Source organism: Palaemon carinicauda, chromosome 17, assembly GCF_036898095.1.
Source record: "Palaemon carinicauda isolate YSFRI2023 chromosome 17, ASM3689809v2, whole genome shotgun sequence".
In the NCBI taxonomy this organism is placed as follows: Eukaryota; Metazoa; Arthropoda; class Malacostraca; order Decapoda; family Palaemonidae; genus Palaemon; species Palaemon carinicauda.
In genome coordinates, this window is record NC_090741.1 from 44,742,392 (window position 1) to 44,814,480 (window position 72,089).

Consider the following 72,089-nt stretch of genomic DNA (forward strand, 5'->3'; position numbering starts at 1 on the left):
TCGGGTAGTTGAATCAGTAGAACTTCAAAAGTTCAAAGTTGCAGCAAATGTTTTTATGTTGACCAGGCTGACATGAGTCTTTTTATAGTTTATATATGACATATCTGTTTTAGACGTTGTTAATAGTTTATATAGGACATAACTGTTTTGACGTTGTCACTGTTTTAGAATGATTTATTGTTAATTTATTCTCATCATTTATTTATTTCCTTATTTCTTTTCCTCACTGGGCTATTTTTCCCTATTGGATCCCTTAGGCTTATAGCATCTTGCTTTTCCAACTAGGGTTGTAGCTTGGCTAATAATAATAATAATAATAATAATAATAATAATACACACGGAAAAAAACAGAAATAGGTGTACATATATTAAAATAGTTTTTCTTTTTTCTTGCTTAAGACCTACTCATGCCAGTAGAGCAGAGGGCTAAAAAGTGGATGGGTCTAAGGGCTGAAAAGAAAGCGCAAAGACCCTTTAGTAATGCTAATGCCTACAGTGCATTGCGTGAGGTGTACTGGTGACGGATTTGCCATCTGATTTCCAAGAAGTGTGTTATTCAGTTTTAGCTACGTTGCAACAGTTCAACAACATGAGGTTACCTGCTTATGTATTCTAAGCTGTTCAACTTTTTCTTGTTTCCTTTCCTCACTGGGCTATTTTCCCCTTTGGAGCCCCCTGGGCTTACAGCATCCTGCTTTTCCAAATAGGGTTGTAGCTTACCAACTAATGATAATAATAATAATAATAATAATATGAACCTTTTAGAGTATATTTTCTATATAGCCTACGACTCGTTTACATTCTGTATTAGTAACAGGAGAGGAGAGAGAGAGAGAGAGAGAGAGAGAGAGAGAGAGAGAGAGAGAGAGAGAGAGAGAGAGAGAGAGAGAGAATATCAGAATGCTCCCTAAAGATTGCAAACGAGCCAGGGGAAGGAAGGGAAGACGTTAGATTGACGAGCTAAGAAAATTTGCAGGTATAGACTGGCATAGAAAGACCATAAACAGACGGGAGTGGAATACATGTATGAGGCCTTTGTCCTGCAGTGGACTAGGAACGGCATATATATATATATATATATATATATATATATATATATATATATATATATATATATATATATATATATATATATATATATATACATATATATACATATATATATATATATATATATATATATATATATGTATATATTGTATGTGTGTCATTATTATAACATAAAAATCAAGAGCTAAAATAAATTTATCTCGGTAGTATGAATTTCATTCTATTTCTTAAGGCCAAAGAACTCACCTGCATTCTTGACCCACAGTGAAGAAAAAAAAATGAAGTAAAACATGACCAAGCACCGTTGAAAATACTGGTTTTTGTCAGTTTTTATACTTCACGTTCCTTTGGGGGCGTCTCTCTCTCTCTCTCTCTCTCTCTCTCTCTCTCTCTCTCTCTCTCTCTCTCTCTCTCTCTCTCTCTCTCTCTCTTTGACGCACAGCTGATTTATAAGCAAGAAGTTCGACTAAGCTGGAATTGATGATATGCTACGTGATAGAAAACGGCGCTATTTTTAATTAATGGGAAACTATTGAAGACTATATATTCCACCTTTTAGTCTTACTGTAATTCTGTTTCTGCTCATTTTTTTACCATTTTGATTTCCAACTTCTTTTAACCTTTACCTGACAGCAAAACTGCAGGCGTTTCCCTGAGCTGCACAAGGGTGCTGATTGGCCTCCCAGGCCCAAGGTCCGGTTCATATGGTCCAAATTTGATTAATGCAATTCAAGTAATTTCATGAAAAATTATCTAATAACGGAATTTTTATTTATTCTAGACATTGTTTAGGTTTTACTTTTTGGAATGTTGTTTCAGAGTTCATTCAATATTTCTTTTTCTATTTTCCACATTTTTTTTTCTACATTTCTATATTTATACAGGTTTTCCTCATCTTCTATTTCAAATAGAAGCAGGCTTTTAAGATTTTCTTTCTTTTCTGGGTGTGGTTTCAATAGTAAAACACTCATTTTCTAATGGTATTTTTTTTTGCAGTCAATTAATTTGTTTTATATTAATCTTCCTTTTTAAAATTTTTGATTTTGTATGCACTTGATTTATTGTCTTTTGTCCGTTTTCACCTTTATTTTTACATTTGTCTCTCCTGCCTCCCGCCTGCATCTTCGTTCATCTCTTAAAGATTTAAAGGCCTCTCATGAGTGGCAGAGCCAAGGGACAGTGACATTGCCCTATCGAGCTGGACAATGCCAGAGAGACTGACCATATATACACGATCAGCGCCCAAGCCCCCCTCTCCACCCAAGCTAGGACAAAGGAGGGCCAAGCAATGGCTTCTGATGACTCAGCAGATAGACCTATAGGCTCCCCAAACACGCCCCCCCCATCCTTATCTCACAAGGATGGTAAGGTTGCAGCGACCAAAGGAACTAACGAGTTTGCGCGGGACTCGAACCCCAGTCTGGCGTTCACCAGTAAGGGCACTGTTCATAAACTTTAGCTTCCCATCTATTACTTTTTGCGTCCATATAAAATTCCCGGTATCTTACCCCTCATCTCATTGATAACTGACATCTTAGTGACTACCATTATTACTATTATTACTAAGCTACAACCCTATTTGGAAAAGCAGGATGCTACAAGCCCAGGGGCTCCAACAAGGTTAAATAGCCCAGTGAGGAAAGGAAACAAGAAAAAATTTAATATTTTAAGAACAGTAAGGTACACTCGGCCGCACTATTCTATCTTATTTTTCTCCCTCTTGTTTAGTTAAAGTTTTTATAGTTTATATAGGAAATATTTATTTTAATGTTGTTACTGTTCTCAAGATATTTTATTTTTCCTTGTTTACCTTCCTCATTGGGATATTTTCCCTGTTGGAGCCCCTTGGGCTTATGGCATCCTGCTTTTCCAACTAGGGTTGTAGCTTCGCAAATAATAATTATAATCTTCTTTCCCATTGTTATCCTTAAATTAAGGGGTCGGTTGCCTGATGCGTCCTCTCCAATGCCTTCTATCAAAGGCATCCTCTTCTACTAAACCTCTTTTCTTCTATTTGGTTTATGCTGATGTTTAAATGCATTCTTCCGGGTGTTCGTAGGATTTTGATGTCTTTTACCATCATTATAGCTGCCGAAGGTTTAAAGGTTTAAGGGCCGCTCATGAATGACAGAGGCAAGGGGCAGTGACATTGCCCTATCGAGCTGGACAATGCCCTAGGACCTGACCATATATCATATGATCAGCGCCCAAGCCTCCTCTCCACCCAAGCTAGGACCAGGGAGGACCAAGCAATGGCTGCTGATGACTCAGCAGATATACCTTATAGGCTCCCCCAAACTCTCCATCCTTAGCTCACAAGGATGGTAAGGTTGCAGGCACTAAAGGAACTAACGAGCCTGAGTGGGACTCGAATCCCCGTCCAGCGATCATAAGCAAAGGCGTTACCAATCTTCATGCAAACATATGTCCACCTTATTTCAACAATAGAAATAAGCTATATCGTTGAGTGCTTCTCGAATATTATATATCTGTTCAGATGTCTCACTTATATCAATATATATATATATATATATATATATATATATATATATATATATATATATATATATATATATATATATATATATATGAGACACTGAAATCTTCACATTCCACAAACTACAAATAAACTGAAGCCCAGATGAAAATCAAATTTGTACAAACTCCCTGATGTAAATATAGATGTTTTTGTTGTTGTTCTTAAAGTTTTTTTTAGAAAGTTAACGTAGGCAACCACCACAGAAAATTAAGGACATCTAGTCAAGCCATCTTTAGCTCCTAGAGCAGTGGTTCCCAACCTGGGGGAAATTTCCCCCTGGGGGAAAATTTGAAGCTTCCAGGGGGGAAATAATTACACTACCTACTAACTAAAAAAAAGTATCAGGTGATAAAGCTAGCCCTGATATTGATACACTGGTGCACAAGAAGCAGCCTCAATCTTCTCACTAATTCAATTTTGAAGTAGAAGAATAAACAAAAGTCCTTTTATTTTTCTACTAGCCACTCTCCATATACTGATAAATAAATAGTTACAGAGTAAAATGGATAGTGAGCGGTTAGTAACAACTAACCTCATAGCTCTATGGTTATGCGGTTAGTTGTTACTAACCGCTCTCTATCCATTTTACTCTGTAACTATTTGTTTATCAGTATATTTGTATAATGGAAAAATAAATGAGTAAGTCGTCACAGTGTGTTTCAACTACTCTTTCCCTCATACACATGAAGGGGGAAATCTGGAGGGTTGCACTGGGTGCAGGGGGGAAATGACAGGGAAAAAGGTTGGGAACCACTGTTCTAGTACAGTTACTAGGCACTTTGCTGTATAACTTCCGTGTGAAATCCATATTCAGTTGCTTATGAAAATGTGCTATTTGGAGAATCCTGTTATTGTCTATGTTAACAAGAGTGCTAATATAAAAAGTTGTTGTAGGGTTATTGGGCTGAATAGAGAGAGAGAGAGAGAGAGAGAGAGAGAGAGAGAGAGAGAGAGAGAGAGAGAGAGAGAGAGAGAGAGAGAGAGAGAGAGCTATCTTTTAGTTAAAAAGCAGTTGGAGTGAAAATAACAGTTGGATAGTTTTCAACCTTTTTTTTTATTAAAACATTGCTTTTCTAACTAGGGTTGTAGCTTAGCAATTATTATTAATAATAATAATAATAATAATAATAATAATAATTATTATTATTATTATTATTATTATAAGTGCTAGTGTTGAAGTGCCATCTATGGACAAGAAGTTCGACTAATTCGTCCCTTGAATTTATGACATATTAGTGTTGTTCATGACATTTTAGTGTTGTTCATAAATAAATAAATATACCAAAACACCTCATTTCTAAAGAAGAGAAGTCCCTAACATTATCAGTGAACAAGAATGGGATCCAACACATCCCAAAGTTAAAAAAAAGGGGGCGTTATTAAAGCCGTGTCATTTTAGTGGCCGTAGTGGCTCTTCTCTGCCCTGCGGGACCTTGTCCATAGTGGCGAATAAACACTGCAGCAGTGGTGCCATGCGTACGATAATTATCTTACATGTACGATTATTTTAGGTCCAGTACTATGTACGATACATATCTTGGATATATACATATGTGTGTGTTTAATTAAACAGTTATACTAAAATATTTTGAAATAAGTCAATCATGTAACTCCTTAATAATTATGTTGAAAGTGTGTACGATAATTTGGGTTGAAAAACAGCAATTTAAGGCTCATGTACGATAATCCAGTGGAAATAATCTGGCAAATAAACACTGCAGTGAAGTGAAGTCTCATGACACCTGCCACTCCGAGTACAGTGCTGATGTACGTCCTGCTCGGTACTCTAATCCGGATTTCGCGTGGATTATTATATGGATTACTTGTGTTTTGTGTGAACAGTGTAAGTTTGTGTCGTGGATTTTCCGTAGAGATGATTTGACGTGTTTAATTCATGCTTTTTGTACTAGTAATTGCCAAAGAATTTCGTATAGGGGCAACGGATTTTTGCTGATGTGATTATTCGCAAAATATTTAAGCCTTTTGTGGGCTTTTATTTATTTTAAGCTTAGCCTTCTAAATATTTTATATCTAATGTTTAGTTATATAACATCATGAAAATGTAACCAGGGATTGTGTTATAGGAAATGTGTTCGATTGATTATTTGAAAAAAGAACTCCCTAGGCTAATTAGAATAACAATATTTAATCTCATTTTTTCCCTAAGCTACAGTAATTTAGCTTATTATTATAGAAATTGATTTTGTATATGCTTTAGATATCTAGTTATTTAAAGTGGTGTTTTACACCATGTCCCAACATACCTGGTTATTCGGAAACTTCGACTTGTGTGCTATCAGTGTTATATATCAAAACCTCGCTTTTCAGCCTAACCTCATTTGGGACACTATCCTTAAATATGGGGTTGAGATAGGAGGGGGGGGGGCCCCCTCCTATCTCATTTGAATTATGTATTCTTTTACATCGAATATCCTGGTAGTATTGAACGGTGCACGGGTAAAATTATCAGTAAATATTTACTAATTCTCGGAATAACGTAATTTCTTGTATTTTTCTATTTGCACAATTGTTATCTGCAGTCTACTTTATTCCTTAAAACTTTTAACAAAAATGCTCTATTGGTGTGTGAAAAATCAAGAGCTTTTGCATAACGACAGATAGGACATACCACGTGCATAGAACACGGCATAACTTAAACTTCCCCACCTAACCTAACGTACAAACCGTGTCCTTACTTACCTAATGGGAGACATTAACCCTCTAGATTGCCTTATTCTTAGCGATAGGGTTGAAAATAAGGGATTTATGGGGCATGGCCGTCATCATACATACACCCGAAAAATTATTTACTTCATTATACCTCCTTGATAATGGGGTTTTATTATATACTGTAAAAGCTCCCCACTATCAGTAATCCTGTTTTCTATGACGGGTTATGTTGATGATATTTAATTATAGAGAAACTAAAGGAATATGTACTAACCTAAGGTATAACCACTTAACCTGACATAAGTTATGTCCATGCTTACGTCTCCCACTCTCCTTACCTTTGCGCACTGATGTCGAGTTCCATCATTAAATGAAGCTCAAGTATATAATTTAACCCGTTTACCCCCAAAGGACGTACTGGTACGTTTCACAAAACTCATCCCTTTACCCCCATGGACGTACCAGTACGTCCTAGCAAAAAACTGCTATTTAAATTTTTTTTGCATGTTTTTAATAATTTTTTTTGAGAAACTTCAGGCATTTTTCAAGAGAATGAGACCAACCTGACCTCTCAATAACAAAAATTAAGGCTGTTAGAGCAATCAAAAAAATAATATACTGCAAAATGTGCTTGAAAAAAATTAACCCCTGGGGATTAAGGTTTGGAAATTTCCAAATAGCCTGTGGGTAAAAGGGTTAAAACACTGCGACTGAGTGTTTCCATAAAACGTTGCATGGAAGGAAGTCGATCAGAGAACAAGAAGGCCCAAACAAAAATACCAAGAGTCATATTAACGAGAAGTGGAATTGTAAATGTATTTCATATAACTAGCTATTGTAGAAAGAGCCTGATTTGTAAAATTAGAAACAAAAGAAACAAAAATGGTTTTAAAGAAATTTGTTTACTTGTATAGTACAGTATTTCAATATTTGAAAGAAATGTAATCAAGTATTCTTACCCGTAATGTAACATGAATGGAAATTTTTAACTAAAATATATTTCATAGAAAAAATGTGATTTGGAGTCTTGGTGATGTAACAATTCTTACTTTAAAAGGAACTTTGAGATTAAATCCAAAGGCCTTAATTAGGAATTGTCAACACATTTGAGTGATTTTCTTGCTAATCATATTACGGAGACTTTGTTTGAATTATGACAACTTGCCATTGGGGGACAAAAAGTATGTGATTGTATCAACATGAATGGTAAAATATCCAGAAAAAATTGCATACTTCATATTTTAAAGATAAGGTATAGAATAAAATAAAACCGCAAGCTTCTCCATTTGGAACTTGTAGTCGTTTAGTGTTTGTGAGCCTGGCAGTGTTCTTCGTGCCTAGTAGTGCTCAGGTGGATATAGATTGTTAGGTAGGAGTTGTGAAGATTCATTCACCGTGTTAGTTATGAAGGGATGGGAGTTCTGCTCTTCCTAGTATGATGTTACAAAGACTCAGTTCCTGCTTAAGCCTATCCCTTCTACAGACATATCACTTAAGAGATGCCTGAGGGTCTGGAGGGCCCCAGTTGTGCTACGGTGTAGAATTCAATATCCTTCGTACGAGTGTTACAACCTTCAGGACATGAAGGAAGCGTCCAGTTAGTGGTCCATCTAGTTCTGTGAGTCTGCTGATGATGGATGCACAGGAGGTCATTGCTGGCCTATGCCATTTTTAGGAAGAACTCTTGCATCTAGCTGTCAGAATCTGCCCGGATAACCTGTAACAGTAGTGTTCTTGGAACCAAAGATACTGTTTGAGATTTTCAGACCATCTTTACCTTAGTAATATTAGGATGTATTTCTTTCCTTGCGTCCCATGATGGCTGCGCTGTAGTTGCGGAACTCTCTCAGCTCAAGCATGGGACAAGTATGCATCTCATCTAAGGTAACACGTTTGCCATAAGTGAGTGTAAGGACAAGTGGAATGACTGGCCCTGCTACCATTTCTTGTTAAAAGGTACGATGCTGCCGTAAACATTACGTGTTGGTAGGACGAATGATACTGGTCAGTTATGCAATGGAGTGCCTTTCTAGCTGGCTATACTCTGCATAGAAGTAGTTTCTCTGTCCTTCATACAAGGGAGAGGATGGGTTGGTACTTTCCATTCACCCATTCACATTAGTCTTGATGTATGGTCCAACACTCGATGTTATCACCTTATTTCTATAACTTATGTTTTCTGCCCTGAAACTTGACAAGGAGTTTAAAGTTTTAATGTTTTGGTTTAATATATACACTAACAGCTAATAGAGGTGGCAATAGTCATAGCAGTTGGAATTAAAGCTGCAGTATTGGAATCTTAAAAATCTGATGAAGAAAACTGTTTGCTTGTGTAAGAGACTTGAGTGGCATAGATGGCTCTTTGAAATTTCATCCCTCAGTAACAGTTATATTGTTTAGAAAATTTTGTAGTCTCCTGAGTGTTCTTAAATCAAATACAGAAGAAGAATAAATGTAATTAAGGAGCATTAGGATTGCATAACTCAAAATGAGGGTTGTTATATAAACTAAAATTATTGTAAAGTCCCTGACTGCTGTCATTTAAGGGACCTAAATCCTGGACTATGGATAGTTTGAGAACACTGGTTCTAATAAATAACAGCTAAGAGGACCTCAGCAGCCCTTTCAAAATACAGTACTGTGTTCACCCAAACGGGAGGAGTCTAGGACATCAAACTTTGTTTTCGCTTTGCAATTCAACAAGGGAATTACAATATTTCATTACATAGGTATCTCAAGTGCTTAGTCTCGGCTTTTGAAATTTCCATACAAATAGAGCTACAGAAAGGCCAGTAAATAAAGCAGTTGTTTGCCAGTTTTTTATTTATTTATTTTTTTTTTATCTGTGATTTATGATGTTTATATGGTGTTTTGAATTGTTTAGGAAGAAGCTAACAGTTATGCTTGTTCAATAAACTAGGAGAGGGGTAAAATTGAATTATTCTAACTGCACAGGAAGAAATGTTACCTAGCAAGTGCTCCTGCACTTTTTATTCTCTTTATATGGTAAGGTATTCGATCGGGTCAGAAGTGCAAGTCACTGTTCCTGATATAAGCATCTTATTGACTGTGTAAAACGATTGAAAGAAAAGGATGATATTAGTCAAGAGCTGGGAGAAAGAGGGAGAGGCTACAAACCTGCTTCTTAAAGAGAAATAGTTTGTTGCAGGGTATTAACATATATTGTTAAAATTTTTCACGTTCTTTAGATGAAACTTAATGATTTTTGTTTTGTTTTAATTTTTGAGAGTTGACACTCAGAAAAGCCTAAATTTATTGGCTGTATCAGGAAAATGACATTAGCATATATTAACATTTTCACATTCTTTAGATGAAACTTAATGATTTTTGTTTTGTTTTAATTTTTGAGAGGTGACACTTAGAAAAGCCTAAATCTGTTGTTTGTATCAGGAAAATGACATTACTCTATTTAATGCATTGAGTAATAATAGATTTGCATTAAGAGTTTAGGGGAAACTAATATTAAATTTCCTTATATGTAGTGTCCAATTTGCTTTGAATTATGCCTCGTGCAATTTTTCAAGTGATTAAAGAGAAAAATCTCACTTTACTATAAATGAAAGGATAGATTAGGTATAACAGATTAGTCCCATATAACTACAGTTTACAGTACAGTACGATACTTAATTCCTATATACAGAACTGGTTTTTTGTATTGTATAAAGTGAATATTAATTGTTGTTTGTATACTTCATCCACTCTCGTAGTTCTGTTTGAAACAGCCGTATGTTGGGTCAACTAATATGTTAAGTCATTGTATAATTCTTGCAAAATGGCAAGTTTTATCTTTAATATTTTTTATCAACCATTAATTGACAGTCTTATCAGACTGATTTTTTATATAAACAACAAGTGAGAAATTTTTTAGGAAGAAAAACTAGATCCATGTTTTTATGGTCTTACTAATCATGTTTTTGTGAACCTGATCTCCATGAGGTGGGTGTACCACCTACAGTACACCTTGAGGATCTTGACAGCATTCCTTTGGCCTTGAATTTTTTTTTCCCCTTTAGTTTGATCCATTTCCCTTTAATCTATTCCAATCATAACTCTGACCATCCTTTACATTCAGATCTCCCTGGACAATTCTATCCTGTTCGTAATATTAGGCAGGCAGTTAATTCTAATAGCCAGGCCTTCTCCATCATGAGGCTCAATACTACGCAGTACTCTAGAAATTTTATTCCAGCTGTTACCAAGTTGTGGAATGATCTTCCTAATTGGGTAGTTGAATCAGTAGAACTTCAAAAGTTCAAAGTTGGAGCAAATGATTTTATGTTGTACAGGCTGACATGAGTCTTTTTATAGTTTATATATGACATATCTGTTTTTGAGGTTGTTAACAGTTTATATAGGACATATCTGTTTTGATGCTGTTACTGTTTTTAGAATGATTTATTGTTAATTTGTTCTCTTCATTTGTTTATTTCCTTATTTCCTTTCCTCACTGGGCTATTTTTCCCTGTTGGAGCCCCTGGGCTTATAGCATCTTGCTTTTCCAATTAGGGTTGTAGCTTGGATAGTAATAATAATAATAATAATAATTAATAATATTCAACCTCCTTAACCTTTTAAATTTTCACATTTGAAAAAGAAATCCTGAGGGCGTAGAAATGGGACTCGTCTCTAGAAATTCTGCCATCAATTGCCTTCACTGAGGTACTATATAGTCTATCTACCTATCTATTCAGGTGCCATGTCTTCGATGTGGGCTCTTGATTGCCTCCACCCAGTCCTGTCTAGCTCTGTATAAATTGTCCAGCTGTTACATTCTCATTTGCATTTTCTAGTATGCTTTCCAAAAACATTTTCCTTTGCCGGCCTCATGTTCTTCTCCTCTCTACCTTTCCCGTAAGGCACAGAAGTTTGATCTTTTCTCTTATTATATTCCCCAGAAATTCTATCTCCTTCCTCCTTAAAACTTTTAGAAGTGATATCTCCTGATTCACTCTTCTCTATACCTCCTCATTTGTTACTCTCTCAGTCCATGGGATCTTCAACATTCTTCTGTAAAACCATAATGCTTATATTATGCTGTACAATAATTAGAAAGGCAGCTTGAAAGTACATAATTGAATTGTACTTTTTGTGCAAAAACGTTGAAATTGCTGTGTTGATACTGGAGACATTATCTTACTACTGCTTCTGTAATTTTTTTGTCTGAGTTACCTTGGATTTTTCTTTCCTTTATTTAGCTTTAAAGTGTATTTGTTCTTTATTCTTTAGTAGTGTAGTGTTTTTAGATTTCTATGAAATCTAGATGAATTAATTTTATAGCTATGTTCCCATAAAACCAAACTCTACAGTACTGTAATGTTAAGTAAAAGAAAATATTGCAACCTTCGTATCTTCTAGATCTCATCCTGAAGTCTATGATCTCATTATGGATGAACAGTGCCTTTTAAAACTTAAGCAAACTGATCTGGCAACAGCTGGTTATCAGAATTAAATCTTGACATGTTATGAATTTAATCAGAAGTCTCTCTGAATATCATGTCATTGAATGTGGCTTGTGTGGGTTATGTTTATTCTCTGCAAATAATTTTCCTTGTGCAACACTTTGACAACTTCACATTTTAATGAATTAGGCGTACAGTCAGTCTAGAGCTATGGCAAGAGTTATAGCTGGGTTCCTTTATGGAAAGTTTTACTGTATATTAACCCTTTTACCCCCGGGGTATTTGGAAATTTCCAACCCTTAACCCCCAGGGGGTTATTTTTTTCCCAGCACATTTTGCAGTATATTTTTTTTAAATTGCTCTAACAGCCTTATTTTCAATATTAAACTTACCCGATAATCATGTAGCTGTCAACTCCGTTGCCCGACAGAATTCTACGGAAGGGATACGCCAGCGATCGCTATACAAGAGGGGGGTGTACTCACAAGCGCCACCTGTGACCAGGTACTGCAGTACTTCTTGTTGACACCACTTCAATTTTTCCTCTGTCGTGCTTCCGGCAAGACGTTCATGGATACGCTTATAATTTTGGAGTCTTGTTCACGGTTTTTGGTGAAGTATTGCTCTAAGATTTCAGCTTTCGCTATTCAGGAAGTTTTATTATTAGCTTAGCTAGCTTTTGGAATTAATTTGATTAATTATGGTGACGAAGAGAGTATGAACTCTCTTTCACCTTTAAATGGCCGACACTTCCCTTAGACGGAAGTGTTGGTGTCTAAGAGAGTATAGACTCTCTTTCTTAATTTTGCTTAACAAAAGTTATAGATTTATTTTATATCTCTCCGCCTTTTATAGGCCTCTTCGATTAACTTCCTTTTTTTATAAACTTATTAAAATTAATTTTTATATTAGTTTATATTCGACCTTTCCTAATAGTAGGCGGTCTTTTCTTGTACCGAAGTTAATTAACATTGAGCCCGTCATTTCGGTTTTACCTGTTAACATATTATGCTATTTTAATGTTTTTGAAAGAATTTCTTTGATAGTCTCGTACTGTTTTCAAAGTTGAACTAACGTTTTGTTTTGTCTCTGCAGTTGTTGACGTTCAGAACGTTCAACTTGCGCTCTATCGTTACGATAGAGAGAGAATTTTCACGGTGTCACGTTGCAGTAAGAGTAACCGTTTCTAACGTTTTGTTCATTCTTTCTTAGCTTAATGGTTTTTATTCTAATAAAGGAACTTTTTATTTGGGAAATATTTCAGTTTTTTTCCTTTAACAATAATATGTTTTAATGATATATATGATTGGGCTCTTCTCACAGGTTCTAAGTCAAGAGAGAGAGAGAGAGAGAGAGAGATAGAGACGGAGGGAGAGAGAGCTGGATAAACGTTTCGTTCAAGCGAGTAACGTTGTTATCGTTTTTGCTCTTCTCCCTAGTCTCTTTAGGGGAAGAAGGTAAACGTTTCTTGAGTTTATTCTTGTTCTCAGGCTTTATGCGGTGAGAGATTTTAAACGTAGTTTATTTGATCTAGTGTTTAGTCTCTTTCCAGCCACTGTATTATTTATCTTTCATTAGATTTTTCTGTTACATTGTAATTCTGTTTTCGCAATTACTAACTTTTAAGGAAGGATAGAATTGCGTGTTTCAGGTACAAACCACTTAAAGTTTCGAGTTCAGTGAAATAAGTGCAAACAGAAATTCAAAAGTGATAAGTGATTAGCGTAAAGTGTGTCAGTGTTGTGCGTGAGGGTACTTCTGTGCGTGCCAGTCGTCCTCCCAGTCCGGGACCTCTTGCAAGCTCCCAAGCCCAGGGGAGAAGCAATGTCGAAAGGCAAAAGGGTTCGGCAGGCCTTGATCGGCGCACAGAAGTATCCTCGGTGGTTGCGGGCGTGTCTTACAGAGACCGTCACTCCCACCCGCAGACGATTGAGCCCTTTTTTTTGCTCGTCTGCAGAAGAAATTTCGGGGAGAAAACGCTGGACTCAGGTCTCAAGACCTCTTAAACGTAAAGTCCAGACCTCTAGAGTTCAACAACCCGGATGCAGTCATTGAGTTAGCTCTGACTCTCCGCAGTCATCAGGTGACTGCACACCTCCTAAGAGAGGTAAGGCGATGCCTCAACAGACCTCATCTTCTATTAAGGCTTTGCCTCAACAGACCTTATCGTCTGTTGATCCCAAGACGACTTTGCTGCAGTCCATGCAGTCGCAGCTTGCGGTCTTAATGCGTGAGTTTCAGGCTGAGAAGGTTACACCTCCTCCTGCGATCGCTCCGCCTCACCGCAGTCCAGTCTGCCAGGCGTACGATGTTGAGGTTCCTCAGGATACCTTACCGCGTACTGAGTTGCCAGTTACCAGCGGTGTGCAGCAACCTCCGCCTTCCTTAAGGCAACCTCAGCAATGGGAGCAGGAATCTTATACCTTACTTCCTCCGCTTTCGCTTGCGGTTCCACCAGCGAGGCAACAATCTCTTGAGGTACGACAACCTCTTCCATCCATGAGGCAGCCACCTCAGCACTCGCTGCAGCAGCCTCAACCCTCCTCAAGGCGAGAGCCTCAACTCCTTAGGCTAGCACCTCAGGAACCTCAACTCGCGAGACAAGATCTGCGTTCTGCGCAGCCGCTACCTCAACTCTCGCAGCTCACACCTCAGGAACCTCAACTCGTTCCTCAGGAACCTGCTACTGCGCATCCGCAACCCTTACAGCAAGCGCAACTCTTGAGGCAGCAACCTCATGCTATGAGTCAGCCACCTCAACGCATGCATCTGCCACTTTCTCCTCAACTTGAGCCTCTTCCCATTCAACTTGGAAATAACAAATGACAATAATAACACCTCATTACTTTCATAACTTGCATTTGTAATCATATAAATGTATGCCTACACAATCATTATGATAATGGAGGTTATTTGTATTACTTAATATAAAAATATATATGTATTCCTTGCAATATATTTTTAACAAAATCACAAAATATGGCAAAAATATCTTCAAAACAAAAATGAATCATGAGTTATGAATGTAAGGTAAATATTATGTTGATATTAAAACCCCATGCAAGCATGCATGAAGTAGTGCAGTGTTGCCAACAGGGCGAGTTTCCCTTTCCTGAGGTGAAGTAGATTAGTACATTTAGTGCAGCTTAATTCTACGATTATCATGCCGGCTATCAAATTCATCAACAAAACAGTCTAAATCAATTCCCTCGGCACGTGCACTTTCAATGGACAGTAATGCGATATTACTCACTCTAGCACTGGTCATGGAATTTCTGAGAAATGTTACACGCCATGCAACACGCTCTGCTTACCTTACAGCATGCTCTACATACAGCATGCTCTGCATACAGCATGCTCTGCATACAGCATGCTCTGCATACAACATGCTCTGCATACCTTACCGCATGCTTCTCAGTCACACATCTTTGGTTGTTGCCAACTCACTAGACTGTCAAGCAGTTTCATAACGTTGCCTTCTAGTCTGCTGCTTTTGCACCAGTGAAACCCTCACTGAGAGAACTTAGCTTTTCTCGGATATGGTCCCTGTAGATGAGAAAGTGCTTTTCTCCCTCCTTCTGATATTCCCTTGAGGACTCTGTCATTTGGAGAGGAGCCTTTAGCTGCGTAGCCTCCTATGGACTTTTATTTAAGCATAACATGCTTCCAGGGAAGGTAATGGTTCCACTTCAGTTGCTAATACCGTCTGTTACCACACCTGCTCCCATAGACCTTGAGCTGTGTTGCAAGACATGCAGTCCAAGCTTAGTCCTTGTTAGAGGATTTTTTGTTTACGGAGTCAGTGTGTCACTGGGAAGACGTTCAACAACCAGCAGAAGTGACTTGTTGTGACGCAGTGCGGCAACCTCAGCAACCCGATAAGGAGTTGTCTGTACGACCCAGACAGTCTAGACAGCTTCGGGTTGTCACTGTACTTCCTTGCTTCCCCATGGTTGACAGTTCACAGACTGTGCAGCAGTACCATGATCTTGTGTCCGGCTCCGTCAGACAACTGGCTTTTAAGAGCTCCCACAAGTCGTCGCTGTCTGGAGATTCTCAGATGGACTATGGATCTGACCAAGGAACTGGGCCTCCTGGTCAATTTTGAGGAGTCTCAGCTCGTCCCATCCCAGACCATTGTCTCCCTGGGTATGGATCTTCAGAGTCGAGCTTTTCGGGCTTTTCCGTCGGCCCCAAGGATCTTCCAAGCCCTAGAATGCATCCAGAGCATGCTGAGAAGGAACCGATGCTCAGTCAGGTAGTGGATGAGTCTAACAGGGACACTTTCATCGCTGGCCCTGTTCATCGTGTTAGGGAGACTCCACCTCCCCCCCCCTTCAGTATCATCTAGCTGCTCACTGGATAAAGGACATGACGCTAGAGACGGTCTCAGTTCCTGTTTCCGAAGAGAGGAGGTCTTCTCTCGCGTGGTGTAAGAACAGCTTTCTTCTCAAGGAAGTCTACCTTTGGCTGTTCAGAAACCCGACCGCCGTCTCCTCTCGGACGCATCAGACACGGGCTGGGGTGCGACTTTGGACGGACAAGAATGCTCGGGAACATGGAATCAGGAGCAAAGGACACTTCACATCAATTGCAAGGAGTTGTTGGCGGTTATTCTGGCCTTGATAAACTTCAAGTCCCTCCAGCTTAACAAAGTGGTGGAGGTGGACTCTGACAACACCACAGCCCTGGCTTACATCTTCAAGCAGGGAGGGACTCTTTCGTGGAAGTTGTTCTAGATCGCAAGGGACCTCCTCATCTGGTCTAAAGATCGAAAGCTCACGCTGGTAACGAGGTTCATTCAGGGCGGTATGAATGTCATGGCAGATCACCTCAGCCGGAAGGGTCAGGTCATCCCCACAGAGTGGACCCTTCACAAGAATGTTTGCAGCAGACTTTGGGCCCTGGGGGGTCAGCCAACCATAGATCTGTTCGCTACCTCGATAACCTAGAGACTCCTGTTGTATTGTTCTCCGATTCCAGACCCAGCAGCAGTTCACGTGGATGCTTTTCTGCTGGATTGGTTCCATCTCGACCTGTATGCATTCCCGCCGTTCAAGATTGTCAACAGGGTACTTCAGAAGTTCTCCTCTCGCAAAGGGACACGGCTGACGTTGGTTGGCTCCGCTCTGGCCCGCGAGAGAATGGTTCTTAGAGGTACTGCAATGGCTGGTCGACATTCCCAGGACTCTTCCTCTAGGAGTGAACCTTCTACGTCTACCTCACGTAAAGAAGGTACACCCAATCCTCCACGCTCTTCGTCTGACTGCCTTCAGACTTTCGAAAGACTCTCAAGAGCTAGGGGCTTTTCGAAGGAGGCAGCCAGAGCGATTGCCAAAGCAAGGAGAACATCCACTCTCAGAATCTATCAGTCTCAAGGGGAAGTCTTCCGTAGCTGGTACAAGACCAATGCAGTTTCCTCAACCAGTACCACTGTAACCCAGATTGCTGACTTCCTGTTATATCTAAGGAAAGTAAGATCCCTTTCAGCTCCTACGATCAAGGGTTACAGAAGTATGTTGGCAGCGGTTTTCCGCCACAGAGGCTTGGATCTTTCCACCAACAAAGATCTACAGGACCTCCCTAGGTCTTTTGAGACCTCAAAGGAACGTCGGTTGTCCACTCCAGGCTGGAATCTAGACGTGGTCCTAAGGTTCCTTATGTCATCAAGATTTGAACCTCTCCAATCAGCCTCTTTTTAGGACCTCACATTAAAAACTCTTTTCCTCGTGTGCTTGACAACAGCTAAAAGAGTAAGTGAGATCCACGCCTTCAGCAGGATCATTGTTTTCACATCTGAAACGGCTACATGTTCCTTGCAGCTCGGTTTTTGCTAAACGAGCTTCCTTCACGTCCTTGGCCTAAGTCGTTCGAGATCCCAAGCCTGTCCAACTTGGTGGGGAATGAACTGGAGAGAGTACTTTGCCCAGTTAGAGCTCTTAGGTACTATCTAAAAAGGTCTTAACCTTTACGAGGACAATCAGAAGCCTTATGGTGTGCTATCAAGAAACCTTCTTTTCCAAGTTCTAAGAACTCAGTTTCTTACTATTCAGGCTTCTGATTAGGGAAGCACATTCTCATCTGAAGGAAGAAGACCTTGCTTTGCTGAAGGTAAGGACACATGAAGTGGGAGCTGTGGCTACTTCAGTGGCCTTCAAACAGAGCCATTCTCTGCAGAGTGTTATGGATGCAACCTATTGGAGAAGCAAGTCAGTGTTCGCATCATTCTATCTCAAAGATGTCCAGTCTCTTTACGAGTACTGCTACACCCTGGGACCATTCGTAGCAACGAATGCAGTAGTAGGCGAGGGCTCAGCCACTACATTCCCATAATCCCATAACCTTTTAACCTTTCTCTTGAATACTTTTTATGGGTTGTACGGTCGGCTAAGAAGCCTTCCACATCCTTGTTGATTTGGCGAGTGGTCAATTCTTTCTTGAGAAGCGCCGAGGTTAAAGGTTGTGATGAGGTCCTTTAGTATGGGTTGCAGCCCTTTATACTTCAGCACCTTAGAGTTGTTCAGCCTCCTAAGAGGAACGCTGCGCTCAGTAAGGAAGACGAACTTATTTAAGGCAGAGTAATGGCTCAAGTCGACTTCCTTACCAGGTACTTGTAATTTCATTGTTATTTTGAATAACTGATAATATGAAATACGGGATACTTAGCTTCTTGATATACATGTACACTGGTTTTCACCCACCTCCCTGGGTGTGAATCAGCTACATGATTATCGGGTAAGTTTAATATTGAAAAATGTTATTTTCATTAGTAAAATAAATTTTTGAATATACTTACCCGATAATCATGATTTAATTGACCCACCCTTCCTCCCCATAGAACCAGTGGACCGAGGAAAAATTGAAGTGGTGTCAACAAGAAGTACTAGAGTACCTGGCCACAGGTAGCGCTTGTGAGTACACCCCCCTCTTGTATAGCGATCGCTGGCGTATCCCTTCCGTAGAATTCTGTTGGGCAACGGAGTTGACAGCTACATGATTATCGGGTAAGTATATTCAAAAATTTATTTTACTAATGAAAATAACATATTTTGGTCATAGAGAGGTCAGGTTGGTCTCATTCTCTTGGAAAATGCCTGAATTTTCAATATTAAACTTACCCGATAATCATGTAGCTGTCAACTCTGTTGCCCGACAGAATTCTATGGAGGGATACGCCAGCTATCACAATACTAGAAGGGGGTGTTCTTACCAGCGCCACCTGTGGCCAGGTACTCAAGTACTTCTTGTTGACACCTCCTCAATTATTCCTCTGTCGTGCTTCTGACAAGACGTTCTGGGATACGCTTATGTTCTTGGAGTATTTTCACGACTTTGGTGAAGTATTTCTCTTTGATTTCGGCTGTCGCGTTACTGGAAACTTCTATTTTAGCTTAGTTAGCTTTTGGAATTAATTTGATTATTTTTGGTGACGAAGAGAGTATGAACTCTCGTTCACCTTTCAATGGCCGACCCTTCCCTTAGACGGAAGTGTTGGTGTCTAAGAGAGTATAGACTCTCTTTCTTAATTTTGCTTAACAAAAGTTATAGATTTATTTTATATCTCTCCGCCTCTTATAGGCCTCTTCGATTAACTTCCTTTTATTATAAACTTATTAAAATTAATTTTTATATTTGTTTATATTCGACCTTCCTAATAGTAGGCGGTCTTTTCTTGGTACCGAAGTTAATTATCGTGAGCCCGTCATTTCGGTTTTACCTGTTAACATATTATGCTATTTTAAGGTCTTTGAAAGAATTTCTTTGATAGTCTCGTACTTTTTCAAAGTTGAACTAACGTTTTGTTTGTCTCGGCAGTTGTTGACGTTCAGAACGTTTCAACTTGCACTCTATCGTTACGATAGAGAAAGAATGTTCACGGTTTCACATTGCAGTAAAGAGTAACCGTTTCTAGCGTTTTGTTCATTCTTTCTTAACTTAATGGTTTTGATCCTAATAAGGAACTTTTCTTTTTGGGAAATATTTCAGTTTTTTCCTTTAACAATAATATGTTTTATCGATATATATGATTGGGCTCTTCTCTCAGGTTCTAAGTCAAGAGAGAGAGAGAGAGAGAGAGAGAGAGAGAGATAGAGACAGAGAGAGAAAGAGGATAAACGTTTCCCTCAAGCCTGCCAGGCGTACGAGTAACGTCGTTATCGTTTTGCTCTTCTCCCTAGTCTCTTTAGGGGAAGAAACTAAACGTTTCTAGAGTGATCTAGTGTTTAGTCTCTTTCCAGCCACTGAATTTTCTTTCATTAGATTTTTCTGTTACATTGTAATTCTGTTTTCGCAATTACTAACTTTTGAGAAGGATAGAATTGCGTGTTTCAGGTACAAACCACTTAAAGTTTCGAGTTCAGTGATATAAGTGCAAACAGAAATCAAAGTGATAAGTGATTAGCGCAAATTATGTCAGTGTTATGCGTGAGGGTACTTTTGTGCGCGCCAGTCGTCCTCCCAGTCCGGGACCTCTTGCAAGCTCCCAAGCCCAGGGGAGAAGCAATGTCGAAGGGCATAAGGGTTCGGCAGGCCTTGATCGGCGCACAGAAGTATCCTCGGTGGTTGTGGGCGTGTCTTACCGAGACCGTCACTCCCACCCGCAGACGATTGAGCCCTTATTTTGCTCGTCTGCAGAAGAGATTTAGAGGAGAAAATAAAGGCAGAGTTACGCTGGTCTCAGGTCTCAAGACCTCTTAAACGTAAAGTCCAGACCTATGCCAGACGTACGAAGTAAAGTTCAACAACCCGGATGCAGTCATTGGGGTAGCTCTGTCTCTCCTCAGTCATCAGTTTGTCGGGCTGAGAGTGCGCCTACACTCCCCCCCCCCTATGCTCGCTCCGCCTGATCGCAGTACCACCTGCCAGGCGTACGATGTTGTGGATTCTACTATAGTCCATGCAAGCACAGCTTTCGGACCTGATGCGTGAGTGTCGTGCTGAGAGTGTTGCACCTCCTCCTCCTCCTGCACCGGTGGTGCACCAACCGCCTGCACCCGTTCAGCCTGTGCTGCACCCGCCTGCACCGGTGGTGCACCAACCGGCTGCACCCGTTCAGCCTGTGCTGCACCCGCCTGCACTCGCTGCACCCAGTCGCAGCACCATCTGCCAGGCGTACGATGTTGTAGACTCTACTACAGTCCATGCAAGCACAGCTTTCGGACTTGTTGTGTGAGTGTCGGGCTGAGAGTGTTGCACCTCCCCTGCACCCGTTCAGCCTGTGCTCAACCCGCCTGCACTCGCTGCACCCAGTCGCAGCACCATCTGCCAGGCGTACGATGTTGTAGACTCTACTACAGTCCATGCAAGCACAGCTTTCGGACCTGTTGTGTGAGTGTCGGGCTGAGAGAGTTGCACCTCCCCTGCACCCTTTCAGCCTGTGCTCAACCCACCTGCACTCGCTGCACCCAGTCGCAGCACCATCTGCCAGGCGTACGATGTTGAACCTCTTTCTGTGTTCGCTGTTCCCAGTGTTGTTCAGCCTCAGCCTTCTTTAAGGCAACCTTCGGTTTGGGATCAGGAGGATTACCCCACTCTTCCTCCTCCTCCCCTGGCTGCTCCACCGGTGGTGCAACTCTCGGTGGAGGTACAACCTCTTCCACCTGTGAGTCAGTCTCCTCAGCTGCTGCACCGAGCTCAACCCGTGCACCCTGATCCTGCACCTCAGACACCTCTGCTTGCGGGAACTTTACCTTGTTCTGCGCAACCTCGGTCTCTTCACGCTCCACTCATACCACAGGAACAGGAACTTTCTGCACCTTCCACTGTTGTTGTTCCAGCTCGTTCTGACTCTGCTGTTCAGCATACCTTACCTCCATTTTCTAACCATGGCAAAAATATGAATCATGAGTTATGAATGTAAGGTAAACATTATGTTGATTTTTAAACCCCATGCAAGCATGCATAAAGCACTCTAGCACTGGTCATGGAATTTCTGAGAAATGTTAAACGCCATGCACACGCTCTGCTTTCCTTACAGCAGGCTCTGCTTACAGCAGGCTCTGCTTACTACATGCTCAGCATTCAGCATGCTCTGCATTCAGCATGCTCTGCATTCAGCATGCTCTGCATACAACATGCTCTGCATACAGCATGCTCTGCTTTCAGCATGCTATGCATACAACATGCTCTACATACAGCATGCTCTGCATACAACATGCTCTACATACAGCATGCTCTGCATACAGCATACTCTGCATTCATCATGCTCTGCATACCTTACCGCATGCTTCTCAACATATCTTGGGTTGTTGCCAACTCACTAGACTGTCAAGCAGTTTCATAACGTTGCCTTCTAGTCTGCTGCTTTTGCACCAGTGAACCCTCACTCAGAGAACTTAGCTTTTCTAGGATAAGGTCCCTGTAGATGAGAAAGTTCTTTTCTCCCTCCTTCTGATATTCCCTTGAGGACTCTGTCATTTGGAGGGAGCCTTTAGCTGCATAACCTCTTATGGACTTTTATTTAAGCATAACATGCTTACAGGGAAGGTAATGGTTCCACTTCAGCCGCTAATCCCGTCTGTTACCACACCTGCTCCCATAGACCTTGAGCTGTGTTGCATGACATGCAGTCCAAGCTTAGTCCTTGTTAGAGGATTTTTGTTTACGGAGTCAATGTGTCACGGGGAAGACGTTCAACAACCAACAGAAGGGACTTGTTGTGACGCAGTGCGGCAACCTCAGCAACCCGTTAAGGAGTTGTCTGTACGACCCAGATAGTCTAGACAGATTCGGGTTGTCACTGTACTTCCTCGCTTGCCCATGATTGTCAGTTTACAGACTGTGCAGCAGTATCATGATCTTGTGTCCGGCTCCGTCAGACGACTGGCTTTTAAGAGCTCCCACAAGTCGTCGCTGTCTGGAGATTTTCAAATGGACTATGGATCTGACCAAGGAACTGGGCCTCCTGGTCAATTTTGAGGAGTCTCAGCTCGTTCCATCCCAGACCATTGTTTCCTTGGGTATGGATCTTCAGAGTCGAGCTTTTTGGACTTGTCCGTCGGCCCCAAGGATCTTCCAAGCCCTAGAATGCATCCAGAGCATGCTGAGAAGGAACCGATGCTTAGTCAGGCAGGGGATGAGTCTAACAGGGACACTTTCATCGCTGGCCCTGTTCATCGAGTTAGGGAGACTCCACCTCCGCCCCCTTCAGTATCATCTAGCTGCTCACTGGATAAAGGACATGACGCTAGAGACGGGCTCAGTTCCTGTTTCCGAAGAGATGAGGTCTACTCTAACGTGGTGGAAGAACAGCATTCTTCTCAAGGAAGGTCTACCTTTGGCTGTTCAGACCCCCGACCACCGTCTCTTCTCGGACGCATCGGACACGGGCTGGGGTGCGACACTGGACGGACAGGAATGCTCGGGAACATGGAATCAGGAGCAAAGGACACTTCACATCTATTGCAAGGAGTTGTTGGCAGTTCATCTGGCCTTGATAAACTTCAAGTCCCTCCAGCTTACAAGGTGGTGGAGGTGAACTCCGACTACACCACAGCCTTGGCTTACATCTCCAAGCAAAGAGGGACTCATTCGAGGAAGTTGTTCAAGATCGCAAGGGACCTCCTCATTTGGTCAAAGATCGAAAGCTCACGCTGGTAACGAGGCTCATTCAGGGCGATATGAATGTCATGGCAGATCGCCTCAGCCGTAAGGGTCAGGTCTTCCCCACAGAGTGGACCCTTCACAAGAATGTTTGCAGCAGACTTTGGGCCCTGTGGGGTCTGCCAACCATAGTTCTATTCGCTACCTCGATGACCAAGAAGCTCCTCTTGTATTGTTCTCCGATTCCAGACCCAACAGCAGTTCGCGTGGATGCCTTTCTGCTGGATTGGTCCCATCTCAACCTGTATGCATTCCCGCCGTTCAAGATTGTCAACAGGGTACTTCAGAAGTTCGCCTCTCACAAAGGGACACGGTTGACGTTGGTTGCTCCCCTCTGACCCGCGAGAGAAGGGTTCACCGAGGTACTGCAATGGCTGGTCGACGTTTCCCAGGACTCTTCCTCCTAGAGTGGTCCTTCTGCGTCAACCTCACGTAAAGAAGGTACACCCAAACCTCCACGCTCTTCGTCTGACTGCCTTCAGACTATCGAAAGTCTCTCAAGAACTAGAGGCTTTTCGAAGGAGGCAGCCAGAACGATTGCCAGAGCAAGGACGACATCCACTCTCAGAGTCTATCAGTCTTAATGGGAAGTCTTCCGAAGCTGGTGCAAGGCCAATGCAGTTTTCCTCAACCAGTACCACTGTAACCCAGATTGCTGACTTCCTGTTACATCTAAGGAACGTAAAATCCCTATCAGCTCCTACGATCAAGGGTTACAGAAGTATGTTGGCAGCGGTTTTCCGCCACAGAGGCTTGGATCTTTCCTCCAACAAAGATCTACAGGACCTCCTTAGGTCTTTTGAGACCTCAAAGGAACGTCGGTTGTCCACTCCAGGCTGGAATCTAGACGTGGTCCTAAGGTTCCTAATGTCATCAGGATTTGAACCTTTCCAATCAGCCTCTTTTAAGGACCTCACATTAGAAACTCTTTTCCTCGTGTGCTTAGCAACAGGTAAAAGAGTAAGTGAGATCCACGCCTTCAGCAGGAACATAGGTTTCACATCTGAAACGGCTACATGTTCCTTGCGGCTCGGTTTTTTTGGCTAAAACGAGCTTCCTTCCCGTCCTTGCCCTAAGTCGTTCGAGATCCCAAGCCTGTCCAACATGGTGGGGAACGAACTAGAGAGAGTACTTTGCCCTGTTAGAGCTCTTAAGTACTATTTAAGAAGGTCAAAACCATTACGAGGACAATCAGAAGCCTTATGGTGTGCTATCAAGAAGCCTTCTCTACCAATGTCTAAGAACTCAGTTTCTTACTACATCAGGCTTCTGATTAGAGAAGCAAATTCTCATCTGAAGGAAGAAGACCTTGCTTTGCTGAAGGTAAGGACACATGAAGTGAGAGCTGTGGCTACTTCAGTGGCCTTCAAACAGAACCGTTCTCTGCAGAGTGTTATGGATGCAACCTATTGGAGAAGCAAGTCAGTGTTCGCATCATTCTATCTCAAAGATGTCCAGTCTCTTTACGAGTACTGCTACACCCTGGGTCCATTCGTAGCAACGAATGCAGTAGTAGGCGAGGGCTCAGCCACTACATTCCCATAATTCCATAACTTTTTAACCTTTCTCTTGAATACTTTTTATGGGTTGTTCGGTCGGCTAAGAAGCCTTCCACATCCTTGTTGATTTGGCGGGTGGTCAATTCTTTCTTGAGAAGCGCCGAGGTTAAAGGTTGTGATGAGGTCCTTTAGTATGGGTTGCAGCCCTGTATACTTTAGCACCTTTGGGTTGATTCAGCCTCCAAGAGGAACGCTGCGCTCAGTAAGGAAGACGAACTTAAAAAAGAGACAGAGTAACGGTTCAATTCGACTTCCTTACCAGGTACTTATTATTTCATTGTTATTTGAGATAACTGTTATATGAAATATGGGATACTTAGCTATCCTTTAATCTTGTACACTGGTTTTCACCCACCCCCCTGGGTGTGAATCAGCTACATGATTATCGGGTAAGTTTAATATTGAAAAATGTTATTTTCATTAGTAAAATAAATTTTTGAATATACTTACCCGATAATCATGATTTAATTGACCCTCCCTTCCTCCCCATAGAGAACCAGTGGGACCGAGGAATAATTGAGGAGGTGTCAACAAGAAGTACTTGAGTACCTGGCCACAGGTGGCGCTGGTAAGAACACCCCCTTCTAGTATTGTGATAGCTGGCGTATCCCTCCATAGAATTCTGTCGGGCAACAGAGTTGACAGCTACATGATTATCGGGTAAGTATATTCAAAAATTTATTTTACTAATGAAAATAACATTTTTCTCAAAAAATGTGAAAAACAAATTTTTATAGCATTTTTTTGCAAGGACGTACCGGTACGTCCATGGGGGTAAAGGGATGGCTTTTGTGAAACGTACCAGTACGTCCTTTGGGGGTAAAAGGGTTAAGAAAGCTTAGCAGTTTTGTCTTCCTTTTAATTATATGTGTATTGGTGAGGTTAGTCATTGAATTCCTCTCGCTGGATTCCATCGTCCTGACGTAATTCCTAATTATTTAGCCTCTGATATATCTGTGCTTTTAAGGTAAGCTTAAGAGAGGAACTTTTAAGTATTTACTATTGCATTGTTTAATGCGATTAATGCAGGGATACCCCAAAAGAAAATATCTGAAGCTGGGATGCCAAATCCTATCTTTGAATAAGCTTAATAGAAATTTCCAATATTATCTTTTGTTAGTGGAGACCATATTGGCAAAGTAATTGCAGTACTTTGTAAATTTTATCAGATGGCTTTCTCCCCGTTTGAGAAAATATATAGAAAATAGGATGTGTACAGATCTATGAGAATTGATGGATACAACAACTTTGTAAGATTTGAAGAATGAAAATACAGTACAGCAAATACAGTACAGCCTGTGCTACTAGATGAATAGAGTACAGTACTATAACAGTTCTTGAACAAAGGATTTGATACTTATAAGGTTTAATGTCTAACTGTTTACTGTTGCCAATACAGGGTGTGCATAATCTTTTGATGTAATCAACTGCGTTTTTGTTTCAAGTAGAAACTTAGCAAACGTTCCTTGATATAGTGTATAGCAGTGGTTCCCAACCTTTTTTCTGTCATTTCCCCCCTGCACCCAGTTCAACCATCCAGATTTCCCCCTTCATGCCCCGCCCAGCCCTCATGCCCACTCGCCTGCCTCAGAAATGGGCATGACACTCCAATTCTCCCCTTGAATATCATGTCTTTGAGAACTGATATGATCATATCACAACTGAATGGCTAACAACAAATTGCCGCACGTACTATGAGGACATTTTCCGCTTGTTTTAGTTAGTAGGTAGTGTAATTATTTCCCCCCTGGAAGTTTCAAATTTCCCCCAGGTTGGGAACCACTGGTGTATAGCGTGCAGTTTTTATAGGCTAAAGATATGGCAGTGGATTGTATATTTAGGAAATACTGTACTGTAATTTGTGATTGTAGCCTTATTTGTATTTAATATCTAAAGGTAGGTACACTTGCTCCTTTGATAAAAATTTATCTTTTGGTGTATGCTGGGTGTGGAGAGTGTTCCTGGGATGCTGTAGAATGGCTCTTTGTAATCTCATGGTCATATGATTTCTCTTGTCCAATTTTTGTGTTCCTGTTAAGTATTTGTAGAATTTCCAAAGTTAGCCTTGTAATGCATTTGCATGAGATAGGAAAATATTAATCGTTATATTTTTCTCATGTTACAGGCTGTGCCTTGAATTGTGATATGTATGAGTTGCTGGATGCTGCATCTACGACCACTTGCAAAGAGAGTTGTGCATGGGAGGAACTCGCGGCCGTAGCTTCCCATTTGCTACAAAAATAAAGATGATAGACTGATTAATCAACAATGGTTTTCATGATAAACTTGGAGGAGACATTTAGTGGAAGTGTCGCAAAGAGAAGGGAAACTTGGATGTGAAGGAGAATGTTAATATTGTAGAAGTAGATTATAGTTTTGTGATGTAGCTTTACGTATGGAACTATGTGATGGTTTGGCTGATGTGTTATGGATGGATGTTGGTTTGCATTCTGTGGTGGGTGCTCTTTGGTGAAGTCAGTGCCTCGTTTCCTGATGACATCCTGACCCTCACCGTCCTTATGACCCTCCAGTATTCTTTGATGTTGCTTTTCATTATATCAGCTGCTCACCTTTATCACACTGTCCTGTCTCATCCTGTTCGGGGGATCGTGTCCATTGGTAGCTGGTTGACGTGACGGGCAATGTCATTTTGCGAGACTTAATGTCAGCGTTGTAGATTTGTAATCTTTCATAAGCCATTTGTTTTGTTACTGAAATATGAATTGTGACATGTAGCTCCAGGGAATTAGTTAAATATTTTTTTATAATATTCTAGAAACACCGAACACCATTTTTTTCTTAGTATGGTGGTGTCTATGGCCGGTGTGTTAGTGGCCCTGGCAGTTGTGGCAGGCCATGTGTGGATTGTTTATGTATCGGCTCCGCATCTATTGCCACCAGATGCTTGGCTTATCACAGCTCTGGACCTATTAGCTCATTGGGCTTTAGTTTGGGAAATAACCGCATTCTGTAGTTTCTTGAATGATGTTGAAATAAAGGGCAGCGGTGGTGGCTTTGTTGCTGAATTACAAAACAGTTGGATCTAAGACATCATTTTATTATTTTCAGTACTCTAAACTCAAAAACATTTTTGAAAGAAATTAAGATGGGTAAGATTGGTAACCAGGAAAACTTTATAATGTGGACAATGTTTGGTGCTTATGAATAATAGTTTCAAGCTATTTTTGGTCCTATTACGTGTGGTGTTTTTAGGAATGGCAGAAACAAAATTTGCATCTCGGGAAAACTTGAATGCATCAAAAGAAATGCACCCGTTAGAAATGAATTCGAATCCAGGTCCTTCAGACTTGGATTCTACCACCTTTGGGAGTTTTAACGACACTCAAGGTGATTTCTATGCAAGGAGGGACAGTGAAGGTCAAGCAAATCATTCAGCTCATGAATCCAGGTCCTCCACTCCTACCTCAGGAACAGATTATCAGTCTTGTAGCAATCCTTCCACGCCTGAAAAATCTCGGTCGTCTGAGAAATTAGAGCCAACAGTCCCTACTACGGAAGTTGTCTCCAACGTGAAGATGAGTGCCAATATTGCTAATAAACTTAGCCAGATGAGAGTTTCAATGGAGAACTTGGACGATATATCGCAAACTAGTTTTGAGGAAGGAGAGTCGCCAGGAACTCCAACAAGCGCTCGTCAATGTGATGCTTTTGCGGGAGGCGGGTCCCCTCAGGCCCCACGTAAGCAGTCCCTGAAGGCGACTCTCCGTCAAGTTTTCCCCTATGTTTCTTGCCTGCCTTTTGAAAATAACATTGTATTTTGTTTTGTGTTATCTGTTTGGGATAACATTGTTGGCCCTCAAACAGTGTATGTGTGGAAAAGAAAATCCTTCCCATCACAGAAAACCTTTGATGGTCTTCTGGATGAAAGTGAGGGAATAGAGATAGCTGAAGAAAGTGTCGAAATTGAGAAGGCTAGAACTCGTTTGAAGCGGATGTCAAAACAGTTGGAAGGGCAAGAGGTAGCTTCGCGTTTGGGGAAAGAAAATAGTAAGCCTGAGCAGAAAAGTAATTCAAAATACAGGTCCCGTAGGACGAGTGGTTCATCTAGTCATTCAGAAAATTACTCGCCTGTTCATTCAGAGAAAGTATCTTCTGGTTCTACTGTGACTAAAACGGCTGCTAGCAAGCGAGAGCAATATTTCTCTCGCCGCAAGCGGTGGACTTCAACCCCAGAAACGAAAATAGAAAGTGGGAGCATTAGTAGCTCAAACAATGAGTATTTTGGATCTAGAGAACCTGCATCAACAGGAGACTTGACTACTTCTGGAAGAACTACCCCCCCACTAGCTTCTAATTATGCAGGGGAAGAAAATGTGGGTAGTAGAAAATCCAGAGCACCATCTCTAGCGAATTTTGAGACTGCATCTGTGGACAGCGCAAGTTTTTATGATTCCGACGGCCAAGGTGAGCAAATTTTTTTCAATCATTTTTATGCATTTGTTATCCCATATAATTATTTCAAGAAGAGTGATCTTTACATTTGTACGCTTACTGATTGAAAGTGATATATTTGTTAGCTGTCATTTGTACATAAACATTTCTATTAAAAGACTTAGTTTTGTATGGTTAGGAAAAAGACTAATTACTATTGAAAATATATATATTTTCACTTATGTGATAGTCAGTTTGAATAGTGCTAGATATGATTAGTAGGGATTTGGTTTTGCATTTAATTTGCTCCCATCAAAATTTTATGAACTATTAATACTGTTAATACTCATTAGAACAAGGCCAGGTAACAAAAACTCTGTATTTGGGTTTTATTTCTCATCTTTGTAAAGTAGTACAGTAATTTCTGTCTTAATGACTGCTGTGATAATTGAACGGATAATTTTATGGGAAAAATTTAGAAATGTTGATAAGTTCTTGTTAGTAATACCAGTACAATTCTATTTCAATGTCTCATTTATAGTTTTTATTTTATTCATGTTTATCACAGATAGGCCATACTGGCATATTTGTATGCTATTTATTTCTAGAAGTTGTAATATTCATTTGATTTTTCTTTTACAGTATTAGTATGAATATACCCCTTAACCCTTTTACCCCCAAAGGACGTACTGGTACGTTTCACAAAGGCCATCCCTTTACCCCCATGGACGTACCAGTACGTCCTTGCTAAAAAATGCTATGAAAATTTTTTTTTCTTATTTTTGATAATTTTTTTGAGAAAATTCAGGCATTTTCCAAGGGAATGAGACCAACCTGACCTCTCTATGAGAAAAATTAAGGCTGTTAGAGCAATTTAAAAATAATATACTGCAAAATGTGCAGGGAAAAAAATAAACCCCTGGGGGTTAAGGGTTGAAAATTTCCAAATAGCCTGGGGGTAAAAGGGTTAAGAAATTCAGTGATACAGTGCCCTGCATTTTCATTCTGATATCTGTTGACCTTTAGTAACTTCTTTTTTCCATCCTTTCATATTCTTGTTATAAGAATTTTATAAGTTTTTTGTCATTCCAAACCTTATTTTAAAACTACTGAATTAATAAAAAAAATAGTGTTGGTAGCAATGAAAACATGGTATCTTCCAACTTGTTTCAAGTTTGTTAATTTGTCTCATTTTCTTTCCACCTCAATGTTTGAAAACCTTAAAAACAAACCCTTGCCTTTTCCTTTAATATTTCCAGTAAATATTACAGTTTAATCATCCCTTTGTGACTCTTACCTAGGGAGCTTCTAAGCAGTTGTATAAGACCACACTTACTATTTTGCATTTTGCATACAATTGTTTGGTTCTAGAATTCACTGGAAGTTGGGCATGTGGTCGTAGCCGGTTGCGCATGGCGGCGGTTGTACGATATGTGACGGAACACAGTGTTGCTGTGGGCCAAGTTGGCCTGGCATCGGAAAAGATCACATCTTCGCTTTTGGTGGTCCCTCATCAGGGCATTATTATTGTAGCAGCTCGGTGAGTATCATCTTGTACCGTATTTTCTCATGCCCTCACCTCCCCTCTACGCTCACTCATCTGAGAGTGCACATTCGCCTTTTAAGTAACGCCAATAACTTTAGAGTTCTATGTTCACCTATGCGCCCTAGACATACCTGAAGACTTCATTAGATCACTTTGCACAACACCCCCATGGATACATTCCTGGAACGTTCCACAAGCTGGATCTCTATGCGCTAGATCCCCTCACACCAGTTCCTCAGGATCAAGATCCCTACTTTTTGGTGATTAGTACATGTATAGGAGTATAGATGACTTTACAGGACAAAACTCTGACTATATCGAAAATCGACTTGCGTTAGCTCTCTTAGAACCAATTAACGATGTTGGACGGGGTATTACTTTATATCAATTCAAACTTGTACAGAATTTTCAAATTCTGCCTTCCACCTTTTTTTTTTGTGATTTTTTTTTTTTTTTTATAAGTAATGTTCATATCATTCAATAGGTTCTTAAGAAAAAGGTTCCAAAAATGAGATACTGTATAATTTTAACTGAAAAATAGCTTAATATCAGTGAAAAGTAGTCCTGAAGGAGAAATATTTCAGAAATGTTGAAAGCACTGTAGGTCTATGTAGAGTTAGATCCAGAAGGCTTATGTTTTATGTGACTGTCTCCTATTTCTTTTCTTTAACTGTAAAAAGAATGAGAACACCAAGGACTACTATATACTACGGGTCTGAATTAGGCATATATATGTACAGTAAAGTATAGTATAAATGGGCTCATAGTGAAACTAATTTTGTAGGTAATAGATACACTACCAGTTTGATAAAGGACACCCAGTTTTAGAGCTAATACTTATAAATTTTTTAGTTTCTCTTTTAGTGATAATTGAGTTTTTGCAGTGGCAGGGATTTATTTAAATTTTGGCCCTTGAGTTTAATCCATCCAACAGTATATTTACTCCCCTAGATTGTCGTCTAATGCCTCTCAAAGTACTTTGGTTCGCTTTTCAACAGATTCACAGTTGTGGAAGATGATTGCGCTGTACCTTATTGCTTGTCAATGGTTGTGCCAATAGAAGAGTACGATTACTTTCTTCCACTCACTCAGCCAGTTACTACTTGGCTTATTACAATTGCAGCTTCTACCAGATTGCTCATAACAAAGGTAAGTTTTACACTTGAGTCTTTATAGCTTGTGAGGACAGTTGCCCTTATCATTTATAGATTTAGCACATTTATAGCCCCATTAACCCTTTCACCCCCAAAGGACGTACTAGCACGTTTAAAAAAACTCATCCCTTTACCCCCATGGACGTACTGGTATGTCCTTGCAAAAAACTGCTATTTATATTTTTTTTGCATATTTTTGATAACTTTATGAGAAACTTTAGGCATTTTCCAAAAGAATGAGACCAACCTGACCTCTCTATGACAAAAATTAAGGCTGTTAGAGTAATTTAAAGAATATATATAGCAAAATGTGCTTGAAAAAAAAACAATGGGGGTTAAGGGTTGGAAAGTTCCAAATAGCCTGGGGGTAAAAGGGTTAACTTTCCAGTTTTAAAACCCTAAAACTTTCAATCTCCCAAAATCTTGTGCAGTAAACCTCTGTTTACACAAACTTTTACTCCTCATTTTGGAGATGTTCAATACAGTAGAGTAAATAAACAGTAGTAACAAAAACCTTCAGATTTGTAAACAAAGTTGGAGAATTTTATTTAAAGATTCTATACTGTTCTATTTACTGCGTCTATATGATAAGGGGCAATACCGTATCCATTTCCTTATTTAAAATACAGTATGTCTTACATGATTATGTAATTAACACTTGAAACAGATACAAACCATTGTTCTTTAATAAGAATACGATTTCAGCAAAGCTGTAAACTCAGCTGTTATGATTCATAACTAGGCATTGGTAGTTACTGGTGGGTAACAGGGAATGCTGGGTTGCCAATTATACACTTTGCCTTCTGCCACCAGGTTATACTAATGTACGATCAGTGTTCCAAGCTTAGCTTATTTAATTTTCTTTTCCTACTTTCAAATTGATTGATTGCTGTACCTTATTGCCTTATTTGCCTTATTTTATGTTTGGGTTCCCCCAGGTCCCTCAGTGTGAGGCACCTCGTATATCCACCAGAGAGTTGCTAATGCATCTTCCGGTGTATTTTGCATCTTCCAATCTTGGATGGTCTGGGATGCTTGTTATATGTAGAAACGACAAGTAGACATGCAGACTTGCCCAGGAGTTTCCTGCCAGTGGTGCGCAGCCTTCATGAGCATGTTGGCCGTGGATCCCCTTCTTTGTGCCCTTTTCGCAGGGGTTATGACCACTTACAGTCATCCCCATGTGAGGCATGTAAGGAGTGGTCGTGGTCATCCTCCCAGCGGCAGTGAGGTAAAGAAGGTCAATCAAGATTCTTTGCCTTCTGAGTCTTCCTCGCAATTTAAGAAATTTGCTGGACCTCCTCTTTTATCCTCCTTGTACTCTGGCATGTGTTCCTTTGCCATCGCCCTCCTCATTTGGGGGAAGATGATGAAGGATGACAATATTCCTTAAGGTAAGCCCAAAGTGAGCTGACTTGACCTGCTTCCCCCCAGAGAAGTAGGTATTTCTCCTCGGGGTGAACTCGAAGAAATGTCAACATCAGGTGATGGTGCAGCCAAGAACAATGCCCTAAGAATGTTATGGCCATCCTTAGGTCTGTAAGGTATTTTGTTGAAGGAAAGACTTCTGCAAGCCTTTCACTTCATGAGTCTTCTTCCACCACACCATTAAAAGAAACAATTGGAATGAGCCCCCTCCTTCCTGCCCAGTTTCCCTGGAGTGGCAGTTGATTGCCAATCTTCACCTTCAAGAGTGCCATCACCCTCAGACTTGACATCCCTGGGTAAGGGAAGTTCCACCTACAGCCTTCTTTGCCTCCCAGCCCCATTACCATCAACATTGTCTTCTGATATGGCTTTGCCTGGTTCTACTTGTCTTATGAAGGTGAAAAAAAAAGAGATTCCCTTCGGCACAGTCTGCTGCATTGAAGGATGTCATTTGCTCTCCCAGGCACAGTGTTACTTCCTCAGAAAATTATTCTTTTCTCCACAGAGAGAAATATGACAAACTTCGAAAGACACCATGCACGTGTTCATACTTAATTTGAAGTCGCCTTTTTGCTCACCTTATACATTTGTCGTGCGTTCTTCGGAATGAAAGCTCACCTGTTCGCTCATGTACTCTTCAATTGTCATGTATTATGTGCACTCCTCACTTAGTGCGCATTTATCGGACTTCGACATTCACTTACATGTGCTCATCTGTCATCTTTTTCTGGTTTCCATCCATTAAAAGATCTGAGTGGGCCTCAATCAAGTCACTTACATTATTGGTAGTTATATGTGTGAAGTCATCTCTTCCAAGCAATTTTTGTAAAGGTTCCGATACCATATCAAAAGATTGCACACATACGAATGGCATATTTTTTTATATAATTTTTTAACTTATTCAAAAAACCTTCATGATTATTACATCGGCACCAATATGTTACAGGATAGCACAGTTTTCATACACTTTGGTTATCATGCGACTGCATTCTCACTCTTTCTCTGTGAGTGTGCGGGCGGTACGTGTAGTTCATTTTAAAGCTTCATACAGTATTTTAATTTTAGTTCATTATCAAGCCTTTCATATTTCATAAGACATTATTATGTTTAATTGTGGTTTATTAAAGCATGTTTTTGTTCTATTTTTCAATTTCTTGAGCATTTCAATTATCAACAATTACTCTTGATTAATTCGGTAGGCATCAGCTGATCTCATGGTCACGCTACTGCATGCGATTATGCGCACTTACAGTACGAATAACAAGGCGTTGTTTATATAATTTTCTTAACATTTGAAATTCTTCATAATGAATATTACATTAGCACCAATATGTTATAGGGTATCACAGTTTCCATACAGTTTGTTTATAGACCTTATCATTAGTTATTACATTAATTCTCTCTCTCTCTCTCTCTCTCTCTCTCTCTCTCTCTCTCTCTCTCTCTCTCTCTCTCTCTCTCTCTCTCTCTCTCTCTCTCTCTCTCTCTCTCTCTCTCTCTCTCTCTCTCTCTCTTCTCTCTCTCTCTCTCTCTCTCTCTCTCTCTCTCTCTCTCTCTCTCTCTCTCGTTTAAGATAGAGGTTGTGACGTCAGTCTATGATGAGAGCAACAATGTCTGGCCCTTTTTTTTTTTCCTCTTTTCCTCAATCTTTCTTGAAGTGCAGCAGTCAAACCATTATGTCTCTGGATTGAACCATGATACAGGTAAGGTACCATACCATAACTATTCTATATTAGATTACGGTAAAAGTGCTTTCCCACAACTTCCTGAGAAAGGGGAGGATGGATAGTAATTTAAATTTGTCGCTTTATTTTAGCCATACAGTGAAGACGGCATATAGGTTCCTCCATGGCCGTCTGTCAGCGACAGAAGCCTAGCCCTTTCACCTGAACTTCAGGTCATAGAGATGGATTGCAGTCAATAATTCTTACTCCTCTGAGGTCTGAGTGTTGGGCATCCTGGGGTTTTAAATCGGCTAATTTAGTTACAAGGACTAACTCCCACCTAAAGATAAGTCTCTTATTAAAGGATGAGGCTTTGTATCTGTAGGTAATAGGTTGGCCAGGGCACCAGTCACCCTTTGAGATACTACCACCATAGAGTTATTGGGTCTTTTGACTGGCCAGGCAGTATTACATTGCATCCCTCTCTCTGGTTAAGTCTCATTTTTTCTTTCCCTACATATACACTGAATTGTCTGGCCTATTCTTACCCACATTCTCCTGTCTTCATACACCTGGCAACACTGAGATTACCAAACAATTCTTCTTTGCTTAAGGGGTTAGCTACTGTAGTAGGTTGGCCAGGGCACCAGCCGCTCGTTGAGATACTACCGCTAGAGAGTTAGGGGGTCCTTTGACTGGCCAGACAGTACCATATTGGATCCTTCTCTCTGGTTACGGTTCTTTTCCCTTTGCCTACACAGACACCGAATAGTCTGGCCTCTTCTTTACAGATTCTCTTCTGTCCTCATACACCTGACAACACTGAGAATACCAAACAATTCTTATTCACCCAAGGGGTTAACTACGGCAATGTAATTGTTCAGTGGTTACTTTCTTCTTGGTAAGGGTAGAAGAGACTCTTTAGCTATGGTAAGCAGCTCTTCTAGGAGAAGGACACTCCAAAATCAAACCTTTGTTCTCTAGTCTTGGGTAGTGCTATAGCCTCTGTACCATGGTCTTCCACTGTCTTGGGTTAGAGTTCTCTTGCTTGAGGGTACACTCGGGCACACTGTTCAATCTATTTTCTCTTTCTCTTGTTTTGTTGAAGTTTTTATTGTTTATATAGGAAGTAGTTATATTAATGTTGTTACTATTCTTAAAATACTTTATTTTTCCTTGTTTCCTTTCCTCACTGAGCTATTTTCCCTGTTGGGGCCCCTGGGCTTATAGCATCCTGCTTTTTCAGCTGGGGTTGTAGCTTAGCATTTAATAATAATAATAATAATAATGTAATTGTTCAGTGGCTACTTTCCTCTTGGTAAGGGTAGAAGAGATTCTTTAGCTATGGTAAGCAGCTCTTCTAAGAGAAGGACACTCAAAAATCGAACCATTGCTCTTTGGCCTCGGGTAGTGCCATAGCCTCTGTACCATGGCCTTCCACTGTCTTGGGGTAGAGTTCTCTTGCTAGGGAAGTGCACTTGGGCTCCTTTTTCTATCTTATTTCATTTCTTATTTTTTGTTTTTTAACTTTTCATCCTTTATATGTGAAGGATCTAATTTAATGTTGTTACTTTTCTTGAAATTTTATTTTGATTGTTTATTCCTCTCATAGTTTATTTGTGTCCTTTTCTCACTGGGGTATTTATCCCTGTTGGAACCCTTGGGCTTATAGTATCTTACTTTTCCAACTAGGGTTATAGTATAGCTTGTAATAATAATAATAATGATAATAATAATAATAATAATAATAATAATACCTGCAATGATATAAAGACACAAATTTTTAAAGTAATTTCTATTCTTCATGACTGATCAAACCTGAATCCTTTAAGTCATACCTTCTGTCTCATGTACTCTGCAAGCCCTAAATGAAGGTCAAAATGGCTACTCAGTGAGCCAGGTGGGGCATCACCCTCTACCCGTCAGTAACTACCGACACCTCGTTATAAGTTTTAAAAGCAAAGTCTTCATATTTGCCAAAATCATACTCCTTTTAAAGGGCTCAGGTTTGTGTAGTTAGAAAAAAAAAATTATGATATTACACCATAAATTTATGTTTATGAAACTTGCACTGATATATGTACCGTAAAGACAAACAGTTGTTGATCTTTATGCCATGCATTGTCATACATACATACACCATGGCACTTCCCCCAATTTTGGGGGGTAGTCGACATCAACAAAGAAACAAAAACAAAAAGGGGACCTCTACTCTCTACGTTCCTCCCAGCCTATATTGTCATATCTAACATTAATCTTTTCTTGATTACACCAAGGGCACCAATAGGTTTAAGAAAGTAAAATTAGATTATTTTTTTAGTGTTGTACGCAGCTAAACTCATAAAAATATTACCATATAATTGTCTAACTTTAAACCCCCAAATAATGAAAAAACTGCAAACTGATAAACCTTGATTTCCAATGGATAGGTAGGGTTAGCCGTAATTTGAAATCAGTAATGGGAGTTACAGTAATTTCAGGTAATTAGTGATTGTCATGTTTGGCTTATATCTTGCCCTTCATAAGGTATCTGTTAGCAGTATGTCATCTTTTAACTGTAACCTTATTCTTTTTCTTTATTGCCAAACTTGTGAAAGAAACCTCAGAATGAAGAAATTGTAAATTCAATGGGTAAAAAATTAGAATTAAATCTGCTTTGAATACATTCTATATTTTGCAATATAAACCTGTATTTTATTTGGGCTTTCTTTTGATTTTTACAAATCTAATAGTGCAATAAACTTCCAAATTACTAGATTGCTTTTTTTCTTAATAATCTTGTTAGCTTTTTATGAAATCATTCGTTGTGACAGTATAGTTACTGTGTATATGCATTGTAATAACAGTATATCTTGGGAAACTATGGGCTATGGATTTTATTGTAAGTGGCTTTAATCTCCTTTGCGTGTTTCAGTATGGCCTCGAGGGTGGGGGTCGTGTGAAGAGTAAGCTGGTCGAGCTCTGTGATGTTTTAGTGGCCTTACGCAGTGCTAGTTTGGATCAGTACCCACTCACTCCCGCTGGCAGACCTCCGGATGACCGACGATTAGCTGAAATCATCCTCACTTCTCATCTCCAAACCTTAGGCTCAACAGTGGTTGTTGCTGATTCTCCCAATGCTGCGAACAAGGTATGCCACCGTCTTCAGGTTCCACAAGTTTGGGTATACTGTACACAATTAGATGGAGTAATAGATCTTTCTTTCTCTAACAGTAAAACTGTACAGTATTACTAATGCTAACATAGTTGATATTGACATATCTGGTACTTAAATAAAAAAAATTATTATTTTAGATACTTTAAGCCCTGAGATGAATGGGTAACTTAGTTTAGCACCCAACTCTTAAAAGTTAAGGATGACATGCAACTCCTTTTGAGGTTTTTTGTTCCTACACTTGATACAAACCCTCATTCTTTACTATAGGAGAAATTCTAGCGCGAGCTGGAAAATACGGCAGAAAAACCTTAACAAGGTCGTTAACGACCGGGCAGGTAATTACCCACCTGTTAGTGGTGGGGGGACCGCCGGTCGGTAGCTGCTGTTTACCTTCAATCGAATTCTAGCCATCGCAGTGGTAACACCGCTGTTCCTGTTTTTATTTGACTGGCTGACTAGCCTTTCTCTTTTGGTTTTCTGATTAATCCTTTTTCTTTTCCTTTGTTAGATGTGATGTCCCCTATTATGAGGAAGTGTTCCGGGCACCTTTATGTCACCACTGGAGGTGAATCCTCTTTCCTTATGCCCTGGGTACAGAGGTCATAGGTGTTCTGAAGGCTCCCCCTGCCAAGTATGTAGAAGTGGTCGCCGTCTCAGTGGGAGAAGTTTGAGAGAGGTAGGATAGGAAGTCCTAGAAGGACTCTTTATCTCAAGGATCGCCGTCGAAGGTAAGCGAGTCACGGAACTCTTCTTGGGCCTCTCGATCTCTCCCTTCAGACTCTTCCTTGCCTGCCTCCCTCCGGGGGGAAGTCGAGGAAGAGTGGCACCATTGATTTAACCCCCATTCCTCTTGGTCAGGCGGTTCACGTTGCCTCCCCCAGTGGGGCAATACTTTCCGCCACCGGGAATGACTCTGTTACTGCTTCCATTCCAAATCATGTATGAGTGGTATGGCCTGCCCTTGGACTGCCTGGTTCCCCTTCGGTGGAAGTTTAGAACCAGTTCCTCGCGGGCAAGGTAGTGCCTAAGGTCCCTTCTGTTTTGGAACCCTCAGGAGTTCCGGACCTCGCCTACCTCCCATCAACTCAGTTGGCGCCCACGGAAGTTTTAATGGATATAGTAACTTCAGCTCCTGCGGCGCCTACTTCGCACTCCGTTGTGCATCTACAAATTACAACGTCGCGAGCGCAAACATAGTAGTACCTCCTCCTCCTCATCGTCCTCGCCCTATTCGGAGGCTAGGAGGGAGAGAGAGAGAAGAGAAAAAGAAGAGCTCGCTCTCCTTCCCCGGACGTTCTCGCTGGAGACACAGGCGACATAGGAAGAGACATCATCGTTCTCGCTCTTCCTCGCCTTCTATCTCTTCACGAGATGTCTCGCTGCAAGACCTTTTCGGAGGTCAGGAGGGGGAGAGAGAAGAGGAAAAGAGGAGCTAGCGCGCCTTCACCTAGACGTTCTCGCCAAAGAGACAGGCGATATAGGAAGAGACATCATCGTTCTCGCTCTTCCTCACCTTCTGTCTCGCCTCTAGACTATAAGCGTTCTTGGCACAAACCTAAGAAGAGGGCTCCCTCTCGTCATCGTTCTGCCTCGCTGTCGTCTTTCTCTTGCGAGGAATCATCTAAGAAGCCAGGAGCACGGCCAAGGGCAAAGCATGTCCTGACCTCGAACCCTCTTCTTCTCATAGTAGTTTGAGGGTCTCCATTTGCTCTAGAAAAGTTAAAAAGAGCGCTTCTCCTCGCTTTCACTCCTTATCTTCAGAGAAGATCGCTCTCGCCTTCGATTTCTTGATCTCTAACGCTTTGGGGTCTCGTGACAAGGAAACTTTGGTTTCCCGGTGTGCTATCCCTTTGTTTTCTCGCAACTCAAGTTGCTGAAACCTCGGGCTCTCGTGCATTTAGTCACGCTGACACTTCGGTGTCTCGTGACCAGGGAAACTTCCGTTTCCCGTTGCTCTGGCCCTTTGAGTTCTCGCAACACAACCTCTAGGGGCACACACGATCACGCTGAACCTTCTGGTTCTCGTGAAGCAAGTCGCCAAGAGTTTTACTCTTATGACAGAGTTTTCGGACTCTTGTCGCGCGGAGTGTTCGCTTACGCTCAACCAACACTGCGCCCATGACCATCAAGAGCTTTACTCTTATGGCAGTGTCTTCAGACTCCTGTCACGCAAGGTGTTCGCACGCAATTAGCGCTACACACGCAAATCTCCGGTCATACATTCGCAGGGTCAATCCCTCGCTCTTGTGTTTCAGACAGGACAACCTCCCCAGTTCCTTTGCTCCCTAATGAGTTAAGGATTACGAGTCTCTTGGAAACCTCGAAAGAAGGTGCAGGGGTTCGGCCCTTCTCTTCGGTTGAGAGCTGAAGGAAAAGGGGAAACGTGTTAGAGAGGCTAAAAGAAAACACCCAGATAGCAGCGGCGTAGAACACAATGCCGATGGCTTCGGCCGCTCTGTTCATTATCCTGCGCTTCATGTGGCAGCTCATGAGCTGCCCATGTTACGAGGTAGCACTCGTTGTCAACCTGCAACTTGATCAACTGTTGTTGGGAAACATAGATTGCTGCCAGGAGGTTCGCCTCCAGGGGTTAGAGAACCTCCCCTGACGAGGGAGTGATAACCTTCCTTGGAATTGGGCTGCGTGAGAGAACCACCCCCTTCCGAGGGAGAGCTTCTCCACTTCAGCCATTCAGCAACCTTCCCTCCTTCGTGAAGAGTTGCGAACAGCTCGACGAGTTTTACCTCTGCTATCTTGTCCCCGAAGACTGTGCTTTCTCCCCTTGAGCTGGGGAAATAGCAAGTCTAAGGCTTGTTCCTCCTTCTAGGGGAACTTCTCCCTCGTTCGAGAGAGAGATTATTACACCTACACTTGTTTCCCATAAGAGCTGGGAGAAAGCTTGGTTCAGGCGATGTCCTCCTTCGGGAGGAATTCTCTCTCGTTCACGAGAAGGAGATTAATACGCCTACGTTTTTTCCATAGAACTGGGAGAATGCTTTTTTCCCATAGAACTGGGAGAAAGCTTGTCTTAGGCGATGTCCTCCTTCGGGAGGACTTCTCCCTCGTTCGCGAGAGAGAAATTATTACGCCTACACTTTTTCCCATAGAGCGGTGAGAAATCTTGCCTTAGGCAATATCCTCCTTCGGGAGGACTTCTCCCTCGTTTGCGAGAGAGAGGTTATTACGCCTACGCTTTTTCCCATAGAGCAAGGAGAAAGCTTATTTTAGGCGATCTCCTTCGGGAGAACCTTCCTCCCATTCACGAGAGAAAACTTGTTGGAGTTTGCTGGTCCACGCTCCTCCCCCTTACGCTTTTGGTTCTCCTCCAGGGGCGGAGCGAGAGCCTTGTCTTAAGCGACGTTCTCCTTCAGGAGAGCAAATCTACCCTGCGGAGGAGTTCTCTTCATCTCTGATGTTCTCCCCCTCGTGCTGTAAGGAGACGTCTTTTTGAACCTACTGGTTCTCCTCACGTTGACCCCTCCGGGTCTCGTGACGATCACCCTTTCGGCGGGCGTGATCGGGAGCCTTTGAAGTCTCGTCATGTTGATCCTACGGGTTCTCATGATCTTAGGAGTCCTTCGGGCCTCTGTCGCGCTGGACTTTCGAGTTCACATGACTTAGAACCTTCGAGTCTCAGTTACGCTGAGTCGTAACAATTAGCACAGTGTCCGCGCGCGCGCACACATGCAATTAGCACTATGCACGCGACCATCGTCATCAAGAGTTTTACTCTTTATGACAGAGAGTCTTCCGACCCTCGTCAACGGTCTTCGCCATTACCTCCAGACACTCCGACTTCTACCGTTCTTCACCTTTTGATAAGAAAGATGTGAGGGGTAAGACATAAGGTTTGTCTGCTACTCGCGTCTCTACTTTACCTGTAATAACACACGAGGAATTAGCGCAGCCTGAGGATTCCTCGGGAGAACTGCCGTCGAGGGACTTAGAATCCTCCTATTTAAGGACTCTAAGAACTATGTGTAATATCTCATGCCTCGGAAATCCTCGACTTCTTGACGCTCCAGCCTTAGAGAGGCTTTGTCGTCCACCCCAAACCCTAAGACCAGAATTGATCTTCTGGCTGTGGCCTGATTGGTAACATCTCTGACTGGTGTTTGACAGTCTGGGGTTCGAGTCCCGCTCAGACTCGTTAGTGCCATTAGTGCCTGCAACCATACCATCCTTGTGAGCTAAGGTTGGTGGGTTTGGGGGAGCCTATAGGTCTATCTGCTGAGTCATCAGCAGCCACTGCCTGGCCTTCCCTGGTCCTAGCTGGAATGGAGAGGAGGCTTGGTCGTTGACCATATACTGTAATGTATGGTCAGTCTCTAGGGCATTTTCCTAACTGCTAGTGCAATGTCACTACTGTTCCTTGCCTCTGCCATTCTTGAACTACCTTTAAACCTGGTCTGTTCGCCGAGATCAGAGACGTCAACCCTTCTCCTCTGATCCCCTCACGGCGAGGCTCACACCGGGCTAATCCTCGAAGAGACACTACTCTTTCAGGCTATTCTCAGTCACAGAAGCCTCGGAAATGGAAGCGACTTCAATGTCCCTTCTGGCTTGACACGTGGTCTGGTACAGTTGGCTACCTCGCAAGCTACGAGGACGTGTCAAGCGAAGACTCCAGGCAGTCCCTACAGGAAGTCCTAACTGCTGGGGCAAAGACAATGGACTTCTTAACCGCTACAACAGCGACCATGTGGAGCAATTGGGTTCTCAAAAGGAAGGAATCAGTAGTTCCCAGACTTCCTTTTGTACCTCAGTGAGGAAAAGCTCCTCTCATTCTCGGCGATTAAGGGTCTGCCCTATGAGCCCTTAAGGGCCTCAGGCTACATTCTGAACCTTAAGACTGTCTTCCTCGTACCTCTGTCCTCAGCTAAAAGGGTCAGTGAGCTACATGGTCTGTCTTATGTCGTTACCCATTCTAAGGGTTGGGGTGGGGGGGGGAGTGTCTCGCAACTTCGTGCCAGGCTTGGGGGCTAGACTCATAATCCTTCATCCACCGATGAGAGATTTTGAGAATTGCAGTTTTCCAGCCTCAATAAGGTAACACAGGATACAGACCAGTCATTACTATGCCCAGTCAGGGCGCTAAATAAATATCTGAAGCGCACCAGACCTTTCAGACCACGTCTCCGCCATCTCTTCCTTAGTACCAACAAGGTAAAGAAGAGAACCTCTCGCAACATCATCCCTTTCTGGCTCAAGAAAGTTATTGCGAGGTCTTTTCACGGAGACCCAGAGGCAGCACAACCCACAGCCCATCAAGTTAGGGGAGTGGCTGCCTCACTGGCATTTAAGAGAAATTTCTCAGTCTCCCAAGTCTTAGGTGCTGGGGACTGGAAACGCCAATCTACATTTACCGCTCGCTATTTGAGCGACGGGGCACATAGGTCTCTAGACACCCTTTCTATACGGCCTATTGTGACAGGTCACCACCCTATAAGGGGGCAGTGATGTCAATGGACTTTATATGATGTCTTGTAGGCATTAGAAGGTCTTTACAACATCCCATCACTTCGTCTAGCTGCATTCAATATTTAAGCTTCTAATATACTTCTGTGTCCGCTTCTTTTTTTCCATCCTGCTGTCCAATCTCTCTGAGTTTACTTCATAATGCGATTGCTCCCTATTCCTCCTGTTACACCTGGGCTCTGTTTTGCCTCCCTTGTTACCGCCTTAGGGCCCAGCTACTGTTCTTAAAATATTTTATTTTTCCTTGTTTCCTTTCCTCACTCGGCTATTTTCCCTGTTGGGGCCCCTAGACTTATAGCATCCTGCTATTCCAACTAGGGTTGTAGCTTAGCAAGTAATAATAATAATGCCGCCACCTTAGGACGTTGCCACATTAGGTTGTCTGATCGACCGATTTCTGGGGAAAAAAGTGTTCTATTGATATGAATCTTTTATACAGGGCATAAAGTTTTGTAGTAATATTGCATATAATTTTTCTGTGATGCATTTTGTAATATTCAATTTTTTTTATTATAGTAATGAATATTTTTCCATATTATTTGGTCATGGTATAGTACAGTATTTATTTTTCTATGCATCACGTGTTCTTCAGCTCACTTGGATGTCTTTATTTTTATGATCATTAACTACACATTTAGGGTATATGAAGGTTGGTATGTACAAAGAATATTAAAATATGAAGGGCAATACTGTACTTTATTTTGACAAGATGTTTTAGCCAGATTATAAAGGTTACTGTAGCCTGCATTTAAATAGGGTATATAAGTGCATACATGTGCTATAAAAAAAGTGCAAATTCTTCATTTTTTCTCATATGGAATAACCCATCTAGGTGGTCATGTGGATTGCTCAGTTTTCTGATCCTGCGGACTTACACATTTCTCGACTGTGCTTATCATATACACAGTGGCCATTCCATCCAGGACTATCCATCCAGGTAACTGTTTTTGTGTGTATATATTAGATAATCCATTTTCCCCTGAGATTTGTAATAAGACTGTACAAGCATTCTCTTGATGTGTATCCTCCATGTATACAGAATTTCTCAAAAACAAAATGCACTAAATGCAAGTTGGAAACTAGACGTTCAAACGTTAAAAAACCTTTAATCTAACATGAAGTAATTATGATTTTAAAAAAAATTGAGCAAGGGCTTTGGATCTGAAGTTTTGAATACTGTATAAAAATTACTTTTGCCTAAAAATCTGTATGTGTTGTTACTTAAGCTTTATACATTATTATTAACCCTTTTACCCCCAGGCTATTTGGAAATTTCCAACCCTTATCCCCCAAGGGGTTATTTTTTTCCCATCACATTTTGCAGTATACTTTTTTTAAATTACTCTAACAGGCTTAATTTTTGTCATAGAGAGGTCAGGTTGGTCTCATTCTCTTGGAAAATGCATGAATTTTCTAAAAAAAACTTGTCAAAAATATGAAAAAAAATATTTATAGCATTTTTTGCAAGGACGTACCGGTACGTCCATGGGGGTAAAGGGATGGCTTTTGTGAAACGTACCAGTACGTCCTTTAGGGGTAAAAGGGTTAAAAGGAGAATTCCTTCATATAGTAAGATGCTGATACTGTACTTTACATGTGGACTTTATGATGTCAGAACAGAATAGAAATGTGGATTTTCCTTGGTATTGTGATTTATAGAATGAAGCATTACATATTACTTGCAGGGAATCGTGAGAAGTGCTAATGGTGAAGTCAATCTGACGGCTCAAAAGTTAATCCAGTCTTCCCGTCCACTGACTGTGGTAGACATTAATCGTGGCACAGTCAAACAAACTGGTGCCCCCGATGTTCATGCTCGTCGCAATTCTTCTGCCTTACACCAGGAACTTCTTTCCCTTTGGCATGACCTACCAGATGTATCGGCTCCCTCAGAGTGAGTATATGTTCTGTCATGTCTTTTGGATAGCTAGACTATCTAGATATCTCAGAATAGCCTTGTAGCTTATTTGGAAGAGTTAAATCTTTGGGGTTCTGCTCAAAATTTTATCCTAAAATGTTTTCATCTGATATTTTTTTTTTTTTTTGTAGTTAAATACTGTATTAAATTCAAAGTAGGGTTAACAGTAAAGGCATTCTTTTACTATATTTAGAAGATTTTTTAAAGAATTAAGTGGATATTTACAGAGCGTGATACAAGTTTCTACCCAAAGTAACAAACGTATGGGGAAAAAATAGGTTTTGTGAAAATAAGACAAATAAAAACTAGTGTTTTATACATTTTACTCTTTGTAGAAGTTTGCTGGAGCCTGTACGAGGAGCAGCATCTTTGGTAAAGAAGTTTTTGCAGGATTATGATCGTCTCGGCTCCTGTGATAATTCGGTCCGTCAGAGTTTTATTCAAGCCTTCCTGCGTTCTCTTCAGTACACAGCATTAGCCATAATCACCTGGACGCAACAAGAATGGTATTTTATAATTCTTTTCCTTTTTTGGAAGTACTGTACTGTAGTTACTATATGTGAGAAGTAGTAATATTAGTAAAAAGTAATTCCCCTTGAAGTGTAAATATTGCATAGAAATGTCATAGTATTACCAGGGTTTATGGATATATTAGGCTATATTTTTTATCAATTGCTTGAAATTACTACCCGTGAAAACTATTTCTTTGAGGAAAGGATCCCTAACTGTGGTGTATTCGTTAGCATAAACTTCTCATTCAAGGAATGATTTACCCACTATTGCTTCGATCTTGCTCTCCAATCTCTTAACCACTACTTTTAGTACAACTCCAGGGATTTACCCCCTAGTTGCACCTCTGAATGGCGTTCATACCTTGAATTTTAAGTTATTCGAGGAATGAGCAGTACAGTAGTCCAATTGTTTGGATATGAAGTGTTCATTTTTTTATTTCTGTCTTGATTATCATGTTTCTTGCAGATCCTTGGCATGAAGCCTCTATTGATCAGAAAAAAAATAGATGCTGTATTTGATTATAATAGATTTCTTCCTTCTTATCACCAAAGGGCAATGCAGCGAAAGCGTTCGGGATACGGATCATTAAGGAGAGCTCTGTGCTCTATTTTTGATCTGGACGAGTGTGACCTGCGAATCTTGCTAGCACAGGCGGAACTCTTACAGCCTGGATTTTATACATACGTCATGATGTAGATGGTTCTCCATACATCACCTTTGAAAGGATTGCCAAGAGTCCGTCATGTTAAATGCAACAAAAATAGAGAGTGGAAAGGTTTTCTTTTTATTTTTTAGACAATTTATTCTTTCAATTTTTCAGAGAAAGTATATGAAATGAACTTTTATGCTTGTGGATGCTATCTTTTAGGATGTGCTTGCCATGCTCAAAATTTGATAAAGCAATTCTAAAAATAGTTTATGCAATATTAGATTTAAGTAGATAGTAGGGGCAGAAGTTTTGCCTGAACTCTCTTAAGTTGGTGAAATGGCGTACGATTTGAATGGTGGTATGTTACAATTAAGTTTTGAATTTAAAGAGAACTCTATTTCTTTAGCTTTTACTAGTTGTTATTGAGAGATTGTTGTCATCCCTTGGAATTTTTTATTTCCTTTTTGCATTTGAGAAATTTTGTTCACTCTAAAGCAGGTCGTCATGCTTAACCTGAAGGTGGTTTTGTAAATTGGAGTGGTAGCTGAGGCAGTCTTTTTTTTAAAGAGTACAGAGCAGAAACAAGTTTTACCAAAGAAATAAATGTATGGAATGTTTTCCTTCATGCTCTGCTACTGCTTTCTTTTGACATGATGTAGTTCCTTTATGTATATATATAAGATATTTACACTTGTTTGCTTTAATGCTTAATTCAAACATTCCTTCCTCCATTGCAGGCATGCCAAAGTACCATACTGAACCGAAGTAGGCTTTTGTAATTAATGTTAATACTGTGGCTGATTAGAATTTAATTTTAATGTACATTACTATAGGTTATGCGAAACTTTCAAGCTGCCATCTCTATTTACCGAGTGTAGGGCACCAATGGTCCGTAGAGAGAAATTGTGCCATGTAAATATAGAGCTTTATTTCATGAAAATAATTTCAAAGTGAGAAGTAAACTTTACTTAACCTGCTGGAGGTCACTAAATGGTACCAATATTTAGAACGAAGATATTTGAGGTGTAGTTAATGCTATTTTGCTAAAATAAATCTCAAAAATTAATACATCTTGAGTACTTTGTATGCTAATTATGGCTTGGAGATTTTATGGTTTTATAATAACACTGTCTATATGATTTATTTAGTTAAAGGAGGTTTAATTAGTGAAAAATATTTTACCCATGGAAAGTTTTACGTATTTTATTCCAATTCATGTTCGTTTGTCAAAAGTCTTTCTTTAGCTTTCAAATGATTTTTTTTACAACAATGATTTATCTCTACCTATGAGGCAATTTAAATCATTTTAATTGGATATTTCTATCCCTTTTCTCAAGATAAACTTGAAATTGTTGAGGATTCTCTTGTGAAATGAGGGCACTTGTCAAAGGGTTCATATCTACAATGTACCTTGAATATTATTTGTTCCGGCGTAGATACAAACCCTTCCGCTATTTATAGGGGTATACTTTTGGCATAGCGGAAAGAATACCCCTATGAATAGCTCTAGGTTTGTATACTAGGAAAAATACAAATTACTTACAAATTTGTTATATTAACTAACATACTCATTCAGCTTAGTTGCATAGCTGTGCCTTCTAAGTTTCAGTCATCCTCTTTAGTCCCTTTCCGTGTTTAGCTTTTCAATTCTTCAGTTTTCACCTTCAGTTTAATAGAAAATCTTTCAGGCCAATGCTACGAGTCTACAGTGTGACTCTGGGATCATATTGATCTGTTAATAATACAGAAATAACCTCTCTTTTAGCATTCTAATTAGAATGAAAGATTTTGCTAATGTATCATTTCTTTTATTTCCTATGGCATGAAATCAAGAATACCGAGGTTTACTTAGGCTCAGACAGGTTTTTTTCCCGTTTCAGTTCTTGTGGACACGAGTTACTGTATACATTAGTAAATAAAGGGTAGAGTTTTAATCTCCATGCCATTTGGTACTAAATGGATAAAGACAACCTAATGCCATATTACCTCATATACAAGTGAAGGATAGTGGGAGTTTGTAAAATATTTTCCTAGATCTTTTAAGAATTTAGGATCGGTCAAATATGCAAAGTAGTTATATTAATAGGGTTAGTAAGGTAAAGAGCTCTGGATGATATTTTTAGGTTGCTTCTGCCATTATTCCTCAGTTTTCCTTGTGCATATCTAATAAAGAAATGGGATATGTATTGAATTGGCTGTCCTTGCTAGCTGCATGTGTTGAGTTACTGTTGGTTGTACAAGTAGACAATCTGATTATGTGACATATTAGTGTCCTTTTGAGTCGATTCTCTGTTGTGTAACAGAGGGGTCATTTTATGAATGAATTTGAAGCTTTGTCTAGTTACTATTCACAACACGAGGATGAAAGTTGAACAATTACAGTTTCACACAATGTATAAACTTTGGATATTTTACATTGCTTTTATCCACAAGATATAATACTGATGTGTCTGTGCTAGAAGCTGTAGTTGCACTTAATTGATGCTTATCTTGAAATTTGTCACATAGTTCCAATTTATAATTCTGTCCTACAGGTTTGTAAATGAATAGCAGATGTATAAGTAGTGGATAAGGGTTTTGACTGCCATAAAGGGATAATTTAAACACTATTGTTGTAAAGAGAACTTCAATTTGATGTTGAAAAAAAAAAATTTTGGAAAGGACAGCTGTATGTCAGGGCTTTGAATACGAGTTAAGTATTTATCTATGGAATAAAAAAAAACACACTAGTCAATGCCACTTATGATAGTATTAAATTACAAAAAATAGCAAACTAGTCAGCGCTGTTTATGATGGCATTAATTATATATTTCCATGCTGATGCACGCCTTATTTTACAATTTTTCAAAACGCTTACACAAGAAAATTTTACATTTAAAGTAAGTAGGTCCACTTTTCATGATTGACTATCATACATGCATACATATACCAAGGCACTTCCCCCAATTTTGGGGGGTAGCTGACATCAACAAAGAAACAAAAACAAAAAAGGGACCTCTACTCTACGTTCCTCCCATGCCGGTTAAAAATCTTGGTGTCCAGGTTAAACTTCGTTCTAATTTGTATAAATATTCAAAATGTTACAAGTCCCACTCATATCCTCAAGTGGTTGGGAAAAAAGTTCAACAGAAGGGTACCAAAACTTGTAGGAATGTTTAATGTAAACAAATTGGGGATTTTATTTAATTCAAATTTCCTCTTCACATTTTTAGTACCAGATTGCAAGGGTATCAGAAAGATCACTACTCTGGCCTTGAAAGAGTAAATTATGGACAGTTATCTTAGGATATTGTGAAGAAATAGAAGGGTTTTATTGCTGTATTTGGTAAATTGTGTGTCGGACACATCAACTATACTTTATCATAGTCTAGCATCAGATCAAAGCTTTAAAGTTTGGGGGAAAAGGAGCAGGTGAATCTACTGTGAGCATAATAGTCATAATTTTTGTACCACTCTATTTGTAGGGTTGACTTAAAATGAGTTCCTTCTACTGTACTCTGCTCTTAATGCCAGAACTCTGATGAGGTTTAGGCCTTCATCAATCTCATTTTTCCAAGATTTCATAGACCTTTATAAAAGTCTCATCCCACCTGCTTCAAATTTATTGCTTCTCTAACCCAGCGTCCCGTTCCTCATTCCCTTGCAGTGCACGAACTGCACGTCTTGATATCTCAACCTTTGAGATCTCTCGACTATTTTTCAGCTGGAATCCACATCTTGATCACCTCATTGGTAGTTCTATCGTCCCACTATGCTTTAGCTACAAATATTAATACTGTACTGTATAGATATCTTGTCGAAATCTTCGTTTCTTTTGCCTATAATCTTATTTCTGCAAGAGTAATATAGGGCTTATGAAACATGAAGGTCATCATTTTAAATAAATGTTAGTTAGAATATTGAGGTAATCAAAAGGATTTTTACCAGTAATCTAGTCATCTTTACATTTTACCTTGGCTGCAGTTTATATTACTACCATCACAATCCCAGCTTTGATTGGACGCAATTCAGATACCAGAAAAAATGCTGAGGTTGGTGAAATATTCGTTTTAGGTTGAAAGGTGTATTTTGCTTTGATAGTTTATTTTTACTTTCATTTCAACTTGCTGCAATTAATACCAATCATTATTCTATTCTCAAGTTTAGTGACACATTACTTTTTTTGTTCTTGACTGTTGAAATACTAGTAATAGTAATAACGCTACAAGTTTTCTATTGTTTTTTCACGCATTAGATAAGTTACTCGTCAAAAATTAAAATCATGCCCTTTGAATATTAAAATGTTTTGGTAATATTAATTATGAATTGTTTTGTGTGTTGCAGTTATATTGACAATCATAGCAATTCTATTGCGAACATATTCTCATTTTATATGTGCATTGAATCGTTTTAGAAAGATTTATAATTACTGATTAGGTTTACATTTTCCTTTTTGGCATTGCACCTTGAACAACAAAGCTGTAAAACCTGGAGGTACATCTTATATATGATGGTTTCTTGCAATGGATAATTGTATAAGTATATCTGCTCATTACCCAAAATTAAAATGACAATGGGAAAAATAACAATATATCATAGAGTTTAGGTTAATTTTTGCAGTGGTAAAAATATCGTAATTTAATTACGAGTGGTTTGTTATATATGAGCTGCTATATTTCAGGCATATGATCTCGTTCAATTTATCAATTTAAAAAGAGTATTTTATTAAAATTATTTTTGAAGGAAAATTACAAGAATTAATTTTTGCTTATGACAGTTATTACAAAAACACCTATAGTCAATTTCTTTTAGCGATGCAGATTTGCTCCGACTCGCAGCGGTGCCCTTTTAGCTCGGAAAAGTTTCCTGGTCGCTGATTGGTTAGAATTATCTTGTCCAACCAATTAGCGATCAGGAAACTTTTCCAAGCTAAAAGGGCACCGCTGCGAGTCGGTGCAAATATGACTCGCTAAAAGAAATGGACTATAGTTTGATGTATGTGACAAGGAAGGTTAAGCATTTTAAAAAGTCTTTAATCCACTAATTGGTCCTTCTTGCGGCCATGCATGCATTCAACTTCACCGTAACTGGTTACTATGTATGCTGGACTTGCTTCACTGATATAGTCATCTTTATTCATTAGAATCTGCCTTGCTTACTTTCTCTTCTTTTTTATTTTCCTCTTTATAAAAATTTATTTTATTATTTGAACTTCAATTAGTAATTATTCATGAAAGTGATTGAAAAATGTTTTATTAAAAGTTGTTATTGTAGCATCATCTTGCATTCTAATATCTCTGCATCTCATTGAACTCTTCACTGATCTGTGCAACTTCAACTCTTATATTTGTTTAATTTCAACTTCTCTCCCAATTAGAAATCTTGCAGACCAGCCCTATTAATCTAGCTCTGAATGGGATTCAAGTACTCTGGATAAAGGACTGCTGCTATAACAAGTGCAATTAAGACCCATTTCAAAGTAGTGTATGTTTGCTATTAAAGAATCTATTTTACACATACTATTGGGAAAAATGTAGGATGTACAGTATAAGAAATCCCAAGGGCCTGGGAATATAACTAGTTGATTAAATTGTATAAATAGAAAGGGGACATATTAAACTGTGGGAACTAAAAAGAGGAATACAATTTTTGGAGACTATTTAAGATATTAGAAAAAATAGAAGAAAGATTGAGAGAGTTGATAGATGTACATGAGCAGCAGTTTGTGTTTGTGAAGTGGAAGAGCATAGTCGATGCTATTTTTATAGTAAGACAATTCCCTGAAAATTATCTAAATGGAAAGGGGAAAGTTTGCAAGCGTTTTATGGATCTTGAAAAGGTGTATGACAGGATATCAAGTAGGTTGGTCTATTGGTGTTTGAAAAAGAGGCATACCAGAGAAGTTGGGAATGTTAGTGAGGATGATGTGGGGTGGGGGGAATAAGGAAGACAGGCATTCCCTTTAGAGGTTGGCCTCCATCAGGGATCAGCTCGGAGTTCTTACTTGTTCCTCGTCATTATAGACACCCTATCATTTATTATAGAAACAACAAGGAACTGATGTTCATGGATGGGGGGGGGGGGTTCTTGTTCTGGTGTGTTGCTGCTCCCTTGTTAAAGTGAGATGCATTGTGCAACCCTTTTGTTAACACTCATTCTCCAGAACATATGGTTGCTAGCAAGGGTTACCCAGTCAGCTGGTGCAATTTTACCTCTCCTAAAGGTTGACTTTGCTTGGTCTATATCTTTTTAGGACCACTTCATCGGTGGCTCTAATTTTGTTGTCCGTTTTGAATTTGTTTTAGGAGCTGTTGGTCAGGCATACAAATCACTTATGGGCATGGGCCCAGGTTCGCAAATTTGACAAAAGTACCTTAAGTTCGATAGTAGGGAGAAACCTTGATAACCTAACAGACAACTGAGCTGCAGGGAATTAATGAAGCATTTGCAAAGTAAGTATCCTTACTATCACCATAATGCCTGTCCTCAGTGCATGTTTCATCCTTAGGGAAGCACCTGTAGCATCCGTCCCTAGAGACTTTTCCGTGAGGCAGTGGTATCACTCGCTTGTTGTAGACCATCAGTTGAGATGGTGTATCAGGATGTGGGTGCTTGGAGCTAACAAGAGAGATGTCCTTGCCCCAACTTGAGGGAATGTGACTGCCCTATTAACAAAGGAACCACACATCCTCAGATACCCTTTGGTGTATAGCCTTGTAGCATGAAAAGTGCTTTCATATGATTCTTGTTTCCAGGTCTCTGGTTTTGTTTAGGTTATCCATTGTGAAAGTTGAGGGTAAATAGATTTGCATTTATTATGTCAACCACATTTTTGAAATTGGTCTTTACAGTTTTTCTGATATACAATAGTTTCAAGATTGGCCATAAAATTGTCACGTTTTTAGAAAGGGGAAATATATATTTAAAATTGGTTAGGAAGTAGTTTATTGCAGTATTGGTTGTTGTTACAACAATCTGGGTACTAAAAAAGCCTTTGTCAAAATTCTCTTTTAAATTTTAAGTTGCCCTCCTTCCAGATTAACCCTTTTACCCCCAAAGGACGTACTGGTACGTTTCACAAAAGCCATCCCTTTACCCCCATGGATGTACCGGTACGTCCTTGCAAAAAAATGCTATAAAATTTTTTTTTTTCATATTTTTGATAATTTTTTGAAAAAAATTCAGGCATTTTCCAAGAGAATGAGACCAACCTTACCTCTCTATGACAAAAATTAAGGCTGTTAGAGCCATTAAAAAAAAATATACTGCAAAATGTGCTGGGAAAAGAATAACCCCCTGGGGGTTAAGGGTCGGAAATTTCCAAAGAGCCTGGGGGTAAAAGGGTTAACATCAACATGATTGCTTTTAGAAGTGCATTTCTGAAGAAAAAAAATTATGGTTTCAATTACCGTTAATCTTTGTCCTTGATTCAAAGGAGATTTGCTTGGAATGGACACCTTCTGCAGGCTACTCAAAAATTTATACTGTATATCTATAGAGCATGAGAGTTGAAGCTTAATCTTGCAAACTAAGCGAACAACAATCATTTGCTTGCAATATAAATTAATTAGAAGGATGTTTCACTGTTAAATAACGAAGATAAAGTAGATAAATATCCTTGTGGAATTAAACACCTTAATATTTGCATATTTGTCTTTACTTTCTGATAAATATTTTCAGATCTTCCTTACTGTCATTGGCGAGGGTTTTAGCAAGAAGGTAATTTCATTTATATAATTTTTTTTCTTGTCATGTTTTCTTCCTGCATTTTTTATTTAGACTTTAAATAAGCATATTATTCTTTCTATAACTTAATCTTGTTCAAATTGTTATATAGAAAATTTAATTTATATCATCTACAGTAATTATACTTTTGTATCGTCTATTAGCATTTATTTTTAAATTACTATTAGCAAAGATAGATTACAGAGGTTGTATTAGGGCAAGGGTTGTGGTTAGAGTATCATGAGCTGGAATTTTGGAAATGAGGGGAGTGTGAACATGAGCTTGAATTGAAGTAAGTATATACCTTCAACATTTATAGGCTAAAGGACAATTTCTTTTGAGATTTTTTTTTTTTTTTAATAAAAGCAAAATTATGAAAAATCACACTTGTCTGGTAAAACAAATACCAAAAAGAAAAATATGCTTTATTGGACAAAAGAGTAATGCTAAGTATTGGAATTTATAAGCAACTTAAGTTTCACATTGAGAGCAATCACATTTGTAACAACGTATTGTAGACTAGCATACAAGAAATGTTACTTTTCAACTGGCATATTATAACCATGTTGTGCTACGTCTTAGGTGAATAGAAATTTATGAAGTTTCCTCATATAAATCAATCCACTTTCAGTATACACTGGAAATATAGAAGGGTGTGTAGAAATAGTTGATTGGAGAATGGTAACTGCATTCTTGGGAGAATAGTCGAATTGACTAGTTCGTTCTTACTCTTTGTTCTTATTTTTGGTGTTCAGTCATAGACGGAAAGTAAAAGAACAGAAATCTCATAGTAAAATAAGCTTTTTGAAAGATTACGTACATAATATTATTCGGGTATTGGAATCGTCTCATTCGGTACTTCCTCAGTACTGTGTAATTAAAATTCAAAGTACCAAGAATTTGCAATATAAGTATCTTATGAAAGAGGATACATTATAATTTTATTGATTGAAGCCTGGCATAAGGATATAACTTATAGCTAATGTTTTGAGATGCCACTAGAAGAAGGGAAGTTCTGGTAGACTATACAGTAGTCCATTTCTTTTAGCGAGTCATATTTGCACCGACTCACAACGGTGCCCTTTTAGCTCGGAAAGGTTTCCTGGTCGCTGATTGGTTAGAATTATCTCGTCCAACCAATCAGCGATCAGGAAACTTTTCCAAGCTAAAAGGGCACCGCTGCGAGTCACTGCAAATATGACTTGCTAAAACAAATGGACTATACCTGATTTTATAAATACAGAATGAAAAGAAGTTTCTTTACACTCTTTGTTACTTAGCAACATAACCGTAATGTTTTATTTAAAAACTGTTGATTCTCAAAACATTTTGAATTTATTCTTATTTAACCAAATGAGTAGATTGATTTCCTTCATTCACCTTAATGAAATTTTCTTGTAGTTTCTAGATTCAATTTTCATTTATTCTATTTCAAATATGCATAATTTTATATCTAATTTAAATGTTCCATTCAAAATTTAAGACTAATAAACTTTATTAATACAGTACAGTATATATGTAGAACTGGGCATTAATAGAAGTCAGGTATACCCAAATTGTCTATGCAATACTTTAACACCCATTTTATATCCAGGATAATTCTCTCTCCCTTCACCTATAACACTTCTTCTGGTCTGTATCCCACAGTATAGTAGTAACGCTATTCCCATTGTAAATTATTCATAACTTGGAAATTTTGCTTTTAAAAGCAGTCTGCCACATAACCTGTTTTTAAGTTAGCCTACCTAGATATGACATATCAATCCCAGCTGCTCTCTCGTACTGCTTAAATAGTTGTAATTTGCGAGATACTTCTCAACCCCCCTTTTTTTTACCCTTCATGTAGAAAAGATGATTGCAGTTTTGAATCTCCTTTTTATTGGGTCCTCTCTACTGCCATTGGAGATGCAATTGCAAGGGGAATCAAATGGCAATTAACAGAGGCATAGTGGTGATAACAGTGAAATTAGACAATGAAGGTGCATGTAAAAGGTTTTTAAAAGGTGGGCAAATATTCTGTGATTATATGCCTTACATCTACCGTGAAGTTCTGTCCGTTAAGCTTTTAAATATTTTTTTGTTCTTACGCTACATACAAACCTTAGTACTTTAATTAGGGAGATCACAACGGTGCGAGTTGTTATTGGTCACTAAAATTTGATAACGAGCCGTTATCTAACTGGTGAGGTTGCGGGGGGGTGAGGAGCCCCTCCCTCTCTCCAATCAGAGGGTATTCACTTTTACTTTGATTGCTTTCAAAGGCCATTGCATTCATTCCTGATTGCAACGGCCTGGACGAGGCAACCGTGGCTCTGCCTTAGGAAGGAACTTTGGTCATTGATCAGCATTCTGGCACCCCTCAAGGATTGAAGCCCTAGTTGGAATTGCCATGACCAGATCTAATGGGCCTAGCCCTGGTTCGAGTGGATGTTCAGAACTGTGGGTCGCAGAATTCACTTACACCCAGCAGGTCATGCGGGATCTGGCCGCCTCCATTCTATAGGCAGCCTTGGTCTCTCTCCATGATGTTCCTGCTTGTTCTGGATCCAGGGAGATAACATACTTCACAAAGTAGTTGAGGTTGTTAACCCTGAACACTTGAGGGAAATGCAAGAGGTTTTTTTTTTTTAAGGGGGCGGGGGGAAGAGAGAGAGGTGGTCACCTGCCTTGCCCAAAGGCAATTTCTCAGGAGATGGCTTTGCCATTGCTGAACTCAAAGTTGTTTATGATGAGTCTCTGTGCTTCTACAGGCGGCTCTTTCTGATGGAAACCGCATGGCTTGAGCTGATTTTCCATCTGAGAGGGATGCATGCTTTTGGTAGACCTGAAGGTTGCCTACTTTCAAGTGCCTGGTCCTCATTCCTCTGAAAAGTACCTACGCTTCTCCTTCTACGGTTAGTTTACCAGTTCAAGACTGAAGAGGCTGGGCATACAGATTGCGATGGTACCAGTGAGTGTCTTTCAGCCAATTGCAACATCAGGCTCAGGGAGGTTGTGAGACCATTCCTGTCCATGACAGAATGCCAGCTTGGCACTGGCAATGTCTTCTTAGTCTGGCCTGATAGCTTGACAAGGTTAACCTTATCAAGGGAGTTCCACTTAATTCTCCACATCTGGACTTGTATCTGTTCTCAGACATCTTGAAGGAGGGGATGGTGCACACCTAGTTGACCTGGTCATTTAGGGGATATGGGCTGAAGAAGAAAGCATCTGCTTCAAAACATCCTTGAAATGCAAGTACAGCCTTCTGATGTTTGCAAACATTACAAGAATGTTTGGAGAAACTCGGTTGCATTGAAGACGACAACAAAGTAGTGTTATGGCACCTTATACAAAGGGAAGCAGCCTTACGCACTCTTTGCAGGGGGAGAAAGCAGATGTGAACCTGGATGTTTTCACACCATGCAGGGGCAGGAAAGATATTTTCCAAACAGGAAAGTACTTTGGACACTCAGTCACCAAGGACAGGTTTCTGAAGCAGACTGGTCTCTACATCATTTGGTAGCGGAAGGCTTCTTGCCCCTGGAGGTTTGGCTCCCCTGGGTTTGACCTGTTACCACACGGTGAAACATTAACTCCCCAGGGTTCGACCTTTTGCCACACGGTGAAACAGAAACTCCCCAGGTCCTACTTCCCCTTCCTGGTCTCAAGATGCCTTCCAACATGCATGGGATCACCTGGACCTCTATGCCTTTCCTCCTTTGACCGGATCCACAGTTGATGATGCCAGGACTCGGGATGAACCAAGTGGCTCCCAGATAGCTTCAGACAGAGTTACCATTCGATCTGCCTGCTCTTCTGGTAGAAGTTCAGAGAAACCTAAACCTGTGGCCCGTTCTTCTCAGTCAGTCGCATCCACAAAAGTACCTCCAAGCCGTGGAGTTCTTGGCTCTTTAGGGGCGGATACTATTCCACATCACTCAGAAAAAGGCTTCTGTAAGACATGGGGTAATGTCCAGGTGTCTCTAGAGGTCCTCTACAGCTGTTCTACCAAACACTCTTCTGTAACTGGGGTTGTAGAAGGGATATTTCATTGGAGCAGTTTATACTTAGCGGACTTCCTTGTCTTCCATTGCCGAGAGAAGCTCCCCTCAGTCGTGGCTATCTAAGGCTACAGATTTGACTTGAGTATGGCCTCCCGATGAAAGTGTACAGAACTCTACACTCCTGAGAGTTGTCTGGGCACATGATGAGCTTCAAGCAGGCTGTTCCACACAGAGTTCTTGAGTCCCCGAGGTAGGATGTGACCACGCATTCTCATTTAAGCCTTTGTGGAAGTCACCAGACAGTTATTATTATTACTTGCTAAGCTACAACCCTAGCTGGAAAAGCAGGATGTTATAAGTTAGTTCTAGCATTGGTGAAGAGAAGTGGCGAGTTACACGTACTCATAAGTTTTTCACACCAAGGGGTAAAAGAAGATCTCCTTTAGTTTTGTGCTGGACTTCATGTGCTGAACTAAGTGGCCTACGCCTCTTAAGTTTGAGTCCTTTGCTATTTCCCTCCAGGTGGTGATGGAAAGTAGGGGTCTACGATGCTATCCAAAATAGACCCAACACCTCTGGCTAGAGAGTCGGTCTTTTTTGTTATCCCTGACAGGCCTAAGAAATAGATGTCAAGGAACAGTCACTTTCTGGCTTCACATGAGATGAACCATACAGCATATGCCTCGACTGCCGAGTATGTCAAGACGCTAGCCAAGACTAGAACTCACAAAGTCAGGGGTTTCATCCCTACCCTAGCATTCAGGAGAATCCTGTCAGTGGGGCAAGTGTTGAAGGCCAGTGTCTGGAGGCCAGACAACTTCACGGCCTTTTTCTTGAGAGAGCACCAACAAGTCTCTTGAACCCTTTGTGCTTGGACTTGTGGTGACTGTGCAACTAGTTGTGTAACCAGCACAGCTCCCTTATGGGACAAGGATGCATCTCGTCTGTGGTAACGTGTAGCTGTAAGTCTAGATTGCATGGTATGGGACAAGGATGCATCTCGTCTGTGGTAACGTGTAGATTAAGTCTAGAATGCATGGTAGTATGACTGGCTCTTCTACATTCTTGTGTCCCTCATCATGAGGACTAAGCAGTTGAAATTTTAATACTGGCGAGTTTTATTTCAGTGCTCCATTCCTTAAGTCTAAAAAAGTAAATGCTCCATCTTCCTTTATTGGGTGGGAGGATGGTGGATCTTATACCAACCCATTAAAGTTTGCTTGGTATTTATATCTAACTGACGTCTCTCTCCTCCTCTGGGGAGAGGGAGCTCCAGTTTTGATCGGATACATATACAACTCGGGTCCTATAGGTCTTTCATTCATATGAAAGGCGGATAGTGGATGGCATGGTCTTCGCTTAGCTTCTCAATAGATCAAGTGTTGAGCACTTCGAGGGAAGAAATTGGAACTCTAGGTTGGGTTACAGGGGACTTCCAGCCCACCAGGCAGCGAGTCTCCCCAATTAAAGGACAAGGGTTTGCATTGCATAGGAAAAAATAACAAATCTTCAAAGTAATTTGTATTTTTCCTAGCCATACAAACCTGAATCCTTTAATCCAGCATCCCTCCTCAACTACCCCTCTTAGTCCTGGGTCAAAAGTCAAAAGTGAATGCTCTCTCTCTCTCTCTGGCTGGAGAGGGGGCAGGACTAATCGCCACAACCCTCACCAGCTGGATAAAAGCTTCGTTATCCAATTTTAACGTTCGATTCCAGCTCACACCAAAGTAATCTCCCTAATTAAAGGACTCCGGTTTGTATGGCTAGGGAAAATACAAATTACTTTGAAAATTTATTTTTAAATTTTAAGATTTAAATAGCATAATCATCTGCATTGTTCTATGGCTTGTAACTGCAGTTTGATAGCATTCTTATTTATCCTCTAAGAAATAAAGAGTTGTTATGAAAATGACTTTTATTACCCCATGAAAAGATATTACTCATGCTCATGTCATATACACATGATCAAGGCAATATTTGTTAGTATAAGAATACAAACCATTGGTTTTTAATAGAAGTATGATTTCAGCTTATCTGGAAACAGCCATTTAAACTTTTAATGAGGTAGTAGTAGTTACTCGCAGGTGGAGGGTAAGCCCTGCCTACCCGACAGTCGGCTTTTCCCTCACTTTTGATTTTGTCCGTAAGCAGTGCAGACTTACTCTGCTACCTCTCTAATCTTCATTTTATTTTTTTGCTCTCTCTTTTAGAAGAAATAAGTCTGCGCACAGACCACTGTTTTCAAAGGATAGATTAAAGGAAGACTAGGGTACACAGTTTTCCAGATAACTAAATGTGTGACAGGTTTTATCGTAAACCTTTTTTTATCTACAGCTCCCTTGTTCCTGTTGAGCGGCATGACTGTTTACTGTCATCCCCTCGTTAATGTGGTTTTACGACAACAACCTGAACCTAAACTTCGTTGTTGGGATGCATGACTTCGTACAAGTTAACTTCAAGTTCCATTTTCTCTTTTGTTTCATCTTTAATTTTTCAGATTCTGCTACTTTGATGGGAGTGAACGGCACGTAACCTTAAAACAATCTCTTCCCGGGAAAAAGTGTTAGGCACCAAGAACTGACCCAGCCCATGTACTATTGGTGAAGAAAGTCCTTCTCAAGAGAAGAGTGCCAGGGAGACTTACCTCTCTTGGTGGTCAAGAGGAGAAGAGCCAATGCCTTCTCTTGCAGGGGCTGTACTCTATTCCTGAGGGGTCCTTGAAGAAATCACGTCCATCACCAACTCCTCGGAAGGAAGACCTTGAAGTTCCAAGGAGGGCCAAAACAAATGCAAGGCATCATCAAACTGCTAAGTAGTAGTAACAGGAGACTCCCCAGGAGGAGGTGGTCTCAGGAGACTCCCCATGAGGAGGAGGTCTCCTTACCTCAAGACTTGCCCCCAAAGTTCACAGGTCACCACTCTTCTCTGGCTGGCCCTGAGAAGAAACAGACAGAGATGGGTCGAAAGGCAGCATACCGGGGGTAAGGGAAAGAACTCGGGATTTTGTCGACTTGGAGGATGACCCGGGTGCCAAAGGATCCCTTTCATACTTCTTTTTCCTCCTCCTGACGTACATGAAGGTGCCGCACTTTTTGCATGACACTTCCGCATATCAGGAGGCACCCTCACAAGTCACAGTCACTGAAGTTGCTAACACGCTGGAAACCAGAAAAAGAAAATTCTATTAGAAGAGTCTGCCAAATATCTAGCCAGCTAGAACATCTGCTCCTACTGATGGCTGCTATCAAAGTGACTACTCACTGAGCAAGCGGGGGCCCACTCTGGCCTACTACCTAAAACTCATTATAAAATTTTAACTGCCGTATTCCAGCTTCACTGTTAGCTGCTTCTATGTAAAGGACGAAGGCTTATATTTGTACCAGAACAAAATTCCTTTTATCCATGTTGCTGTCCAACATCTTTTAACTTTCAATTTTTTAGTGCAAAAGCAGGATCCTCCCTAGCTCTGATTGGTGTTCCCAACCACAGCATCAGGCTTTAAAGCCCAGAATTCATAAATCAATCAATCCAACAACGCTAAGCTGTATTAATGAAAATTTACATTGTCAGTGTGGTTACTGTAAATCAACATCAGTAAAATAAATTTATTTGATTAATTACTAACTTATAGAAGTATTACATAAGGGTTCACAATAAACACTTGGATGTACAGTATGAAAAATAAGAAAACTAGCAAGAATCAATGAGAAATAATGAGGTACTGTATATACCTTTACAAGTGAAAGTGTCAATAATGACATCTGGAACTTGAATAAAAAATGCAGTATGAAAAATAATTGCCCCACAGTACCAAACAATGACATTACATTGTAAAAGTAGAACAGAATGATAATTGGTAATGTAACTTACAACTATAACTGACATATGTTTCATTAAAAATACTGATTAAGGAAAATCATTCCTCAATAAACCAAGGTCTAAAATAAACAAACTGAGCTGCCCAACAAACAAGGGTTATTTCCTTATTAAAATATTTCAAATAAAATCATACCAACTCAACTATATATACAGCATATACAAAATCCTTAGCTTTTCAAATGTAATTGTAGCATATCTCGCCAATCGGGCAACATGACAAAAACTACATTTCCACAAAGCATCCATACGTACAGTAATCCTAAATTTCATAATTTTAGCATTTTCAAAACATTTAAGCTATCACAGTTTACTAATCTATGCAATTTATTGAACCTTCCTAGTATATGGCATAAATTTTTGGTTTAATGTCTCCCAATTATTTACCAATCAAGTTTAACTTGTAGGGAATATAATTGCTATATAAATACAACCTGTATAAGTATTTTTGTTGGAGAAATTGTATACCTTTTCAATTAATGTAGTGACCTATGGAATGAAGATGGTGCAATCATGCTTCCACCTTTTCAATTAATGTAGTGACCTATGGAATGAAGATGAAGCAATTATGCTTATAATGTGCTTGTAAACCTTAACAGATGTTTTCAAAAATAAGGAAAATCCTAAATGAAAATAGTGACAAGATTTTCACATTTGTACTCCCAGTTAGTGTTCTCACAGTTTAAAAGTACTGTAGTAACCTACCTTCCAAACAAAGTAACTAGAATTTTGCAGGCTAGCATAAATCTGGTCCAATATATCCAAATACAGTACATGAATATGATATGGCTACCTGCAAACTCATAATTTCACTACTTTCCAGCTGTCAGGAGCTTTCTAAAGCCTATGAGGGATGACGTCAGTCCAAGAAGACCAACCTGCGGATGAAAATACTTATTAAACTGAGCTTGAAAAACTTGTATTACCAACATTTTAAACTACACCCTGGGTCTTTTGAAAGAAGCTTGCCAAATGCATTGCTTAACCCTTTTACCCCCAGACTATTTGGAAATTTCCAGCCCTTAACCCTCAGGGGGTTATTTTTTTCCCAGCACATTTTGCAGTACATTTTTTTTAAATTGTTCTAATAGCCTTAATTTTTGTCATAGAGAGGTCAGGTTGGTCTCATTCTCTTAGAAAATGCCTGAATTTTCTCAAAAAAATTATCAAAAATATGAAAAAAAAAAATTTTATAGCATTTTTTTGCAAGGACATACTGGTACGTCCATGAGAGTAAAGAGATGGCTTTTGTGAAATGTACCAGTACGTCCTTTGGGGGTAAAAGGGTTAAGAATGTTTCTTGTAATTTAAAATAAAGAAAATCACAATTTTCTACAGTCATTTGTATTTTCCTAGCTATACAAACCTGAGTCCTTTAATAGAAGTATGGTTTCATCAAAACTGGATATAGTTGTAAACTTTTAACAAGGTGTCAGTAGTTACTGTTGAGTGGCCCACCTGACACTATTGAGCACTCACTTTGACCTTCAGCCTAGGACTTGCATGGTGGTTAAAGCAGGAAGTATAACTTGCAGGACTGGTTTGTATACAGTAGTTGGGAACAATACAAATTACTTTTAAAATCTGTGATTTGTTCATGAACAGTTTGTATACAGTAGTTAAAAAACAATACAAAATACTTTTAAAAACTGTGATTTGTTCCTCTCGTCTTTTAACAGAAGACATAATTAGGAGGGAGGAAGGTCCTATAACCAAGCTGGCTGATTATCCAGGGAAATGTTAAAGCACTTTGGTCCTGTACAGGAACAACGGTGACGACATGATGCCTGTCAACCTCCTAACGGCAGGTGTTAGGCTAGGTCACTACTAGCACTTTGGTCCTGTACAGGAACAATGGTGATGACATGACGCCTGTCAACCTCCTAACGGCATTTGTTAGGGTAGGTCACTACCAAGAACTAGTAGCTGGTAAAGGAAAACCTATATCCATGTGGAGAATATGTTGACAGAAGTTATGGTTATGAAAAATGAGTTGCATCCATTTGGCCATAATCTCCATTCTGGGAAGAGGGGTGAGAAAATTTATAAATAAAATTTACTTGTAACAAGAGTAGTTCACTCAAGTGGCTTCCCTACATCTATCATCCAATCCAACAACTGAAGCACCCCAAGAAAGGGGAAGAAAGGAGTATAATGGTAAGTCAATTTACCTGTTATTTTAGACTAGCGTTGCTGCTACTATCTTGGACGAGATTGTTCTTGTCCTGTGAAGGAGGTATATTTGCTACACAATCTATTGAGCAACTATCACCAGGCCAAGGATATTGGTATCGAGGGACCTGTGACACAGACGGTTCTGCCATTACCAGAGTCTTTCCTTCAACAGTACACCTCTGACAGGTTCTTTCTGAGAGCACAAGTAGATACGATTTGTACTACTTCTTGAACACAATCATGGGAGGGTCTCTACATTTCCTATCCACTAGGGAAAAGATGTTTAATTGTCTTGCAATGCCATAAATAAAAAGTGCTCTTAAGATCTTCCATTATTCTTTCCGTTATAGGAGGAATTGTAGCATCTTCCCAGAACCTTGAGGCTGGTCATTCTGGTTACCAGTAGTCAGTTCTTGTAAGGAAGAGATGATGAAGGATCTTTAGGTGTGAACGGTTGGTTTCTAGGTCTTATACCTGAACTCCTGCACTGAGGTGGTGGAGATCCTCTAATCTAAAAAATTATTTGTACTGGCAAAGTTATGCCAATTCCTACGAACTTTGTTAGGACTAGTCTAGCCAAGGGTATTCGAGGGTCGAAGCCTAATCCCATTCGTTCAGCTGTTCAAGTGTCATTGTTTGAGAGGCATGCAAACTAGTGAAACATTTCCTGCAGCTTGAATTACCCTGTAACTCCATGTAAAGTAGTCTTGACGATTTTCACTAAGGGCCCAGACTTAAGACATAGTTGAAAACTTAGCTGCATCCTTCATTACAAAGATTGAGGCGCTTCCTTGACGAAGGAAGAAATAGCTGGTTTATATACCATTCGGTGTGGCGCCACTCACGAGGGATCAGGTTCATGCCAAACACCATTGTCGTCAACAGTTGTAGAGTGATCAGCAAAAACAGAAGATGGGCAGAAAGGAGGAAGCATGTAGAATCACTATGGATGTTGTAAGACACCCTCTAACTGGAAGTTACTACCCAACCAAATGGCCAGCCAGTTGGGCGATGGTGAAAACCTAAGTACAGAGCCTTTTTGTAACGCAATGATGAAGGGATCACAAATGGTCCTATCAAAGTTACTGCCGACCGAGTGTGTCTGCTTGCACAGTCCCCCTACCTGTATGAAGTTTGCAAAAAGCTCTATCTTGTTGCTCAAGTAGGTGCCTGTTTGCTAAGGGTCTTATGAAATTACCTCATTTATTGACAAAAGTCACAAATGAAAGCATGTTATCTCTCATAACACACAGTACAGTACTTTATCAGCCCTACTTCCTCTTCCCTCAGGCAATCATGTACCTCTTGTGTGCCCCCAACATAATTGGATTTGTCTGTGAATTGCCAGATTTCTGGAGTTGATGTTCAAGTGAAGCTCCCCTGGAGAGGTAATTATTAGTCAGAACCAAGACCGATCATCCCGTGTTTCTGATTCCACTGAAACCAGAAGGTATGGAAATTGCTGACTGCTTACCATAATCCTGGTGCAATTAATGGTGTGAGAGCCCATGAAATTGTTCCTCAATGACAAGGGAAGATACAGAAGAAAATTTTACCATTGAGCTAGAAATTCTTGGTCCGGTAGCAACAATTGCCTTGACTTTCCTTTGTTTACTGAAACGAATGTTCAACATGTTATGAGCTAATTCGTTCCTCTATTTCCAAGGAGACAGAAGGCAGGGTTACCAATAAAACAGGATTCTCGAATTGTGGCAGGAGGAGATAATTTCCTTGGTCTGGGAGCATTGCCTCCAGGGAGACCAGACAATCCAATTGTTGAGAATATTTGAAAGGTAAGTCTTGAACAAGAAGACACCAGAAAAGTGAGCACAAATCCTTGGGGAAAAAGGTAACCTTAAGCTTAAGCCATTTCCCACAAAGCCTAAGAAGGCTGGTAAGTCTAGTAAGGTGGTGGCATTGGGAGCCGTGGCTGGAAAGTTACCCTGATCCCTGATCAAGACCCTTGTGCCAGTGGGTCAGGGGACTCGTTCCTCCCTCAGTGTCAGTGGTTGTGCCCTAGCCCTGTTCGCGGTGGGGTCACAGGGCCTTGTGAGTGTGCTTTCCCCTTCTGTAACAATGTGCCCCAGTGCTGTCTCTCCATTGGGGCAATCCATATGGTTTTCCATCCGGGGTTTGTTGTGGTTAATGGTTGCTAAGACCTTGACCGCTCTGCTTGCAACCAGGATGAGGAAGAAGCATTTGCTATGTTCTTCCTCATCCTCCTCTTTGTCCTCCAATTCTCCGGGCACCAGGTTCACCTATTGCTTTCCGAGTACATAATGGATTTATAAATACTATATATGTAAATCTATATTGTGGGTTTCTGAGGGGAGATAAATTTTCTATTTATCCTATTTTATTATTTTTTGTTAAATTAGTAATTTTAGGTTGACAGTATTAAGTTGATGATATTTGCAAAAGTTTGTTCCCAACCACCATACAATTTTTATATAGAGAATTGGTTTTGCACTGAACATAACAACAGTTATTCTCAACAACAGAGACTATTCAATGACATTATTGTTTTAGTGCACTGGGTAAGATGAACCCATACTGTATTCTGTACGAGCCAATTCCTTACATTAGCTCATCTTCCTGCCAGAAATACAGTAAAGTGCTTTCATCTAATTAGATAAAAATTCTAGTATCTTTGAGGGATTGAAAAATCATAAATAAGTGGAAATATTTGTATTTTTGAAGGATTGGTGAATCTCTTGTAAGTATAACATATGAATCACAAGTGAAATATGTTTACAAGCAAAAATTAACTTACAAGCAAAAATTAACAAGGGAGACTATTCATAGTTACTTACAAATTCTGGCTGCTACACAGACTTACCTGCCATGAAGAAAAGGGTTTGCACCAAGGTCTGCACGGCAACCAGTTAATGGCATTCAGAAGATCAGCTCCCTGCATTGCCAGAGTCAAATATTCTTCAGTATACTTGACCTCAATTCTCCTGTGAAGTAAAATTCCCTGTACGCAGTTTGAAATTTTTTATATAATTATCTAGAACACTGCACAATAATGAACTCTACTTTATGATACTCTCTTTCAGTTTCATACACAAAAGTCTCGCCATACCAATTTAAATATAACGTAAAGTACTTTATACTGACAATCAAAAGGATAATCAAGCTTCCATGTGTGCAACAAAAATGGTTAAAAAATCAAACCCCTACAATTGCCTTAGCAAACTAACATCATCCTCTGAGGGGATTAATCAATACTGTATCTGGAATAACAATGCTTATAAAAAACAAGCAGGAGAACCCATTACCTAAAACTGTCTACCTTCAAGTAACCCTTGAAATACAATTTTGCCCTTTTTCTATGCTTTTGTACATTCTGAGGAAGAAGATTTTTAATAAATTATTATTCTTAACTGCCCCAACACTTTGCAACCTTCATTCACTCTCTGATGTACATCTGCTTCCACTCCACCATTTGCTGCAACAACAGACCCCAAGTATTTAAACTGATCCACCTCCTCAAGTAACTCTCCATTCAACATGACATTCAACCTCGCACCACCTTCCCTTCTCGTACATCTCATAACCTTACTCTTACCCACATTAACTCTCAACTTCCTTCTCACACACTCTTCCAAATTCTGTCACTAATCAGCCAAGCTTCTCTTCTGTGTCCTTGTTTGAATGAATGGAACCATTATGTCTCTAATATAATCTCACTTCTTTGTAAATTGGTATATCATAATTTTCTACATCCCAACTGACATGAACCAAATGTCCTGATACCTATCTTGACTTTTCAGAAATATCTGAACTTCACTATAAGGCTAGTTCTAACGATTTGTTTTTGATTGAGTGAAAAAAATTGTAAATTTGCAAAGTTTCATAATTTTGATATCTATATAAAATAAAGAACCTACTGTACAGTACTTACGGCACACTGGAAACAGTATCCTCCTGTGACAATTGAATGATAAAACAAAACTTCATATCAAACTCACCTTTCTTCCTCTGGCATTTTTTCCTTCTGTTGTTTCAGAATTGAAATCTGATGAAGAGATCTGTAATAAAATAAAATTACCTGTTAAAATACAAAATTAATAAATACATATATTATCAAAATGCTACTAAAAGACACAATCATTTTGTCAACTTTACCCTTTGATGGGGTTTAACACAATATGTTTACCACACTCTTCTTACGTTTGTGCGCTTTCTACTTCAACTCCCATGAGATCATGATTTTCATCTAATCCATTTGTTCATTTGTTTAAGATCAGGCCCCTGTTTTATGAGACAAAGGCTGCATTTTTTCATGATCAAGGGCCCTTGGCTTTCTTAGAGTCTACTAACAGATCCAATATTATTAAAATTATCTTGCAAATCATTAGCTTCTCTAGCATCGGAACATTTTCAGATTTAAAGGAAAACAGGTTAAGATCCCAAGGACTGAGAAGGTGGGGTCATATAATGAATAGGGAGAGGAATAATCTATTGGAGAAGAGGTATACTTTAAGTGCAGTACCCAAAAAATTATGAATATCATTTAGCTTCATGACCTTTCAGACAGAGAAAGTGTTTAGGGAAAACATGAGTAAAAAACCTGAAATAATGATGATAAATTTCTTAATCATCTATGCATAAGTCTCATAGAAACTTTCCTGTAACCTTTTAAATTACTGAAATTCAACCCTTCAAGTCTATATGTCGACAAGCATAATTTTTGTCGGAGTCAAATCGTTAATCTAATTAGATCCAATGATTTATCATTAAAGACACTATAACTAGTCTGGTTTACTTGAGAAGACATTAAGTATCTGCCTCCAATATCACTGCAGCCAATAGTGAAGGAGAGAATATACTTGTCCCCAAACCACAATGCACCTATATTAGTTTTAATCAATTTCCTTCATTCATTTTGTCTGCAATCATTCATTTTGTTTCCTTAGCAAATTCACACAAAAATTAAAGCTAGTACAGTATGTCGTATTTGAATATTAATTTTAGTTTTTTTAAATTCTCATTTTACAGTCATCTCCGAGAGTGATATCTTAGTCATCAATAAAACAGAAAACAAAATCAATCTGCTAATTTGATTTATATCATGAAAAAAAAAATAATATATTTTCTATCAAGCACTTTCATATAACTCATGCACCTTATAAATATTCCCAGAGTTTATACTACAGTAATGCAGTTGATAATAATCAAACAAAATTTAAAAAACAAGAATGATTACAGACTATGAAAAACAAAGGATCATATCTTAAGAAGACAAACAGCTTCTTCACTAATCTTAAGAATGGTGCTTGATATGAAAGCAATTGCATATCTGAAAATTCAATAACAAAAAGCAATAACGAGAAATTCAACTCTCCTGTCCTAACGACTAGGAAACTAGACTAACAAGTGCTGAATGTTAAGGGGACAAAGGTTAGTAAGTAAAAATGACTAGCTAATCAACCATTAAAATCTCCTTGTTAACACACAAGTGGTCACTAATAAGACATCAATACGCAGTAGCCCAATGCCTCGGCAAATTACTATACATCCATGTAAGTGACAATGTGGGCTTTTCCAGCACTTAACTATAAACATTTGCAGTATATCACTAATCTATGTTTTCACATTAGGTACTATCGTTATCAGGTTAGATGTCATATCAGTTCTATCCACTCTTCTCTTAGCAGTTTCAGCCTAAATTCTCTAACAGTTCAGGTTCTTATCTACAACCTTTCTCCATTGCTTTCTGGCTCTTCCTAGCAAATCCTCATGTCACTTTGCCCAACCATACCAGTTCTGGAGATTTTACTCTACTCTTCAGCCTCTAGACAAATTTCCTGCCAAAATTCTCAATATTTAGTGGTCACCATCTCATAATCTCTTCCATTTTTTTTTCTAGTGCTTGTGTCTTTACTGCATTGATGAACGCATGCCTTTTTCATATATTTCAGCTTTGTTTATTAATAATTCCCTTCTTTGTCAATATTTAATGAATTCCTTCCCTCTTCACCCAGATTGAGGGAACAATACCGTAATCATTATAACGTTTTTTTACTAGAAAGCAATTTACTATAATAAAATATTTTTGCTGACATTCGATTCAAGAGCATCAGTACTATTTCCCGTGTTTTACCAGGGTACTCTAAGGATGCTAGATTGATAACAGTTTGGAATCAATTTAAATAAGGAAGTGTCTGGATAATAATGGAGGCAAGATATGGCTCACATAAAAGGCTAGACCACATGGCAATTTCATAAAAAATGCACAAGGTAAACCAGAAGCAAAAGTAATCATTTCATTCAATCCCACAAAAGAAATGTGACAGAGAGTTGATGATTATTCAGACGGAGCACATTTATGTTACAGTTATGTGAACAAAGATCGTTCATGAAAAATAGAATAAAAAACAGTTTCCTATGTGTCAAGGGAAAAAGAACCAATGCTATTAATGTTATACAGAAATAATGTCATACAATCCTTTCTTAAATCCCTCTCCTGCTCCTCATATAATCCAGTGAACCATAATATAACTATCAGTAGAATTCCATCTGATATGCCTTCACTAATCTGTCCAAATAAGTCTTTAACATTACATTAACTATTCAAGAAAGACTGGTCTTCTTGGAAAAAAAAAAAATCTTTAAAACATTTCACGATTCATATCAAACATATTTGAGGAACAGAGTTGCTGACAGGTTGTGTCCTCAGTTACAAGTTGCAGATCTTTGGTATGATTTGCAAGAGTAATTTGTTTAGCTTATACATAAATCTTCAATCTACAACAATTTAAAAAAAATAGTCACCATGAAGAACTTGAAACTTCTACTCTCTTGCCAATACACACGAAAGAGAGAGTCTTAAAGAAAAGATCCATATGATACCCTCCTCACATTAAAAGTAGGCACATGCACCAGCAAACTGAGGATGATGACCAACCCACCCTGGGATCTAGTGAATAAGCAAGACTGCTCGAAGCTTCCTTCCAGACTGGACAAATCCCCCAAGGAGGAGAGTTTCACAAAATACTGAGAAGCTACTTCTCCAATTCTCTTGCCAAAGCAGGAAAGAGATAGAATTGAGGGAAAAACCTTATGATACCCTCCTCATGTTAGGAGGAGGAGCATGTACCCATGCCCTGAGGATTAGAACTATCTTACCCTGGAACAAGTCCCAAGAGAAGCTAGACGGCTTGAAGCTCCCTTTGAGCTTGGAGCATTACCCTGGAGGTGGAGGGATCTAAACTCTACCAAGGAGCTTCTTCACCAGAGGCAGGCAAGAAAGTGCATGATCTACTGAAAAGTTCTTTGGACAGAGACACGCATTCTCTATGACTCCCACCATAGAGAGTGTCTCTCAGAACCCACATGGAAGCTAGTAGAATGAAACATCAGGCTCTCACTCACTTGACTGACCCTGACGGTATAGTGGGCAAATACCATCACTCCTTCCCAAAGGAGGAGAGCGATTGCTATAAATCACAAGGAACTTTTAGCGACAGAACTTCCTGCACTACTATCTTCTTCGCAAGGAAGTAATGTCTGATGAAGGGAAAGGAGGAAGTCGAAGAGATTGGTAGAACAGAGGGTGAACTTTCCTTCCCTTACAAAGGAAATAAAGTCTGGGTGACTGATAA

At 39.7% G+C, this 72,089-nt stretch overlaps 2 protein-coding genes across 2 annotated transcripts in view; one reads left to right on the forward strand and one right to left on the reverse strand.

Annotated features, from left to right (window-relative positions):
- Positions 1–5,298: 5,298 nt before the first annotated feature.
- LOC137656716 (uncharacterized) lies at positions 5,299–47,804 on the forward strand. The gene is made up of 9 exons (XM_068390950.1): positions 5,299–5,432; positions 26,965–29,264; positions 30,603–30,771; positions 31,776–31,926; positions 37,938–38,153; positions 44,491–44,595; positions 45,344–45,552; positions 45,912–46,082; positions 46,641–47,804. The coding sequence occupies exons 2-9, from the start codon at positions 28,001–28,003 to the stop codon at positions 46,783–46,785; spliced, it is 2,430 nt and encodes an 809-aa protein (XP_068247051.1). The 5' UTR covers positions 5,299–5,432; positions 26,965–28,000; the 3' UTR covers positions 46,786–47,804.
- A 14,129-nt stretch (positions 47,805–61,933) lies between these two features.
- LOC137656717 (peroxisomal membrane protein 11C-like) overlaps positions 61,934–72,089 on the reverse strand; it is a 25,526-nt gene continuing 15,370 nt past the window's right edge. Inside the window, exons 5-7 of the mRNA XM_068390951.1 lie at positions 68,454–68,513; positions 67,319–67,439; positions 61,934–63,182 (exon numbers count right to left, since the gene is read on the reverse strand). Coding sequence (XP_068247052.1) covers positions 63,117–63,182; positions 67,319–67,439; positions 68,454–68,513 — 247 coding nt within the window. The 3' untranslated portion in view covers positions 61,934–63,116. The remainder of the gene's footprint in view (positions 63,183–67,318; positions 67,440–68,453; positions 68,514–72,089) is intronic.

Coding starts and splice junctions, on each gene's coding strand:
- LOC137656716 (XM_068390950.1), top strand. CDS start 28,001: ATGAATAATAGTTTCAAGCTATTTTTGGTCCTATTACGTGTGGTGTTT. Junction 29,265..30,602: donor TTATGATTCCGACGGCCAAG/GTGAGCAAATTT, acceptor GTTTGGTTCTAG/AATTCACTGGAAGTTGGGCA. Junction 45,553..45,911: donor GATGTATCGGCTCCCTCAGA/GTGAGTATATGT, acceptor TACTCTTTGTAG/AAGTTTGCTGGAGCCTGTAC.